Source organism: Triticum aestivum, chromosome 6B (genome assembly GCF_018294505.1).
Source record: "Triticum aestivum cultivar Chinese Spring chromosome 6B, IWGSC CS RefSeq v2.1, whole genome shotgun sequence".
Classification (NCBI taxonomy): Eukaryota; Viridiplantae; Streptophyta; class Magnoliopsida; order Poales; family Poaceae; genus Triticum; species Triticum aestivum.
In genome coordinates this window covers 656,693,813-656,765,901 of record NC_057810.1, presented here as the reverse complement: position 1 = coordinate 656,765,901, position 72,089 = coordinate 656,693,813, and the positions used below count along the sequence as shown (strand labels likewise).

Genomic DNA, 72,089 nt, shown 5'->3' with positions numbered 1-72,089 from the left:
TTCAAAAAAATAGCAATGACGCACCAGTGCATGGTGCTCCACTGCTAAGTTCGAACATAAGTTCAAAAAGGGTCGGTCAGCCACTTACCCCTTCATTCTTCTCCTCCTCTCCTCCACTCCATCTCCTCCTCTCCTCCACTCCATCTGCTCCTCTCCTCCTCTCCTCCACTCCATCTCCTCCTCTCCTCCACTCCATCTCCTCCTCTCCTCCTCTCCTCCACTCCATCTCCTCCTCTCCTCCACTCCATTTCCTCCTCTCCTCCTCTCCTCCACTCCATCTCCTCCTCTCCTCCACTCCATCTCACTACAGGAATCGGCTACTTTGCCGTCTGCCACGGTGGACGGCAAACATGGACGGCAAAGTAAGATCCGGCAAACAGCTACTATGCCGTCTACTTTAGGCGGCTGACGGCAAAGGGTCATTTGCCATCAGCAGCTGACGGCAAAAATTTCTCTGTTAGTTCGTTAGGTGGCTAACGGCATCCCTTTGCCGTCCGCCTTATGATGTCAGCTAGACGTCACCACTCTTTGTCGTCTGCCACTGTAGGCAAACTGGCCAAATGGGTCAGCTCCCAGGAAGCACAGTTGGCTGCCATGTATCCTGTTTGCCATCCGCGGCGGACAGCAAAGAGGCCGTTGCCGTCGGTGGTAGATGGCAAAGAGCTTGTATATTGGCTCTGTTTTTGTTTTTTCTGAATCCAACAATTTTCACAGCAAATACATATGGCATATATAGATATATTTCACAGGGCTATTTAATAGCAAACATATCACATATATATCCAGCACATAATTAAGTTTCATCCATTCATACATAAGCAAGTTCCATCCATACAGATTGTTCCATCCGTATACATATTACAATGCAAAGTTTGATCAAGATAGCAAGTTCCATCATAGCAAGCTAGATACAATACAAAGTTTCATCAAAGGAAAAACAAGCACTCCATCATAGCAAGCTAGCTTTCATGAAGTGAATGAAATCTACAAAATGGCAAATAAGAAAGTTAGAAATGGGTGACTAGAAGAAGAAGACTAGAACAAGAAGTATATGTCATTTATGAGCTAACTTAGGTGAAATGGATCATATATGAGCTAACTAAGTTGAAATGGATCGTTTATGAGCTAACTAAGGTGAAATGGATCATCTATGAGCTAACTAAGTTCAAATGGGTCGTCTAGGAGCTAACTAAGGTGAAATGGATTGTTTTTGAGCTAACTAAGTTGAAATGGATCGTCTATGAGCTAACTAAGGTGAAATGGATCATCTATGAGCTAACTTAGTTCAAATGGGTCGTTTATGAGCTAACTAAGGTGAAATGGATCGTTTTTGAGCTAACTAAGTTGAAATGGATTGTTTTTGAGCTAACTTAGGTGAAATGGATCATATATGAGCTAACTTAGTTGAAATGGGTCGTTTATGAGCTAAGTAAGGTGAAATGAATCGTTTTTTAGCTAACGAAGGTGAAATGGATCGTTTTAGAGCTAACTAAGGTTAAATGGATCATTTAAGAGCTAATTAAGGTGAAATGGATCGTTTATGAGCTAATCTAGGTAAAATGGGTCATTTTGGAGCTAACCTAGGTAAGATGGGTCATTTTGGATCTAACCTAGGTGAAATGGATCGTTTATGAGCTAATCTAGGTAAAATGGGTTATTTTAGAGCCAACTTGGGTAAAATGCATCATTTTAGAGCTAACCTAGGTAAGATGGATGGTTTTGGAAGTTAGTAAGCTTATTAAGTCATTTTGGAGGAAAAGAAGCTAACTCTAAGTCATTATGGTAAGCATATTGGAGGAAATAAAGCTAAGTCTAGGTCTTTATGCATTTGTTAAGCAAAACACTAGAGACACTTACCATGATCATGGAGGTGTTGTAGCAGGGTGGCTCGTGCCGGTAGCTGGAGAAGGATCGTGCGATGCTTGTCTTGAGTTACGTTGCACCAAAGATCATTTCCAATGTCTCGTTAGCATGATGACACTCAAATGTTAAGACTAGCAAGTAATGTCCATTCAAATTAAACTCACCGTGGTCCCAGGAGCAATCACTAGCATCGGCGGAGCGGTCTGACCGGACTTCTCGCACACAGACTGCACATTTGGTTTTGACGACTCAATCATACTAATTAGTAATGAGACAAACACTACATGAATGTTTTGGCTAATGTGTAGAAAAAACTTACCACAAGGAGCTCGTACATGGCCCTTGCCTGCATGTCATTCCGTGCCCTCTCCTCCTCCAACATCTTTGTCGTCCACTCCTCCAACTCCCGTTGCCTCTCTGCCGCCTCCGCCTTAAGTTTCTCTGTTCTATCTCTCTCACTTTGTATAGCAGCCTGCAACACCACTCCTCGTTACCATTTGTAATCATTGATGGAAGCACACACAATGTAATGGAGAAAGATAGCTGAGTACGTATAACTAACCTTGAAGGCGAGTTGGACTGGCCGTTCACCAGGCCTTATCTCAGGAGCGGAGCTCAACTGGCACGCCTTGATCTCCGGGAGAGTGCTAGGACAACGGATAAGTCCATCTCCCATGGCTATGGAGCCATGGGACCTCCCGCCACTAGATATCATCAGCAGCTCGGTGTCAATGGGACCCTTGCTCGGGTTAAAGTCCTCCCCTTTCCTCGCCTTCCCCTCATCTCTATATTTCACGAGCTTGTCGTGGGAGGAGATGTTGGTGAAGTTTTTTGGATCATCGAGGTAAGACGCAGAGAATGCCTTGACTTTCTTGTAAGAGCCAGTGTGGGCCATGGCATACAGGTCGTACACCTCTGGCACCTTATCCGCCCTATTGTAGCGTGTCTGAAAGAGAGAAACAAAGTAAATTAGTAATTAAAGGGCTGAAAGCTAGCATGACGAACGAATTGCATGAATCATGAAGCAAACCACATACCCAGTTCCGCCCGTACTGATATAAGTTGGAGCTACCTTGATGATGTGGCACACCTTCCATTTGGGCATGTTTGTCCTTGGCCTCGTTGTGGAGGGCTCGCCATTCTTTTGAGCAGCACTCATTGACCAACACCTCCCAAAAATCCATCCGATCCGCACACCATCTCGGAGGGGCCTAAGTTAGGAAATAGAAACTTGAGCACTACGGCTATGAATTACTAAATGAAGGAAGTAAAGTACAAGGGCTTAATAATTACCTTCATGTACTCATCCTTACTCAAGAACTTCTCGCGGCACGCCGGCTTGGTCTTCTTGATACCACGCGCGGCGTAGTAGTCTCGAACGGCCTGCACCCGAGCCTCGTGCCGTAAGTTCTGTAGTAGGCGCTTGCAGACGTTATCGATAACATTTGCCGCCTCCTCCTCGTATCCCTCCTCACACCTATAGAATGTCTACAATCAAATGAGACAATATTGATTAGTAAAATTAATAACTAGCTAGTTGAAGATTTTTAACTTTGTAAAGGAGAAATTACCCAAAACTTTCTAATCACTACGTCTGCCCTCGTCTTGCACAAGACACCGTCGATAATCTCACCCGGTGGGGCCGAGGCAGCCAAGTAGTGCTCCCAACTCAATCCAAGCTCTGGAAGCCGACCCTCACTAGGCAATGTAACAAACCCCGGGAAGTTTTGCCGACAAAGAACTCCAAGCACGGAGTTGGGCCGGCGGACACTATGATGGTGGTCCCAACCCCTGCAGCATGACAAGGCCAACGCATTAGATACTTGAAGAAACGTGAATGCAGAAGGGTACTAAAAGATTAATTGCACTTACCTCTCCCCATCAGAGAAAATCAACCACCTCTGCTCGCGGGTCGCCGGCACGTCCGGGAGCCGTGTAGCACCACGCTGGTAGACGGTGCCCCTTCCTCGTCAATATTAGTCGGCTCCCCGCCATCATCAGCATGGCCACTCGGCCCCTCAGGCTGATCCGGCCAGGTATCCCATCCAGACGTGTGTTCCTCGGGGTCTCGTGGGCCGAACTCTCGTGGACCAAAGGCCCGTGGACCGGAGGCTCGTGGACCAGAGTCTGTGTAGCCTCCTCCTCGGACGAGTCCACCCTAGCAGTCACGTGCTCGGGTGAAATAGCTGGGGGTGGCGGCGAGGAAGGCGCCCTCGCAGTCACCCTACCTCCTCTCCCGCGGCCACATGCTCCAGCTCCTCTCTGGTTCTTCTTACCTCGTCCCTTGCTCGACACCGCGGTCGACGAAGAAGGGCCCGACGGTGCCGCCATACTGTCCAGCAACGCTCGACGGAGAGGTGCGTGTGGAATGGAAGACCTCGTCACACGCGCCGACGAAGAAGGGTCCTCGGAGCGCTCCCGACCAGCGCCCACCATCTTTCAACACCTGCCATGACAAAGAGTAAACGAAATTAGTACAACGGCAAAAAAATACCGACATGAATAATAATATGTATATCACTTAAGTGTATCATCATCAAGTACAACATAAAAAAATTGAATACCTGACACTACGTATAAATGCATAATCATCATCATCAAGTACAATAATAATCTCGATCAGTATCATCAATAAATGCATAATCATCATCAGCACTATAATCAATGACAGGCTCACGGGGTCAGGGGGTCGGGGTGTCGGGGTGTGGTGTCGGGGTCGGGGTGTCGGGGTCAGGGGGTCAGGGGGTCTGGGTGTCGTGTTGGGGTCGGGGTGTGGTGTCGGGGTGTCTGGGTCAGGGGGTCAGGGTGTCGGGGTGTTTTTTTCTACTTCTTTTCTTTTCTTCTTTTCTTCGTCTTCTACTTCTTCTACTTCTTTTCTTCTTCTTCTTTTTTCATCTTTTTCTACTTCTTTTACTTCTTTTCTTTTCTTCTTTTCTTATTCTTCTACTTCTTTTCTTGTTCTTCTTTTTTCATCTTTTTTCTACTTCTTTTACTTCTTTTCTTTTCTTCTTTTCTTCTTCTTCTACTTCTTCTACTTCTTTTCTTCTTCTTCTTTTTCATCTTTTTTCTACTTCTTTTACTTCTTTTCTTTTCTTCTTTTCTTCTTCTTCTACTTCTTCTACTTCTTTTCTTCTTCTTCTTTTTCATCTTTTTTCTAATTCTTTTACTTCTTTTCTTTTCTTCTTTTATTCTTCTTCTACTTCTTCTTCTTCTTTTCTTCTTCTTCTTTTTTCATCTTTTTTCTACTTCTTATACTTATTTTCTTTTCTTCTTCTTCTACTTCTTCTACTTCTTTTCTTCATCTTCTTCTTTTCTTCTACATATTCTTTTTTCTTCTACTTATTTTCTTCTTTTCTTCTTCTTATTTTTTCATCTTTTTTCATCTAAAACCCATGCACTGAATCTAACACTAACACATATGTAGCACTAAATCTAACACTAACACTAACACATGTCTAGCACTAAATCTAACACTAACACTACCACATATCTAGCACTAAATCTAACACTAACAATTAAACAACAAAAAAATAGAAAAAACAGAAAAAAAGAATAGTCACCGGAGCCGGGCGCGACGCTGGCGCCGGGGTGGTGGGCGGATGGGGGGCGGCGGGGCTCCGGGGCAATGGGACGGTCGGGTGGGTGGGGGAGGGGTGATGGTGGGGCGGCACCGGGCGGCGGGGCACCGGGGCGGCGGGATGGTGGGGCTTCAGTGTGTGGGGGAGGGGGCGGTAGCGGGGGCAGCGCCGGGCGGCGGGGGCGGGGGCGGTGTCGGGTGTGGCGCCCGGCAGCGGGGACGGGGGCGATGGCGGGGGCGGCGCCGGGCAGCGGGGCGCCGGGGCGGCGGGATGGTAGGGCGTCGGCGGGTGGGGGAGGGGGCAATGGCGGGGGCGGCGCCGGGCGGTAAGGGCGGGGGCGGCGCAGGGCTGCGGGGGCGGGGGTGGTGGCGGGGGCGGTGTCGGGCAGCGGGTGCCGCGCGGTGGGTGGGCGTCGGGAAGGAGAGATGGAGAAACGGAGAGAGTAACGGGCAGGGGGGCTCGGCCGTTAGTTAGGTTAGACTTTGCCGTCCGCGGCGTCTTTGCCGTCCGCTTTTGGTTATCTTCGCCATCTACTGCGGTCGGCAAAGAGGGGGGACGTTAAGTTTTTCGGTTAGTGGGTGCCACCTCCCTCTTTGCCGTCAGCTAGCGAACGGCAAATATTCTTTGCCGTCAGCCAGCGGACGGCAAAGAAATGGTGGATGGCAAAGACCTTCTTTGCCGTCAGCCGTTTCTTTGTCGTCTGCTTTTCAGTAGCCGATGGCAAAGAGCTTCTTTGCCGTCCGCTAGCGGACGGCAAAGATCTGGCAGATGGCAAAGTAGCTGATTCCAGTAGTGATTTCGGTAGCTGATTCTAGATGGCAAAGTGGCTGATCTCCTCCTCTCCTCCTCTCCTTCACTCCATCTCCTCCTCTCCGGCGAACTCCTCCTCCGCACGGTGCTCCTCCTCCGGTGACCTCCTCCTCACGATGCTCCTCCTCCGGCGACCTCCTCCTCCCTCCTCTCCTCCTCACAATGCTCCTCCTTCCTCTCCTCCTCATGGTGCTCCTCCTTCCTATCCTCCTCATGGTCCTCCTCCCTCCTCTCCTCCTCACGGTCTCTCCTCTCTCCTCCTCTACTTTCGGCCACATGTGGAGCTCCCCCGGCACAAAGAACGTACCAGATCCAGGTCGAGAACAAAATTTGAAAAAAATTCAAGCAAAAAAACGAGCAAAAAAACAAGCCAAAAAAATGAGCCAGATCTAGATCCAAATCCAAATTCAAAATTCAAAAATAGCAATGGCGCATGGTGGGGGTTAGACGGTGCACCACTACTATTTTCCCGCCTTCAAAATTCAAAAAATTCAAAAAAAAAGTTACCAGTGGCGCACCTGTAGCAATAGTAATGGCGCACTACAAGATGCGCCACTGTTACCTGCAATACTAATGGCGCACCAGAGGTGCGCCATTAGTATTTGTTACTAGTGGCATGGTAATAGTGGCGTATCTATAGTGCGCCATTAATGGCAAAAATAGGTGTGTCACTAACAGTCTTTTTTTTAGTAGTGAATTGCTTGGCTTGTCATCGGGGTTGTGGATGATTAAATAATTTGTGTGATGAATATAGGGCATAGCCAGACTATATGATTTTGTAGGGATAGCCTTATTTAGCCACGTTATTTTGAGAAGACATGATTGCTTTGTTAGTATGCTTGAAGTATTATTGTTTTCATGTCAATATGAATTTTTGTTTTGAATCATTTGGATCTGAACTTTCATGCCACAATAAATAAAATTACATTAAGAAATATGCTAGATAGCATTCCACATTAAAAATTCTGATTTTATCATTTACCCACTCGAGGACGAGCAGGAATTAAGCTTGGGGATGCTTGATACCTCTCCAACGTATCTATAATTTTTGATTGCTCCATGCTATTATATTAGCTATTTTGGATGTTTATGAGGTTTACTTTACACTTTTATATCATTTTTGGGACTAACCTACTAACCGGAGGCCCAGCCCGAATTGCTGTTTTTTTGCCTATTTCAGTGTTTCGAAGAAAAAGAATATCAAACGGAGGCCAAACGGGATGTAACCTTCGTGAGCGATCTTTTTGGAACAAATGCAAACTAGGAGACTTGGAGTTGACGTCAAGAAGCAGTCGACGCAGCCACGAGGGTGCCCGGCGCGCCCTAGGGGCGTGGGCGCGCCCCTCGTGGGCCCCTCGGGGCTCCACCGACCTACTTCTTCCACCTATATATATCCACGTACCCCGAGAACATACAGGAGCACCACGAAAACCTAATTCCGCCGCCGCAACCTTCTGTATCCGCGAGATCCCATCTCGGAGCCTTCGTCAGCGCTCCGCCGGAGGGGGAATCGACCTTGGAGGGCCTCTACATCATCTCCAAGGCCTCTCCTATGAGTTGTGAGTAGTTTACCACAAACCTTCGGGTCCATAGTTATTAGCTAGATGGCTTCTTCTCTCTCTTTGATTCTCAATACAAAGTTCTCCTCGATCTTCTTGGAATGGAAGAAGTGCTTAGATTTGGGTTCAATCTTGCGTTGTCCTTTCCCATTGACAGCAGGGGCAGCAAGGCACGTATTATATTGTTGCCATCAAGGATAAAAAGATGGGGTTTATGTCACATTGTTTGAGTTTACCCCTCTACATCATGTCATCTTGCCTAATGCGTTACTCTGTTTTTATGAACTTAATACTCTAGAGGCATGTTGGATAGCGGTCAATGTGTGAAGTAATAATAGTAGATGCAGAATCTTTTCGATCTACTTGTCACGGACATGATGCCTATATACATGATCATGCCTAGATAATTTCATAACTATGCACTTTTCTATCAATTGCTCGACAGTAATTTGTTCACCCACCGTAATACTTATGCTATCTTGAGAGAAGCCACTAGTGAAACATATGGCCCTCAGGTCTATCTTTTATCATATAAGTCCCATCTACTTTATTTTGCAATCTTTACTTTTCAATCTATATCATAAAAATACCAAAAATATTTATCTTATCTTATTATCTCTATCAGATTTCACTTTCGCAAGTGGCCGTGAAGGGATTGACAACCCTTTTATCGCGTTGGTTGCGAGGTTCTTGTTTGTTTGTGTAGGTACGAGGGACTTGTGAGGAGTCTCTTACTGGATTGATACCTTGGTTCTCAAAAACTGAAGGAAATACTTACGCTACTTTGCTGCATCACCCTTTCCTCTTCAAGTGAAAACCAACATAGTGCTGAAGTGGTAGCACCCCTCCACAGTTTACACCCCCGGTAATATTCTCACCGTGCTTAGGCGAATCTCTGTGAGGATCACTTCACCATCACCGTCACCATGCCTAGGCAGATAACAATGATGAGTCGGGACCACAAACATGGAGTTTGTTTATTATACATACCAATTTTTTCTAATATAGACTTTACACAAATAATTTATGTTGTTGCATTGGCTAGTGTTTTGTACTCTGATTCAGTACTGGATCTTGACACTGTCGTCTGTTTCTTTGCACACCATGCAATTAGGTTAGTGATGACATGCAAGGCACAAGGCTATTGGAATTCGTTATAAGTAGAGTATGTCGATCCCACAGGGAGCGATGGTTGCACTGATAACTACCAACCCCGCAACTACGTCCTCACTTAAGTGGCTACGTTCATACCCAGAGCGTTATCTGGAAATAGTCTATTCATGAGCTGCCAGCGGAAAGGATAGGAGTGGTTTTAACTAAACATACGTGGAGGTAAAAACATAAATTAAACAGTGAAAAAATAAAGGAGCGGCGCTTGAGCGGGAAAAATAAGACGAAGATGTTTCCAGCAGAAATGCTCGTAAATATAAGGAACTAATGCTGGTTTTAAGAATAAATTGAACATGCTCCCTCCATATCAAAATATATGACGTTTTTGTAGGCTAGTTTAGCCAACAAAAAGTGTCTTATATTTTGAAACAAAGGAAGTATATTATAAAGGTTCAATTTACAACTGGAAAATAAACTCGGCACCTCACACATAATGTTTATCAGATACCATAATACCGAAATAAAACTTTTGTTTATACAGACAGAGCAATTAACTTGTGCAGGCCAATACAACCAAAAGCAAAAGAAAAATCCATATACATTTTCCTCGAGGCATGAAAAATTGCACATTGTTTTCTTAGACACATTTAACAAGTTCACGCGCAAAGTCGTAAAGTGTGCACTAACGCAGGCTCTGTAATTAGAAATGATCTATTGATTCATTTCAGCATGTGGCGGCCCACTCTTTATTCTCTACTTCACCACCGATGCAGAGCGTCCAAAGTTCTCTCTCAAATAAAAAAGAAGAGAAGCCAAAGGGCACACTCGCTCCATCCTCTGTTTTTGTCCCCCATCGACAATCTGAGGCAGCACTTTAAATTTCTGTATGGCGAGATTGCTGCAGCGCGGAAGAGTCTGGCCGGGCAGGAATGTTGCCCGGCAGGTGACCAGGCATCAGATCGCGCGGGGGCAGCCGTCTGGCTATCACCAGACTAGGTGGTGCACGATAGCATCATGCCGCCCCTTTGTCCCAAATGTCTCCTAATCCTAGTTTCTAGGAGGGTTCATACATAATCAGGGGGCTAAAACAGTGCTTTGCATTACTCTAAATATCGTATATATATCTTCTGAATCATCGGAGCAGGTTTCTCTGAAAAATGAACTCTTGTGCTAGCACATTCACACATATATAACTCCACGGGCTCGTGGGATGCATGTGCCTGAACAGACTATCCTGTATCACTGATAGAATCTTGGTCATAATGTGCCACACCAACGTGTCCTCCGGATATGAATGTATTTCAAAGCTCGAGGAGTACTTCATAATCTAGACACGCTGAGGACTCCCAATCAAATAAGAACAAGGAAATTAGTAGCAAGGATCAATCGCCGGTGCAATATACTCCCTCCGTTCACTATTATAAGATGTTCCAGTTTTTTTATAATTCAGATGTATACAGATGCATTTTAGTGTGTTTGTTTCCTTATTTCAGTCCGTATTTAGTCCATATTAAACATCCCAAATATTTTGTATGTATGAATGGAGTGAGTAGGTTTTTTTAAGACCCTAGTTGCATACTACAATTGAGTGTTGTCTACGTCACGCCCGGGTCAGAACAAGCATTGGCTACTGCTTATTCCCGCAAAACGTTTGCGATGCATGTAATTTTGGTAATAGCAGAGCACGATTGGCTGGGGCAGAGCATGTGGAGGGCTAGTTAGCTTAGAGCAACTCTAGCACAACCCGCAAAATCCCGACCTGCAAAACGCGTTTGCAGTTCGACGTAGATCTCGTTTGTGGGTCAAAAACATACGCACCTGAGTAGAAACCGTATATGGAACTGCATAATTTGAAAAAAAGTTTCACGGAAGAAATTGCAATCGTAGTAGTTCATCACATACTACATATACTACATGATCAAACACTAATTCGTTACAAACACTAGTTCATCCTACATAATACATTCACTACTAGTACTAGAGGGGGTGGGGATCTCACGGCGGCGAGCTCGCAGCCATGGACGACGCGGTGGAGGAGCTCAATCCTCCTCGTCGGAGCTGTCGAGGTCGATGTACTTCTGCTTCTACTCCTCGCGGATGTGCTGCCACTCGTCGTCCTTCTCCTTGGCGATAAGGTCCGCCGCGACCGCCTGCTGGAACACGAGGTCGTCGAGCTCCTCCTGGTGGCGCCGGCACTCCGCCTCCTCGCGCAAGCTGCGTTCGGCTATGGCGGCTGCGACCGCGTCATCATCAACGACGAAGTCCTCGGGCCCGACGACACCGCGGCGCAACCTCCTCGGGCTCCTGCTTGATGGCGACGACCTCAATCTCCCCCGGCTCCTCCGACCACTCCCTCTTCACGGGGAGAAGGCTCCTGCCGGAAGAGGAAGAGCTCGCGGCGCGGGAAGATCTCGGGCCCGAGGACGAGACCACGGCGGAGGAGGGCGTTCGCCCATGCTGACAATTGTATTCCTCCGTCTCGCGGACGCGGAAGCTCGGCGGCGGCGAGAGGACCGGGTTCGTCCACTTCCTCGCTCCGCGCTTCCTCGCGCCGTCCGAGCGGACACGCCGCTCGCGCTAGGGGTCGCCACCGCAGCCGGATCTACTCCCGGAGCCGCGGCTGGAGCTCCACATGCGGCCCCACATGGCAGCTGGAGGAGTGGGGTGGTGAATTGCGGAGAGACGCGGCGGCGGGGGGGGGGGGTAGGGTTTCGACCCGCAAACGCACCGCGAACCCGTAGATATACTGGTCGGGGGGGCGGTTTGCAGGCCGTGGTAAATTTTTTTACGGGCCGGACGAGTATACGGGCTCCGTTCTGACCAGAAAATTGGGCCGAGCCCGTATACTCGCTGGAATTTTGCGGGTTTGCCCATTTTGCAGGATCTGTTAGAGTTGCTCTTATGCATGAAGAGGAAACGACATGTATGGTGGGTTGCAAGGCAAAAGAAAAATCCAATGCCAGATATGTGCTCAAACTTCTACTAATTTAGTCATGAGGGGTTGCAATTTGCGACCTTTTTTCCATCACCTTTGTTTGTCTGCTATAGAAAATAAGGTGTTTGATTTAAGACAATGTGTGTCCTATCAAAACCTGGCCATCAAAATTTTCAACAGGGATTCTCTTGGCCAATATCGGTCAGGTCGCTAAACTTCGGCATTTAAATCGCCTATTTGTGGGTTGTAAGGTGAACCTACAGATCTAAATTCTCAAGGCCTAGTACCGAGCTGAGTGGAGGGTGTGGGGAGTTGAGTGGTGGGTGTTGCAATGATCAGTGCTGACTTGCATGTTGGAGTTTGCTTTGTGCAATTGCAAGCATATTTTTCCTAATTACTATGCTACAAGTTTTTAAAAAACTCCCGGTCTAGTATTCTGTTGTTTTCTTCAATTTGGGTTGAGAATAGTAGTCGGATTTGAAGCTTCTAACTCGCGTTATGGTTATCTACTCCTTGGTTGAACAGATTATATGAATTTACCATTTCTCTCTTGAAACGGAGCTACTGATCGTGGGAAATGGATTTTCCTCAATGAAACAAAGTGGGGCACATGCATGTTGTTCAAGAGCTCGGTGTAATTACTCGTCCAACTCTGGTGGTCATTCCGCCAAAAAGCTATTTTCTTGTAACCTACATTTTCAATTCGAGTGGGTTAAAGTAGTAGAAAGCCCAGGGATCAGTGTTAAGAAGGTTTGTCCAGCCGGCTGTCTACAAGGACTCTCTGTTAGCAAGCTTGATCTCCTTCAATGCACTAAACTGTTATGTTAGCTAGGTTATTTAAAGCAGCAAGCCATAGTAGTCATTCCTCGCACTATATATGAATTGCTGCAGATCATCAAACTAATATGATACTATTCTTTCAACATTGAAATGCTTTACACAGCTGAACTTCCTTGCATGATCCATATAGTTTGACCTGAAAATAAGACCAATTCGGGCTCCATTGTCTGGCCTAGACCTAATTTTACGATGTGCTCCACTGAGTCTGAATGCCAGAGGGTGTTTAGAGACATCGAGACGATCATATCGAATGGTGGGATTGTGAGTTGTTGAAGCTACTAGCTTCAATGGTGGGTGACACATCGAGACGATCATATCGAATGTGGGATTGTGAGTTGTTGAAGCTATTTGCACATGCATGACGCTTGATTGCAATCATGAACAAAAACAACCTACCAGTTACCGGAAAGGAGGCCCTATATAGAATCCAAATGATGGTTGAGTCTATCTAGTCTGCCCATAGACATACAACTTGACAGCTGTGCATATCATAAATGGAGAAATATGTCGCTACCCCTAGTGCAGTATACCCTTTGTTGATCTGATGCCAATTCATGCTTTGAGATTCACATATTTTCATTATATTTTAAAGCACATATTTTCATTTCATAACTTAATGAATTTTTATTCAACTAAATATGACTGAGCATAATGTTATAGTGTTAATACAAAAATTGTGAAAGACATCGTAATCCAATGGTACATAGTACGGTGGTACAACTGTTGGGGACAAAATGCATCCTAGTACCGAAGTCAACACTATTCAACAAAAACAATCTCAAAGGAGTGGATAACCTAAATCAACTAGTATAACGCCCGTGCGTTGCCACGTGCTCTTCAAAATTTATAATCAGTATCTTTCATTTATCATCCCCTCATATTGGGTGATTATGGGGTGCTCTAATTAGAAACACAACAATCAAATATTAGGAAATTTCACCGAACGAACAACAACGAATAATACGATATCTATCAAACGAATAAAATGAGGTCATATTTTTGGTCCGTCATGCACTTCTGTTGAAAAGTGCCTATCCCTTTTAGAATCAACCCACTGTTTGCTCACACGCAAAAAAAATACATCTCTAAAGTGGGGAACCGATCGGTGCCAAAAAGAACTCAAACTCCTATCCAATCTCGACTTCGTGCTCTTCCACTTCCATTGATAAAGATGGGACGTCAAGGGTTTCATCATGATGACCTCGAGCAACCGCCGACATCCCTCCCCACATCTACCCCTACCCCCTGCTGCCGCTTGCACTGTCCTTGCTCCTCGAGGGAGCTAGGGACACAATGTTCTGTAGGATGGGCATGACCAGATCCACGAGGAGGCCACATTCTTCCATGGGAACCCAACCAAGCACACCACCCTCCGCAACCATCCAATCCCAGCCTAACAAAGTCAAGACCCGCCATCGATCCACAAATCAGGCTCGCCGCATCCAGGTTCACTGCAAGTCTGCAACGAGTCTGTAGTCGACATCTTGACTTCGGCTATCCCCACGGAAGAATCATCGGATCCTGCTTACTTTTACCATCACTTCGTCTCTTCCCAAGGCAGCGACACCACCCAGCCAATCACCACCACCGCTTGCGGCTTGCCTACATAAAATCATATGAGAAATCCCCACGGCGGTGTTGTAAGATCACCTTGGCGACCTCGACAGTAACCGACTGGTCTAAGATCTAAGCTAGCCGCTCTTTGTAGAAACCAATAGAAGTAGGCATGTGACTCAGATTTGTTATTTGGTATGCATGCGTTTCTTGCTGCCCACCAGCTCTTGTCTACAACTCGCCTATATCTGTACCAGCTCTTGGTCTACAACTCGCCTATCTCCATGCTCGAGAATCTGGAGTGTAGTAGTTAAAAAAAAGACCAACTTTATACTCATTTGATAATTCAACGTGCATGGGCATGCACCGGATGGAATTCACGCTCTATGTAAAATCTGGAGTGTAATGACCGTGGTTGATGAATGAAAGTCTTATTTCCGCAAAAAAAGAAGTTAAAGGTGAATATATTCCTCATGTGTAGAGTACAAACAGAGCATATAGTGGTGACCTAGTTTCTTTTGATTGAGGTGAATACATGCCAGTACTAAAATCTTCTAATTTCTTTTGATTGAATCCAAGTTGTCTCTTTTCTTTCGATTCAGCAAAGCTAGTTCGAATAAATAGGATTGTCTATATCTTAACTCATTTGCCAATTAAGCTTCAAAATTGCAGTCTGATTCAGAAACAATCGAACGATTGTGTTGTTAACTCCAGGAGATTCTCGTTAGATCTTAGGAACGCTGCAAGCCATCATATCATATAAGAATAAGATCGACAATTGATATGGACAGATCTTACTACAATCATATTACTACTACTCGCACACTGATATGGACAGATCATACAAGATCGAAGGTACGTAAGACAAGGTCCTCTAGATTACGAAAAACTGTTTGCTTCGCCTCATGTGAGACGGACCCCGAGCTATTCTTCAATGGCGCACCGCGCGCACATATTTGGCGGCGAAGTAACTCGTTATCCTAAGGACGTCCCCGTCAAGCCCGTCGACAGCGTCACCCTTTTCCACCTCCCCGGCTGGACCTCGCCGAGTTTCCACCGTCGACGGCCAGCCGCCGCCGCATTCTGCTGCACGAAGGAGATCAACGACGGTTTAGACGTGCACGGGTGCAGCAGAGCAGATCGACCGACGGATCGGTTGACAACACGTACCGTCGCAGGCCGCGTGGCCATGGTGGGGGGCGGCGGCGCTCGAGGTGCCATGCGCCTCGCATTCGCAGGGCGAGACGGCGCTCGTGGCGCTGGTGCCGATCTCCTCCTCCGGACGAACGAGGAGCCAGCCGTCCAAGCTGGGCGAGGGAGCCAACGGCGGCCTGCAGCGCTGCCGGCTCGACTCCTTGCAGCTGTGTTTTGATTTTCGGTTTGAGCTTTTTTTCGCCCTAGGCCGAGATGGCCGAATTTCGGCCATTTTCAAAAATTTCGGCTGAAATTTGATCAAATTTTAACTGCGATTTGACTTAAATTTGACCAAAATTTACCAAATTTGAGCAATTTCGGCCTAAATATACTTTTCGCCCCAGGCCGAGATGGCCGAAATTCGGCCGAAAACCATTTTTTCGGCCCAAAATCAAAACACAGCCTTGCAGTAGGCGATCGCGCTCGCGACGGCCTTCTCCCTCGCCCGGGCGGTGCCGTCCTCGCCGGCGGCGACCCTTCCGTTCGGCTTCGTCGCCCGGCCCTTCCGTCTCCCGCGCCCGTCTGGCCGCTCGTCCGCAGCACCGGCGCGCTACAGATTTCTGGCGAACCTGCGCAGGCACCGCCTTAGCGCGTGGCCCTTCCGTGCGGCCGTGTCACCGCCCTCCCTCACCGGTGAGCGCGCGCTGTTCGACGAGCTGCTTCGGGCGCCGAGCAAGGAGGAGGAGGTGGACGACCTCGACGCCGGGGAGGAGCCCGGGTCGGAGGCCACCTTAGCATCGCCAGGGCCGAACGCCGGCAACGAGGAGCTGCCCTGCTCAACGCTCAAAGTGCCGTCCGTGGTCGCTACCGTCGCCACGGCCGGCGCCATCGCCGCCCACACGGTGCACGGGAACATCCACGCCATGACGACCTGGAAGAAATGCATGGTGATCAGGAGCACTGGGGTTTGCTTGCAGGCCCTTGTGCACGTAGTACGTCCTTGTATATATATACACGTCGCGATTGCGATCGCGTTCGCCTCCGACTCCGGCGGTGGTTGCAGGGGGGGGGCACGGCGGCGTTTGCGGGCGCGTGATTTCCGAAATCCGAGATGCCACAGCGAGATTGCCAAAATCCTGTGGCTAATCTATGGAATACTCCGGCGGTTCCTTCCATATACGGAGGGAGTACTAATTACTGCACGGTTTAATTACTCGATCGCTGATTTATTACCATATTCGATATTTCCCGAGTTATGGCCTTACCATACCTGGATTGATAGCCTTTGGGGTAATTTAAATTTATTACCATATAATTACCATATTCAAAATTTACTGAGTTATGACCTTACCATACCTGGATTGATTTATTACTATACGTGGATTAATTATGATTTATTACTATATGATTTATTACTATACGTGGATAGCCTTACCATACCTGGTGGTAATTTAAATTTATTACCATATTCGATATTTCCCGAGTTATGGCCTTACCATATCTGGATTGATAGCCTTTGGGGTAATTTAAATTTATTACCATATAATTGCCATATTCAAAATTTCCAGAGTTATGACCTTACCATACCTGGATTGATTTATTACTATACGTGGATTAATTATGATTGATTATCATAAATACGTTGGGTATTGCCGGTCAGACGAGAAAAGAGAAAAACCGGTGGGAGGGGCTGGTGGGAGGTGGGACGAAGAAAAACCGGTTGAAAATAAACCGGTTGAAAATAAACCGGTTGAAAGTGGGGGGGACTATTCAACCAATTCGTCCATTAGGAGTAGAGATTAAACAACTATCTATAAGGAGAGATGGTCCTTGAAATGTGTTCTTTGATACATTGTCTTGTTTGACTACATATTAACTAACTACATCAAGAGAGAGACACGTTGTCACCGCCGCCACCTCATGTTGGAATGTAATTCATTACCGAAGTTGCATTGTTCATCCTAGGATGGATTCAACAGACTCCTCAAGACCTTATTCTTAGGGACCAACCTACCAAACATGGCAGCTCATGTTTTAGGAGATAATACCCGGCTCATCTCTATCGTATTCCGAAGGCCGCCCAACCTAGAATGTGTGTGCTCTTTCACTACAAGGTGCCGAAGGCATTCCTTGACTGTGGATTTACTTGTATCTCTACTAATTACACAATAACGACAACTAACACTACTAGGGATAATCCTAGTAGTAGTGCTTGTTTTACAGCTATCAGTAGCGCTTGTACAGGCGCTACCAGTAAGGCGCTACAGCTAACTGGTAGCAGTAGCGCTGGTTTTCCAACGCTACTACTACACCTAGTTAGCAGTAGCACTTGGTAGGGAAAAGTGCTACTGATGATAGAAAGTAGCAGTAGCATTTGTTTTGAAAAGCGCTACTGCTAAATTTTCCTATATTTTTGAAAATGCAAATTATTGTCGCTTTATTTGTATAGGTTTTATATACAATACTTTCATCATATGATTTTATAACCATGATTAGTTATTATATATAACAGTGGGTGAAATGAACGTGGATTAGATTCAAGTGGAGGCAACATTGAAGGAAATATGCCCTAGAGGCAATAATAAAGTTGTTATTTTATATTTCCTTATTCGTGATAAAGGTTTATTATTCATGCTAGAATTGTATTAATCGGAAACCTAAATACATGTGTGAATCTATAAACAAACATTGTGTCCCTAGTGAGCCTCTACTTGACTAGCTCGTTGATCAAAGATGGTTAAGGTTTCCTAAACATGGACATGTGTTGTCATTTGATAGCGAGATCACATAATTAGGAGAATGATGTGATGGACAAGACCCATCCATTAGCTTAGCATAATGATTGTTTAGTTTTATTGCTATTGCTTTCTTCATGTCAAATACTTATTCCTTCGACTATGAGATTATGCAACTCCCGGATACCGGAGAAATACCTTGTGTGCTATCAAACGGCACAATGTAACTGGGTGATTATAAAGATGCTCTACAGGTATCTCTGAAGGTGTCTGTTGAGTTGGAATAGATCAAGATTAGGATTTGTCACTCTGAATATCAGAGAGATATCTCTGGGCCCTCTCGGTAGTAGACATCATAATCTCGCAAGCAAACGACTAAGGAGTTAGTCACGAGGTGATGTATTACAGAACGAGTAAGGAGACTTGTCAGTAACGAGATTGAACTAGGTATGAAGATACCGATGATCGAATCTCGGGCAAGTAACATATCGATGGACAAAGGGAATTACATATGTTGTCATAACGGTTTGACCAATAAAGATCTTAGTAGAATATGTAGGAGCCAATATGAGCATCCAGGTTCTGCTATTGGTTATTAACCCCATAGGTGTCTCGGTCATGCCTACATAGTTCTCGAACTCGTAGGGTCCGCACGCTTAACGTTTGATGACGATATTATATTATATGAGTTATGTGATTTGGTGACAGAATGTTGTTCGGAGTCCCGGATGAGATCACAGACATAAAGAGGAGTCTCGAAATGGTCGAGAGGTAAAGATTGATATATAGGATGATATTATTCGGACACCGGAAGTGTTTCGGAGGGTACCGGGTACATATCGGGTCGCCGGAAGGGGTTCCGGGCACCCCCGGCAAAAGATATGGGCCTTATGGGCCTAGAGGGGAAATGCACCAGCCACAAGGGGCTGGTGCGCCCACCATATGTGCCGAACCAGAGGATAAGGAAAGAGGGGAAGGGAGAAGGAAAGGGGGGGATTCGGCCTCCCCCTTCCTTCCCTCCTCCCTCCTCTTTCCTTCCCCCTCCGGCAAATAAAGCCGGGGGGCGCCAGCCATGGGAGACCCCAAGTAGGATTCGGCCTACTTGGGCGCCTCCTGGCTTCATCCCCTCTCCCTCCCACCTATATATATATATATATATATATATATATATATATATATATATGTGGGTGTATATATATGTGTGTATATATATGGCGGCGGGGGGGGGGGGGGGTTGCCCCTAAGAGCATCTCTAGTGGAACGTGTAAATTTGGACTTGTATATCTCCATATACACGTGCATATACACCTTGCTAAATTATACACCTCCCAGTTTTTCAGTGGAACGTGTAAATTAGGACGTGTATATTCCACGGCTATATTTTCAAACGGCTATATTTCCAACGGCCATATTTCCGATCTATATAAACCACTCCTACCACCTCTTCCAGCACACTTCTCTTCTCACCTAGATTTTTCTATCGTTTCTCACGCAACACAATGAACACATCCACTTGGGACATGAGTTCTTCGTCATCTTCATCTGGCGACGATGAACTCATACTTGCAGCATTCGCCGAGCGCGAGGAGGAAGAGAGGAAGAACGCTCGACGCCATGGCGGTTCCAAGCATGGACGTCAGTCAATCGATCGAGGAAGAGATGCCGGATTTCTTCTTCTGTGGGACGACTACTTCAAAGAAGTTCCTCGCTTTCCCAAACATTTGTTTCGACGAAGGTTCGTAATTATTACACTTCTCTGCTTTGGTCCTTTTTTCATTTCCCTGTCTCATTTAATTTTTATGCACAGATTTAGGATGTCGCGTACTTTGTTCAACCGCATAGCTGATGGTATACTTGAGCATGACTATGATGATTATTTTACGCAAAAAAGAAGTGCTTCTGGAGCTCTTGGGTTACATCCTTTGCAAAAGATGACCGCGGCGATGCGGATACTAACATATGGAATAGCAGCTGATTATGTTGATGAGTACATCCGGTCCGCTGAGTCTACTAATTTAGAGTCTTGCAAGAAATTTGTGATCAAAATTTGTGAAGTTTTTGGGGAAAAGTACCTGAGATCTCCAAATGAAGAAGACATTGCTAGGTTACTTGCAATAGGGGAGGAAAGAGGATTTCCCGGTATGTTAGGGAGCATAGATTGCATGCACTGGGGGTGGAAAAATTGCCCCCAAAAATGGCATGGCATGTTTAAAGGCCATGTGAGCGAGCCCACTATGATCTTGGAAGCAGTTGCTTCACAAGATCTTTGGATTTGGCATGCTTATTTTGGTTTACCAGGGTCTCTGAATGATATAAATGTTCATCAACGTTCTCCTGTTTTTACAAAGCTAACCGAAGGCCAAACTCCTCCAGTCAATTATAGCATCAGTGGCCATCAGTACACAATGGGGTATTACCTTGCAGATGGTATCTATCCACGGTGGGCAACATTTGTGAAGAGCATACCAGCTCCAACTAGCAGAAAGCATAAAACTTTTGCCAAGAAGCAAGAGGGGTCTAGGAAAGATGTGGAACGAGCCTTTGGAGTTCTGCAATCCCGTTTTGCCATTGTTCATGGACCTGCTAAAGGATGGAAACGTAAAGAAATCACTGATGTCATGAAAGCTTGTGTCATAATGCACAATATGATAGTTGAAGAGGAGTGACAAACTGGTCGGCAAAGCTGCACTTTTGAGGCAATGGGAGAAAGAGTCACAGTCTCTCGTACTCATGCGGAAGAACCGAGCTCTTTTATTTAGATGACTCATCGGATTAGAAATTTCGATGAACATGATCAGCTTAAACATGATCTAATTGACCATGTGTGGCAAAAGTTTGGAAACGAGTAATCCATGTCTTTGTAATGCAGCTATCAATAAAAATATTTATGCAATGAGTGATGTAATCCATGTCCTCAACTAGCAGAAAGCAGTAAATAGTTCTTACAACTACAACATATAGCTCACATTACCCTAGGCCGCGAGCAAGGATCTCCTTCTGCTTAGCTTGGTAGAACTGCTTTTGAACATTAGTCATACCACTTGTGTCGATGAGCATGACCCTCTCATCTAATTCAAACTGTCTCCGTGCATCCTCCCTCTCGTTTCATGCATCCTCATTCTTTTTGAGTGCAATCTCCTCTTTTCACAATTCCAATTGCTATGCGTAGCGAGCATTTCTTGCCGCCTCTTTGATCTCATCTTTCTCTAGCTTTGCTGCCCACACAGTTTCTAATGACAGCTTGCAAGCACTGTCATCAGCTTTACCTCTCTTGTCCCTCTTCACACCATCATGTCTTTTCTCATGTTCAAGAGCATCAGTGTGTATCGAGGTAGCATCAGTACGTACCGAGGATGCATCAGCCGGATCATTGGTGGCTGTGCCCGGACTTGCATCAATGGTCTTCTTTTGTTTCTTAAGAGAAGTTTCAACTTCTCTTGTCTGCCACTTTGGATACTTCGAAAACTCTACATAGCAATGCATCAGTGTGAAAGGCTTCTTTTTTTTAAGATCCATTTCCTTGAACAAAATTTGTGCATCGTTTGTCTGAACATATAAATATGTTGTTAAAATAAGCACAACACTATAGAATATTGCACATCACATATAGAATTACAAGAAAGGCGCATACCTTTTCTTGTATAGTCCTTCCACTTTCTTGCTTATTTAAAATCTGCTGAAGGCAACCAAAAAATTTAGAGGTCTCTTTGTTAATCGTTGTGTAACGGCAATTGATTGCATTAGCATTACGCTCCGACCATGATGATTCCTTGTCTGTGTTGTAATACTCTGAAATTCTATCCCAATAAGCATCCCGGTTTTGATTTGTCCCAACAATATCCAAACTTGTATTTGCCCATGCTGCTATGAGAACCTTGTCCTCATCACTAGACCAATTTTTGCCTTTGTTGGATTTTCCTTTCTCTGTTATTGCAGAACGATGCTGAGTTGATGGAGTTGCCTGCTCTCCAATTGGACTTTCTAGTTGTGTTTGCATGTAACCAAAACCAAGGGTGTCCAAGAAGCTTTGGTCAGTATCCATCTGGCATCAAATTGACAAGCAAAAATTATTTTCTTCTCCTTCCAAAGAGCTATGCATCTCCTCCCGGTGCCGCTCGTCCCTGCATCTCACCACGGCGCCCTGCTCATCCCTGCATCTCCCCACGGCGCCGCTCGTCCTGCCGCCCCAGCAGACAGGCGCGCCCGGCCGCCGCCCCTGCATCTCCCCACGGCGCCGCTCGTCCCTCCGCCCCAGCAGACAGGCGCGCCCGGCCGCCGCCCCTGCATCTCCCCCCTCCCCCCCACCGCTCCGCCACCCAGCCCCCACTCGTCGCCCAGCCCCCTGTCCCCGCCCTCTATTCTCACCAGGGCGCGCGCCGGCACCGGCGCCGCTGCCAGATCGGGCTGTAGGGCGTGCGGCCGCCGCCCCACTGCTCCCGCTCACGAAAACGAAAAAATGGTTACCTTGGGCAACGGCCGGAGAGGAGATGCGACGGCGACCTTGGGCGGCGTGTGACACTCCAAAGTTTTTATTTGGTTTTTATCAAAACTTTGTGATTTTGAGGAGAGACCTTTTTAAAAAAAAATTCTTTTTCAGAAAAAACCTTCCTCTTAAAAACCTCCTTTTGCCTTGGCAAAGATTTTATTTCTTTCAAACTTTGGTGGTTGATCTTTTGCAAACTTCTTCTCTGTTAGTCCCCTCTAAAAATCAAAATTTTTTTGGGAGTTTTTAATTTGTTTTTTTAAGTGAAGCTCTATGAAAATTTGGGTTTTTCTTATCTTTGAAGCCACCCTTGGCTTTGTATTTTTTCCCATGAGATAAAACTCCTCCAAAACCTCCCCTCCCCCTAGTGATCAACCTAAATTCTCTGTCCCAACTAATCCAAACTGGTTTTGGATTTTTATTCTAATTATTTTTCCCCTCAATTCAATTCTGAAAATTATTTGGAGCCTGAGGGATTTTCAAAGCAAGTACACTTTTTCATTTGAGTTTTGACCTCAAACCAATTCTCCTGGATTGTCCTTTGAACCCACAACCCAGAACCATCTTGATCCACTCCTCCCCTTTTCAAATTTTTCAAAATGCAGTCTCTGCAAGTTTGGACCAGATTTGCCAAATTTGGTGAAATTCATATCCACACTGCTCCAAAAATTCCACCAAAAATCATGCAGCCTACTTGAGCAAGGAGAAGCCACTCCACCAAAAATCAGCTCAAGGAAAAATCACCAGAGGCCAATTTCATTCGGTCGAACACCTGGTGGGCACTGTTACTGTTCAAAGTTCAGAAAATTCAGTTTCAGTGTCATCTTCAGTTCGTCAGTTTCAGTCACGCGGCCACAGTGCCCTTGGCACGTTCCTCGCCGCCTCTTCCTCTTGTCCGAAGCTGCACACGCGTGCGTGGAGCCTTCCTGGCGTCGATAGCATGCTGGCTCGCCCTCGCCGGCGTCTTCTGCGGCGTCGGGACCTCCCGTGGCGGCCGACAGGAGGCACACCATGGCAGAACGCCGTTCCGCGCCGCCCATCACTCCCTGGCCCTCTGCGTGGCCTCATGCACGCCAGCGCACGCCCGTAGCACAGCCACCGTGGCCGGCAAGCACGGAACGCGCTCTCCGCCGCCGACGGGCCCGCGCCATCACCGTTCCGTCGAGCTCGCCCTTAACACCCAAACCCCGGCCAGTTAACACCAAAACGTACCCATTGAACCTCTGTGATGACGCTCGACCCCCTAACCACCCCGACCGAGCACTGCGCCACCGTAATCCCTCACCGGTGATCCTCGTTCACGGCAACCGCCTCGGACCGCCTATATAAAGGGGTCCCGAGCTCACTCTCGTGCACGCAGCACCCCCACTACTCACCAACACCCCGCCAGGCCACTAGGGGGACCTCGAGGAGGTCTCCTCCCCAGCTCCGGCCGCCTCGTCCCGCCTCGGCCTCCAGCCCGATTCGTTCTGGTGAGGCCATCTCCGGCGCTCAAACCCCGTTCGTTACCCTCTCTAGCTGCCAGGAGCATAACCCCCTCTTCAATTTAACCTTTGCATCCCTCTCCGACGAGCCCCTCGACCACCCGAGCCGCCGTCCGGCGGAGCAGAGCTCGCCGTCGACGTGGTGCTCGCCGACCGACTCCACCACCATCAACTGACGCGGAAGGGTACCCTGAGCACGGAGGTACTCTCCGATCTCTCTGCCTCGCCGTGGATCGCCGCCGGCGACCACCGCGGCTCTCGGGCGCCGGCGAACTCTGCCGCCTCGTTTGAACATTTGAACCTGACGGGTGGGACCCCACCGTCAGCCTCTCCGCTCTCTCTTTCGAATCGTTTTCTGGAAGCGCCTTCGGGCAGAATGCGTCTTCTCTTCGGGCTGGCGTAGTTGCTACCGAAGCGTTTTCTGTTTTTTTAAACTAGCCCCTGGAATTCTTCTGTTTCATTACAGATTAGTCCCTGGACAAAAACCCTTATAACTTTTAATCAGAAAAGTATTTTTGATTGATTCTTTTTCTGTTCTCTTTAAAATTTTGTCTAGTTTTTTATCAGATTTATTTGAAAAATATTTGGTTTACCTTCTGTGCACTCCTTGGTATTTATGTTAGCGCATATATTTTCTTTAAACCGTAGATACCGAAGGAGGTGACGGATCCGTGAACTTCACCGAGCTAGGCTCCGACTACTCTGAACCAGGCAAGCATGTTTGAACTTTTGATATGATGAGTGTCTCGGCATGTTTTGCATTTAGTTAGTTTCATGGCATGTTGGTAAGCATACCGATGAACGTTATTTTATGTGAAAATAAGGTGAGTGAGTTCAATGATCCATACGTGGATGAATGTGAATATGAATGGCCATGTGTTGGCATGAGGATGGGTACGATGGCAGTGTTGTAGCATGCCAGTCTTACGCCAGACTATGTGACTTCAGTGTCAAACCATATCGGTCCAGTAGCTATAATTTCCTTCCTTGTACTACCACATGTTTTCCGCAAGGAATATGGTTTAGTAAGTTGCAAACCACTTTCATGGTACACACCAAAGAGGAGAGGCCGTGATGATGGTTCCATGGCCCTGGATTAAAGCCAGTCATCCGGTCAGGGGGCATGGGTGTTTCCGGTTGGGACCGAGAGGGGGGCACCCCTTAGAGCGCGCGTATATAAATTTGATCCCATGCTATTCGAGATTGTGATCTCCCCGTCTCAAAAGTTTTTCTTGGACGATGACTAGGGTGATTCCTAGCATCGGGAGGTAGGATGGGTGTGTACCAGTTAGCTGTGTTTTCTTCCGAAATACCGTAAACGGAACTAGTCCTTCGTGACTACGGAAATCCGTTGACTATGGGAAAAATTTTGTACAAACTCTGCAGAGTCATATATTCCTCCAAATCATCTCTTCCATGTCAAGTTTCGTTCCATCTTATCCTAATCGATTGTCAGCTTTGATGACAGAGACTCCGGTGAATCGCATGAGTGCTAAGTCCGGTTGAATGATTATCCCTGTGGATGGACTAACCTGTTTATTCTCATGGATTGAATGTTTATTATGAGTATTATTTACTGATGAACTTTTAAAGCCCTTTCTGCGATGTCGCTCAGACGTCCGACTGTGGCATTTATTTTAAAAGCCCTTTCTGCGATGTCGCTCAGACGTTCGACTGTGGCATTTCTTTTAAAGCCCTTTATGTGATGTCGCTCAGACGTCCGACTGTGGCATTTCTTTTAAAGCCCTTTCTGCGATGTCGCTCAGACGTCCGACTGTGGCATTTCTTTTAAAGCCCTTTCTGCGATGTCGCTCAGACGTCCGACTGTGGCATTTCTTTTAAAGCCTTTTATGTGATGTCGCTCAGACGTCCGACTGTGGCATTTCTTTTAAAGCCCTTTCTGCGATGGTGCTCAGACGTCCGACTGTGGCATTTCTTTTAAAGCCCTTTATGTGATGTCGCTCAGACGTCCGACTGTGGCATTTCTTTTAAAGCCCTTTCTACGATGTCGCTCAGACGTCCGACTGTGGCATTTCTTTTAAAGCCCTTTATGCGATGTCGCTCAGACGTCCGACTGTGGCATTTCTTTTAAAGCCCTTTCTGTGATGTTGCTCAGACGTCCGACTGTGGCATTTCTTTTAAAGCCCTTTTTGCGGTGTCGCTCAGACGTCCGACTGTGGTATTTCTTTTAAAGCCCTTTATGTGGTGTCGCTAAGACGCCCGACTGTGGCATCTTTTTTTCTTATTTTTATTTTGTTCACCTTTCGAGGCGTCGCTTCAGACACCCGATCGGTCTTCATTTGTGTTATGTTGGGATTTCAGGCGGACTACCGCCGTTTCCCCTTTTTCTTACCCCGTTATGCTAATTTTATTTTAATGTGCATTGATGAATTAACCATGTCGCATCCATGCATGCATTTGTTATATCTTACGTCCGAACTGTCTTGCGAGTACTTTCAAAGTACTCACTGGCTTGTTGATTTGGCCAGATGCTGACGAAGGCGATCTCATGGATGAAGAGTTTGATAGTGAGTCCGACACCTAGAGGAGTCCCAGTCAGTCTTGTGCGACCCTGGATTTGGTCACTGTATTATATCCGCTTCCGCTACCAAATAAATTGATCGAGCCTCTCCTCGACGCTCGATGAGATGACAGACGTAGAGTCTTGTATTTCTCTCCCCGCTGTGTTTTTCCACCACCGTCCTATCCTCGAGTCAGTAGTATGCCTCCACACCCCTGTGTCGTGTCCGCCATTATGTATAATTATTGGCATGCTTGTAATAATTTGGTTGAGCAACCGTAGTTCGACCCTGTAATATATTTTATGCTACTGGCTTATTGTATCAAGAATTTGTCTGCCAGTGTGGAGGATTTCTCTCATACTGGACTTAAAAGATTGGCTTTTCAATAAATATTTTTATTGGAAAACCGGTCGTGACAAGCTTGGTACCAGAGCCAGGCTGACTGTAGGAAGCCACTAGGTACGATCGCTAATTGGTTATTAGCCTGATAGAGCTAATTTATATTTTTGCAATGGTAGTCATTTTGTGTCAGTCAGCATAAATTTATGATCTGACCATGCAGAATTTTGCCTACTTTTGTAGATGGCCGACAATAGCTGCGAGTCTCAGACCTTCGCCAACGTGCCCGATGGGTTCGTCAAGCTTCTTTCTTTCATCGTTCAGGTCGCGATGGGGCCATCTGTGCGCCCAGTCTTCACACTCTGCCAGCACCGAGTCAACGACAGTCTGACCATGCACCAGGCCGCGGTGCAGTTCAAGGGAGGGCGTGGTGAGTTACGCCGCTTCCGGTTCGTGGGAAGAGCCATGCCTACGGAGAGGCATGCTATGCAGATGGCAGCCCGCGAGACGATAGCTCGTCTCAGGGATGTCCTCCCCGTGATGAAGACTCGTCGTTACCGTTATCTTCCGTGCCATGTGCCTTACACCTGTCACTACGCATACTCCTGCCCCAGAGGAGAACGAGACGAGGCTTTTGAGATGCTCATTGAGTATCTCCGGGCCCTGGAGGCAGCCTTCGACAACCTGGTGGACGACTTCGTAGCTACCCGCATGGACTCAGTTCATGGCTGTGCTGCCAAGAGGAGGGAGCTCCTACCAATCGCACCGCCACTGACTTTTGTCTCGTCATCAGCATCTTTTACGCCTACTCGTCGTCTGCCTTCTACCGAAGAATTCAACCAAGTTATTGCGCCCACTCCAGTGCGCACTGCACCACCCTTCGCGCCCACTCCTGTACGTGTTGCTCCGCCCCTGGCAACCGCTCCGCCCACTCTGCGCAACACTACACGTATGGAGCCCATTAGCGAGGAGGAAGTCGAGTCCCCAACCTCGCTACGCCTCGCCCTCGGCAGGGCAAGGGAGATCGTCAATATCTCTGCCTAAGTACGCTTAGCTGCCGTGTATTGTACCACTTTGTAAGATACGTGCATAGGCTGTGAGAAGTAGCCTGTTTGCGCATCATGTAGGATCTGGAGAAGTGCACTAGCCTTAATAACATGTCAGGATTAAGTACGCATATCCTGAGTGATGTATTGTATAATTACCGCCCGCGTGTAAGATATGTAATGAGCAGTCCTTCTCCGTGCGCAAGTCGATTTGTTTTTCTTAAGTAAGCTGAGCTATTTAATTCTATTTGCCAGCTTTATGCATTTTATGGATTTGTTTTTGCGACTTTTTCCGCTTTTCTTATGGGTTTTACAAAATATATCCCCAGAGTGAAAAATGTCTCGTCCTTGGACTCGCTCCATGCCAATTCCATCAGAGGAAAATTATGATGCACAACCCAGCAACGAGTTCACTCAGGGACAGTCTAGCCAACCGGGCAATGAATCGGCACTTTCACAAATGTGCCGCCTTTATGAACAGAGTCAGCAACAACATCGTGAAATAATGAACCAAGTCATCAACATGGGAAATCACCATGGACAGTATCAACAGCACTCCAAGTTATCTGAGCTACAGAAGACACGTCCTCAAACATTTTCTCATACTGACAAGCCTCTTGAAGCCGAGGACTGGCTTCGAGATATGGAGAGAAAATTAATTATTGCAAAATGTTCAGACCCCGAGAAGGTATTATATGCTCCGCACTATCTCACAGGAGCAGCCGCATCGTGGTGGGAGAATTTTCTGCACATGCATCACAACGAAAATGACATAACCTGGGATGATTTCAAGGAAGGTTTCCGTGGTGCACATATTCCTAAGAGTATTATGAAAATCAAGAAGAGAGAATTTGATGACCTCAAACAAAGGAACATGACAGTGTCAGATTACAACAGTCAATTTACCCTATTATCCCGCTACGCCAATGAGGAGCGTATGACTGAAATCAAGAAGATGGAGAAATTCCTTGACGGTCTGGCACCCGCACTTAAATGCCAACTGGTCGTGCACACTTTTCCTGATTTTAAAACGCTGGTGGACAAGGCCATTACTCTGGAAAATGAGAGACGCAGTCTGGAAGATATCCGCAAGCGAAAAAGGGACCAGACTAATCACACTCGCAATCACCGAAGCAAGATAGATTTTAAAAAGGGTGGGACACCCAAATTCTCATCCAATGTCTCACGCCCAATCAAGAATTTTCATGCAAGGGACAAGGAATTCACCTATCGCCCCGGCGTTACTTGTTACGCTTGTGGAGAAGAAGGGCACTATGCCAAACAGTGCCCCAAGCCAAGGAATTCAACCCCAAAGCCAAACAACGGCAACAATTCCGCGCCCAAGCGAAACAATTTCAATCCCAACAATAACCACAGGAAGGGTCATCTGAACCACGTAACCAAAGAGGAGGCACAAAATGCTCCGGATATCGTACTCGGTACGTTTCCTGTCAACACAATACCTGCAATGGTTTTGTTTGATTCTGGAGCTTCTCACTCTTTCATCTCGAAAAGTTTTGCTTTGCAAAATAATTTTTCGATGCTTCCTTTGGAGAAATCCATAATAATCAAGTCCCCCGGGATTCAGCAAGTTTCTCAGAATTACTGTCAGAATGTGGTCATTGAGTTTGAAGGATTGGAGTTTTACGCAAATCTTATTGTATTGGAAAATAAAGGACTGGATGTCATCCTAGGGATGGATTGGCTAACCACCAATAAAGGTTTTATCGACTGTTTCAACAGGACCGTGATTCTCACACACCACCAAGGGAAGACAATAAGAGTATCAGCCAAGGAAGGAAAAAGACCCCGGCAACCGAGATTAAATAAGGTGGACGTTTCTGAGCTAAACAAGGTTCCAGTAGTGTGTGAATTTCCAGATGTATTCCCTGAAGAGCTGCCAGGCATGCCACCAGATCGAGAAATAGAATTCCGCATTGAGCTAGCACCAGGAACCAACCCCATCTACAAGAAACCATACAGAATGGCACCATCCGAGTTGATCGAATTGAAGAAGCAAATAAAGGAATTACTGGATAAAGGATACATTCGGGCCAGCTCCTCACCTTGGGGATCACCAATTTTATTTGCCAAGAAGAAGGATGGAACGCTGAGATTGTGTATCGACTATCGAGCACTTAACATGGTCACAGTCAAAAACAAATACCCGATGCCAAGGATAAACGATTTGTTTGATCAACTTGCTCAGGCCAAGGTATTCTCAAAAATTGACTTAAGGTCAGGATACCATCAATTGAAGGTACGAACAGAAGATATCCCCAAAACAGCCTTCACCTCCAGATATGGACTGTACGAGTTCACAGTGATGCCATTTGGATTAACTAACGCCCCGGCATATTTTGTTCACCTCATGAACAAAGTATTTATGAAGTTTATGGACAAATTCGTCGTAGTATTCATCGACGATATTCTGGTATACTCCAAAACACCAGAAGAGCACGCAGAACATCTCAGGATTGTACTAGGAGAGCTAAGGAAACACCAATTGTATGCCAAGTTCAGCAAGTGCGAATTTTGGCTAAGACAAGTAGGTTTTCTAGGCCACGTGCTGACTCAAGACGGTATAGCAGTGGACCCAGAGAAAGTCAAGGCCGTACTTGACTGGAAGTCACCAGCCAGCGTAACAGACATACGAAGTTTCTTGGGAATGGCAGGGTATTACCGCAGATTTATTGAAGGATTTTCCACCATATCCAAGCCTATGACACAGTTACTCAAGAAAGATAAGAAGTTTGAATGGACAGAAGCCTGCGAGAAAAGTTTCCAAGAGCTAAAGCGGAAATTAACAACAGCACCAGTATTAATTGTACCCGATATACACAAGAATTTTGAAGTATTTTGTGACGCATCCAGAAAGGGTCTCGGATGCGTGTTGATGCAAGAAGGCAAGGTTGTCGCCTACGCTTCAAGGCAACTTCGCAAACACGAGGAAAATTATCCCACTCATGATTTAGAAATGGCAGCAGTTATTCATGCACTCAAGGAATGGAGGCATTTTCTACTTGGGAATCGATGTGAGATATATACGGATCACAAAAGCCTCAAATACATTTTTACGCAGCCAGAACTAAATTTACGGCAACGCCGCTGGTTAGAATTGGTAAAGGATTACGATGTTGGTATCCATTACCATCCAGGGAAAGCAAACGTAGTGGCCGATGCCCTGAGTCGGAACCCCAGCTCCGACGGGAACTATCTGCACAGCTTGAGGCCCGAATTCCATCAAGAATTTGTCAAGCTCAACTTGATAATGGTAGCAGAAGGCACCATATCAAACTTGGAAATACAACCACACCTTGTGGAGAAAATTAAAGAGGCTCAGTCCGGTCACCCCAGCATTGAAGGAATTAAAAGGAAGTTGAGTATGGGCAAGGCCTCGGAATTCGTCATAGACAATGAAGGAATATTATGGTACGGAGAAAGGCTATGCGTGCCAAACATAGAAGACCTTAAACAGCAAGTTTTAACTGAAGCACACACCACTCCATATTCGATCCACCCTGGAGGAACCAAAATGTATAAGGATATTCAGGAAAGATTTTGGTGGCACGGTATGAAGAGGGACATAGCCGCTTTCATTGCATGTTGCGACTCATGTCAACGCATAAAAGCTGAACATCAGAGACCAGCCGGACTACTGCAACCTAACAAAATACCTGAGTGGAAATGGGATGAAATAGGGATGGATTTTATTGTCGGATTACCTCGGTCACGACACGGGAATGATGCCATATGGGTCATCACTGACAGGTTGACCAAAGTAGCACACTTTATTCCAGTGAAGACAACCTACACCACTCAGAGGCTTGCCAGGATTTATCTTTCCCGCATAGTCTGTCTGCACGGTGTCCCGAAGACTATAATTTCCGACAGAGGCACTCAGTTCGTCTCAAGATTTTGGGAGCAATTACAACAGGCTCTGGGAACCCAACTAGCCTTCAGTACCGCATACCATCCTCAGACTGATGGACAAACAGAACGCGTAAACCAAGTTTTAGAAGACATGCTGAGAGCATGTGTCCTCACCTATGGAACCAGTTGGGAGGACAGCCTGCCATATGCCGAGTTCGCATACAACAACAGTTACCAGGCCAGCCTGCAAATGGCTCCTTTCGAAGCCCTATACGGAAGGAGATGTCGTACCCCGTTAAATTGGTCAGAGACCGGAGACAGCCGCATCTTCGGACCAGATATGCTCAGAGAAGCCGAGGAAAAAGTCAAGCTAATCAGGGACCGACTTAAGACCGCTCAAAGTCGACAGAAAAGTTATTATGATCAGAAACATCGTAGGGTCAGCTTCGAACCCGGTGAATTCGTATACTTGAGAGTATCCCCGATGAGAGGATTGCAATGGTTTAAGATTAAGGGAAAATTAGCACCAAGATTCATTGGACCATTTTGCATAGTGGCACGAAGAGGCACTGTAGCCTACCAACTAGACTTACCCGAAGACTTGTCCGACATTCACGACGTGTTCCACGTCTCTCAATTAAGGAAGTGCGTAAGCAACCCAGAGAAACAAGTATCCCATGAGAACATTGACATACAGCCAGACCTCACTTATCGAGAACGTCCCATAAGAATATTAGAGGAGTCTGAAAGGAGGACCCGACAGAAAACCGTCAAGTTTTTCAAAGTCCAGTGGAGCAATCACACCGACAGTGAAGCAACTTGGGAAAGCGAGGATTTTCTTCGGACAGAGCATCCACACTTATTTAAGGATCAGCTGAAATCTCGGGGACGAGATTTTTCCTAAGGGGGTAGGTGTTGTGACACTCCAAAGTTTTTATTTGGTTTTTATCAAAACTTTGTGATTTTGAGGAGAGACCTTTTTAAAAAAAAAATCTTTTTCAGAAAAAACCTTCCTCTTAAAAACCTCCTTTTGCCTTGGCAAAGATTTTATTTCTTTCAAACTTTGGTGGTTGATCTTTTGCAAACTTCTTCTCTGTTAGTCCCCTCTACAAATCTAATTTATTTTTTTGGGAGTTTTTAATTTGTTTTTTTAAGTGAAGCTCTATGAAAATTTGGGTTTTTCTTATCTTTGAAGCCAGCCTTGGCTTTGTATTTTTGCCCATGAGATAAAACTCCTCCAAAACCTCCCCTCCCCCTAGTGATCAACCTAAATTCTCTGTCCCAACTAATCCAAACTGGTTTTGGATTTTTATTCTAATTATTTTTCCCCTCAATTCAATTCTGAAAATTATTTGGAGCCTGAGGGATTTTCAAAGCAAGTACACTTTTTCATTTGAGTTTTGACCTCAAACCAATTCTCCTGGATTGTCCTTTGAACCCACAACCCAGAACCATCTTGATCCACTCCTCCCCTTTTCAATTTTTTCAAAATGCAGTCTCTGCAAGTTTGGACCAGATTTGCCAAATTTGGTGAAATTCATATCCACACTACTCCAAAAATTCCACCAAAAATCATGCAGCCTACTTGAGCAAGGAGAAGCCACTCCACCAAAAATCAGCTCAAGGAAAAATCACCAGAGGCCAATTTCATTCGGTCGAACACCTGGTGGGCACTGTTACTGTTCAAAGGTCAGAAAATTCAGTTTCAGTGTCATCTTCAGTTCGTCAGTTTCAGTCACGCGGCCACAGTGCCCTTGGCACGTTCCTCGCCGCCTCTTCCTCTTGTCCGAAGCTGCACATGCGTGCGTGGAGCCTTCCTGGCGTTGATAGCGTGCTGGCTCGCCCTCGCCGGCGTCTTCTGCGGTGTCGGGACCTCCCGTGGCGGCCGACAGGAGGCACACCACGGCAGAACGCCGTTCCGCGCCGCCCATCACTCCTTGGCCCTCCGCGTGGCCTCATGCACGCCAGTGCACGCCCGTAGCACAGCCACCGTGGCCGGCAAGCACGGAATGCGCTCTCCGCCGCCGACGGGCCCGCGCCATCACCGTTCCGTCGAGCTCGCCCTTAACACCCAAACCCCGGCCAGTTAACACCAAAACGGACCCATTGAACCTCCGTGATGACGCTCGACCCCCTAACCACCCCGATCGAGCACTGCGCCACCGTAATCGCTCGCCGGTGATCCTCGTTCACGGCAACCGCCTCGGACCGCCTATATAAAGGGGTCCCGAGCTCACTCTCGTGCACGCAGCACCCCCACTACTCACCAACACCCCGCCAGGCCACTAGGGGGACCTCGAGGAGGTCTCCTCCCCCAGCTCCGGCCGCCTCGTCCCGCCTCGGCCTCCAGCCCGATTCGTTCTGGTGAGGCCATCTCCGGCGCTCAAACCCCGTTCGTTACCCTCTCTAGCTGCCAGGAGCATAACCCCCTCTTCAATTTAACCTTTGCAGCCCTCTCCGACGAGCCCCTCGACCACCCGAGCCGCCGTCCGCCGGAGCAGAGCTCGCCGTCGACGTGGTGCTCGCCGACCGACTCCACCACCATCAACTGACGCGGAAGGGTACCCTGAGCACGGAGGTACTCTCCGATCTCTCTGCCTCGCCGTGGATCGCCGCCGGCGACCACCGTGGCTCTCGGGCGCCGGCGAACTCCGCCGCCCCGTTTGAACATTTGAACCTGACGGGTGGGACCCCACCGTCAGCCTCTCCGCTCTCTCTTTCGAATCGTTTTCTGGAAGCGCCTTCGGGCATAATGCATCTTCTCTTCGGGCTGGCGTAGTTACTACCGAAGCGTTTTCTGTTTTTTTAAACTAGCCCCTAGAATTCTTCTGTTTCATTACAGATTAGTCCCTGGACAAAAACCCTTATAACTTTTAATCAGAAAAGTATTTTTGATTGATTCTTTTTCTGTTCTCTTTAAAATTTTGTCTAGTTTTTTATCAGATTTATTTGAAAAATATTTGGTTTACCTTCTGTGCACTCCTTGGTATTTACGTTAGCGCATATATTTTCTTTAAACCGTAGATACCGAAGGAGGTGACGGAGCCGCGAACTTCACCGAGCTAGGCTCCGACTACTCTGAACCAGGCAAGCATGTTTGAACTTTTGATATGATGAGTGTCTCAGCATGTTTTGCATTTAGTTAGTTTCATGGCATGTTGGTAAGCATACCGATGAACGTTATTTTATGTGAAAATAAGGTGAGTGAGTTCAATGATCCATACGTGGATGAATGTGAATATGAATGGCCATGTGTTGGCATGAGGATGGGTACGATGGCAGTGTTGTAGCATGCCAGTCTTACGCCAGACTATGTGACTTCAGTGTCAAACCATATCGGTCCAGTACCTATCATTTCCTTCCTTGTACTACCACATGTTTTCCGCAAGGAATATGGTTTAGTAAGTTGCAAACCACTTTCATGGTACACACCAAAGAGGAGAGGCCGTGATGATGGTTCCATGGCCCTGGATTAAAGCCAGTCATCCGGTCAGGGGGCATGGGTGTTTCCGGTTGGGACCGAGAGGGGGGCACCCCTTAGAGCGCGCGTATATAAATTTGATCCCATGCTATTCGAGATTGTGATCTCCCCGTCTCAAAAGTTTTTCTTGGACGATGACTAGGGTGATTCCTAGCATCGGGAGGTAGGATGGGTGTGTACCGGTTAGCTGTGTTTTCTTCCGAAATACCGTAAACGGAACTAGTCCTTCATGACTACGGAAATCCGTTGACTATGGGAAAAATTTTGTACAAACTCTGCAGAGTCATATATTCCTCCAAATCATCTCTTCCATGTCAAGTTTCGTTCCATCTTATCCTAATCGATTGTCAGCTTTGATGACAGAGACTCCGGTGAATCGCATGAGTGCTAAGTCCAGTTGAATGATTATCCCTGTGGATGGACTAACCCGTTTATTCTCATGGATTGAATGTTTATTATGAGTATTATTTACTGATGAACTTTTAAAGCCCTTTCTGCGATGTCGCTCAGACGTCCGACTGTGGCATTTCTTTTAAAAGCCCTTTCTGCGATGTCGCTCAGACGTCCGACTGTGGCATTTCTTTTAAAGCCCTTTATGTGATGTCGCTCAGACGTCCGACTGTGGCATTTCTTTTAAAGCCCTTTCTGGGATGTTGCTCAGACGTCCGACTGTGGCATTTCTTTTAAAGCCCTTTTTGCGATGTCGCTCAGACGTCCGACTGTGGTATTTCTTTTAAAGCCCTTTATGTGGTGTCGCTAAGACGCCCGACTGTGGCATCTTTTTTTCTTATTTTTATTTTGTTCACCTTTCGAGGCGTCGCTTCAGACACCCGATCGGTCTTCATTTGTGTTATGTTGGGATTTCAGGCGGACTACCGCCGTTTCCCCTTTTTCTTACCCCGTTATGCTAATTTTATTTTAATGTGCATTGATGAATTAACCATGTCGCATCCATGCATGCATTTGTTATATCTTACGTCCGAACTGTCTTCCGAGTACTTTCAAAGTACTCACTGGCTTGTTGATTTGGCCAGATGCTGACGAAGGCGATCTCATGGATGAAGAGTTTGATAGCGAGTCCGACACCTAGAGGAGTCCCAGTCAGTCTTGTGCGACCCTGGATTTGGTCACTGTATTATATCCGCTTCCGCTACCAAATAAATTCATCGAGCCTCTCCTCGACGCTCGATGAGATGACAGACGTAGAGTCTTGTATTTCTCTCCCCGCTGTGTTTTTCCACCATCGTCCTATCCTCGAGTCAGTAGTATGCCTCCACACCCCTGTATCGTGTCCGCCATTATGTATAATTATTGGCATGCTTGTAATAATTTGGTTGAGCAACCGTAGTTCGACCCTGTAATATATTTTATGCTACTGGCTTATTGTATCAAGAATTTGTCTGCCAGTATGGAGGATTTCTCTCATACTGGACTTAAAAAATTGGCTTTTCAATAAATATTTTTATTGGAAAACCGGTCGTGACACGGCGGCCGGAGAGGGGCGACGGTGACCTTGGGGAGGCGGCCGGAGAGGAACGGGAGCGGGAGCGGGAGGCTTTTTCGGTCGTGGGAGCGCGAGCGCGAGCCCACGAGCATGGCTCGGTCGTCTTTAGTCCCACGCCAGGTACGCTCGTGGGAGCGACGTGTATAGGTGCACGACCTAATACACGATCCACTGGGAAAGCTTTTTTGATTTTGATCGTGTATATTTAGCATCCACCTCCATATACACCATCCACTAGAGATGCTCTAACACACACCAGACAATTGCCTAGCCCCGTGTCCGGCGCCCCCCTCCACAGTTTCCACCCCCGGTCATATTCTCATGGTTCTTAGGCGAAGCTCTACGAGGATCACTTCACCATCACCGTCACCATGCCTTCATGCTGACGGAACTCATCTACTACCTCGACGTCTTGCTGGATAAAGAAGACGAGGGACGTCACCGAGCTGAACGTGTGCAAAACTCGGAGGTGTCATACGTTCGGTACTCGATCGGTGGAGCGCGAAGAAAGTTCGACAACATCAACCGCGTTGCGAAACGCTTCCGCTTACGGTCTACGAGGGTACGTAAACACACTCTTCCCCTCGTTGGTATGCATCTCTATGGATAGATCATTGCGTGTATGTAGAATTTTTTTGTTTTCCATCCAATGTTTCCCAAGAGTGGCATCAGAGCCAGGTCTATGCATAGATGATATGCATGAGTAGAACACAAAGAGTTGTGGGCGGTGATAGTCATACTGCTTACCACCAACGTCTTATTTTGATTCGGCGGTATTGTAAGATGAAGCGCCCCAGACCAATTTACATGTCCACGTACATGAGACCGGTTCCACCGACAAACATGCCACTACTAGGGAAAACATTATACACAGAAACTTACCAGTAGCACGTGCCCAAAAGAAGCGCTACTACAATTTACCACTAGTGCACGTCAGCCAAACATGTTGCAGCTAAGTTTGTAGCAGTAGCGCGTCTCACGGAAGAAGCGCTACAACTAAAAGCCCCTACGGTTCTCACCAGGCTACCACTAGTAGTAGCGAGCTTAAGCAAAGCGCGCTGCTGCTAGGATTGTTGTAGTAGCGTGTTTTACGCATAAAGCGCTAATGCTAATGAAAGGAAAATAAAATGAAAAACATATAGAAAAGTAAATGAAAATGAAATAAATAGAAAAAGGGGAAGGAAAAAAGAAAATGTGAAGGAAAATAAATGAAAAAATATAAAGGAGACAGGCGTAGCAGCAGCGTGCTTTCAGGACAGGCGCTATAGCTAACTTAGTAGTAGCGCGTGTTGTCATCCAACGCTATAGCTAAGTTAGCTATAGCTAATGTAGTAGTAGCGCTTTTCCTGGCACGTGCTACTGCTTATTTTGACTTAACCGCGCGCGGTTCTTCTTCCTCATGACCACTTCCACCAAATCCAACTTGTCTATTGTTGCCGCCGTCGTCGCCCTACATCACCGTCGGCCGCCGCGCGCTCTCCCATCGCCCTTCGCACGCCCTAGACGTCGCCCCCGACCCCAACCTCGACGCCGCCCCTGACCCCGACCTTGACGCCGCCCCCGACCCCGACCTCGACGCCCCCTACATCGCCCCCTCCGCCATGCGCCAGAGCCCCGACCCCGACCCCGATCCCGACCTCGACGCCGCATGCCCCTCCCTCGGTCGCTCCCTAACTTCGCCGGTGCCCGAGGTGAGCACGCCTACACTTCCTCCTCCTCCTCCTCCTCCCCTAGCTCTACCTAGCTAGGGTTCCTAGGGTTCATAAGATTTTAGAGTTCATCTAATTAGTTAGGGTTCATCAAATTAGATGGCAGTTAGGGCAGTAGTTGTAGATGCTTAATTGTAAACTAGATGTTAATTAGGGCAGTAGTTGTAGATGCTTAATTAGTTTTTAGGACAAATTCCTAGGGTTCATCAATGAGTGCTTAAGTAGTTGTAGATGCTTAAGTACCTAGGTAGGGTTCATCTAATTAGTTAGTACTTGTAGATGCTTAAGAACTAGGGCAGTAGGGTTAGGGCAGTAGGGTTTAACTAGGGCAGTAGTGTTTAGTTTATAGAAAAAATTCAATATAGTTTTTTACTGTTGTTTAGTAAGTGTTTAATAGAATTAGTAAGAAAATTAATAGAACTAGTTGAACTAGTTTATTTTTAGTAGGAACTAGTTGAATTAATATAACTAGTTTTTTAGTAAGAAAATTAATAGAACTAGTTGAACTAGTTTATTTTTAGTAAGAACTAGTTGAATTAATAGAACTAATTTTTTAGTAAAAAATTAATAGAACTAATGGAACTAGTTTATTTTTAGTAAGAAATATTTTATTTTATTTATAGTAAGCACTTAGTTGAACTAGTTGAATTAATACAACTATTTTATTTTTAGTACGAGAATTAATAGAACTAGTTACTTTTTCAGTTAAAGCAATTATTCCCGCATCAACGTCGACGATGCTTATTCCGCATCCTTGTCATCGACTCAGCGGAGGAGGCATGCTTGATCAGAGGGGTCATGTCCAGGACTAGACTTCGCCGGGCTGGTACTGGGATGTGCTACCTTCCAGGAGGCGCAGGTTTGTGAGGAGCCATCCCGTCATTGACCCGAACCTCCTTTGGTGGCGGTCATGTGGGCCACAGATGGTGTGAAGGCTTGAGTACCCCGTGGAGGTGGTACGTCACCGTGTCAGCGAGGAGGACGAGCATGTCCGTCGCTACATGGTTGCGTTGGAGGGCAGGTTCTCCAATACCTAAAAGGTTCTTCAGGGATCTCATCACTGGAGCTATGATCCTGTGATGGTTCCTTCTCTTTGGGTGTGCACCCCCGGGCCGATTCTCTAGGGTTTTAGCTGTATTAGTGAGGTTATATGTATGATACTATTCGAGATGTATTAGTGATAATATTCGATGATGTACGGACGCAAGAGATGATTTAATTTTGCTTATTAAATGCATGCTAATTTTAATACTAATTTATTTTATGATTTAGTTTTGCTTATTGAATGCATGCTAATTTGAATACTAATTTATTTTATGATTCAATTTTTCTTATTGAATGCTCAAATTGGAGAACTACTCCTATTTTGAATGCTCAAATTGGAGAGAACTATTTTGAATACGATTTTGTTTTGTAGCCAAATCTCCATGTCGTCGCCGCCGTCGTCCCCGTCACAGACCCCCTCCGACCTTGAGGTGAGACTAGCCAAATCTCCATGTCAATATGAGTCCTATAAGATATTATGAAATGTTTGTGTTCATATTTTCGACCATTGAAATGCAATGACCATCAAGTTTGAATGCAAATAGGGCATGTGCTTGCCCAAGTGGCCATCTTTGCAGGTAACACCTCTGAGTGGCCTATGTTTTGCCGGAGTGTTGTTTAATTTTCATTCCGGCAAATTTCAGGCGCTTGATATGTCCTTTTTTAGCGAAGGTCATGCCGGATTTTTTCGTGAATTTTGGCATGACTTGTGCCAGAATATTTAGGAAATATCGAGTGGCCTGGATTTTCTAGAAAGATAATTAAACAACATTTCGGGTCGACTTTAAGTCTATCGAGGCTCCATACATGATAATTAAAAAATGAATGAGGAAGAAAGTCTGCACCACATATGAGGGAGGAAGAAACCCGACTGTTGTCGTGGGGGTTGTTTCTCCTTCTTCTCCTTGTGCTAGACCTTTGTTATGCACTAGGGGAAGGAGGAGTAATGACCATCACCGACGGTCGAAAAATCAGTAAGGGGGTGTGTTGATAACCCACAAGCGTAGGGGATAATTGTAGCCTCTTTCAATAAGTAAGAGTGTCGAACCAAACGGGGAGCTAATGGTAGAACAAATATTCTCTCAAGTCCTACCTTCCACTAATATGACTCTATGGACGCTTACTGTTTGCTTTACCTAGTACAAGTATGAAACAAGAAATACTTTGTAAGTGTTGTTGGATAGTTTTGAAAGATAATAAAGAGCACGTAAATAAAAAGTAGGGGCTGTTTAGATAAAGAAGAAATAAAGTAAATATAGCAAGTGTGGAAAAGTGGTGGTAGGAGTTGTGAAATTGTCCCTAAGCAATTGACTACGTTACTAGACCGGTAATCACTATTGCAATTCTATTTTAGGGAGGGGCATAAGCTAACATACTTTCTCTTCTCGAATCATATGCACTTATGATTAGAACTCTAGCAAGCATCCGCAACTACTAAAGATCATTAAGGTAAAACCCAACCATAGCATTAAAGTATCAAGTCCCCTTTATCCCATATGCAAACAACCTACTTACTCGGGTATGTGCTTATGTCACTCACGCCACCCACCATAAGAAAATCATGAACATATAGCAAACCCTACAGCGGGAATCCCTCACGCTTGCGCGACACGGAGGGCACAATAGGATAGCACCAATAATAAAACATGCAATTCAAACCAATCATAGCAATTCATCAATCACCTGTAGGACAACGAAAATCTACTCAGACATCATACCAAGGATGGCAACACATCATTGGATAATAATATGAAGCATAAAGCACCATGTTCAAGTAGAGAGTACAACGGGTTGCGGGAGAGTGGACCCCTGAATATAGATGGGGGAAGGTGATGGAGATGTTGGTGAAGATGGCGGAGGTGTTGGTGTAGATCGCGGTGATGATGATGGCCCTCGGTAGCGTTCCGGCGCCACCAGAAGCAAGGGGGAGAGAGCCCCCCTTCTTCTTCTTCTTTGACCTCCTCCCTAGATGGTACAAGGGTTTCCCCTCTGCTACTTAGCTCCCATGGCTTGGGAGGGGCGAGAGCCCCTCCGAGATTGGATCTATCTCTGTGTCTCTCTCTGTTTCTGCGTTCTGGGATTCTGCCCTGTCACCGTTTCTTTTATATCTGGAGATCCGTAACTCCGATTGGATTGAAACCTTCGCCCAGATATTTTTCCAAAAATTAGCTTTCTTGTGGCCAAATTAGAGCATCAACCGCCTTATGAGGGGCCCACGAGAGTCAGGGGCGCGCCCAGGATAGGCAGGTGCGCCCCCCGTTTTGCGTTGGTTCTTCCTCTGGAAAATCCCAAATATTCCAAAAATATTCTCCGTTCGTTTTTATCCCGTTTGGATTCTGTTTGATATGGGTTTCGTGCGAAACATAAAACATGCAACAAATAGGAACTGGCACTGGGCACTGGATCAATATGTTAGTCCCAAAAAATAGTAAAAAAAGTTGTCAAAACTATATGAAAGTTGAATAATATTGGCATGGAACAATCAAAAATTATAGATACGACGGAGACGTATCAGCATCCACAAGCTTAATTCCTGCTCATCCTCGAGTAGGTAAATGATAAAAAATATAATTTTTGATGTGGAATGCTACCTAGCATAATCTTGATCATATGTCTAATCATGGCATGAATATTAAGACACGAATGATTCAAAGCAATAGTCTATCATTTGACATAAAAACGATAATACTTCGAGCGTACCAATAAAGCATTCATGTCTTTTCAAAACAACATAGCAAAAGCAAGCTTATCCCTACAAAATCATATAGTTTGTCCATGCTTCATTTTTGTCACACAAAATGCTCCCATCATGCACAACCCCGATGACAAGCCGAGAAATTGGTTCATACTTTTTAACGCGCTTCAGCCTTTTCAACCCTCACGCAATACATGAGCGCAAGCCATGGATATAGCACTATAGGTGGAATAGAATATGATGGTGGAGGTTTATGTGGAGAAGACACAAAAAGGATAAATTCTCACATTGACGCGCCTAATCAACGGGCTATGGAGATGCCCATCAATTGATATCAATACGAGGAGTCGGGACTGTCATGCAACAGATGCACTAAGAGCTATAAGTGTATGAAAGCTCAACAAAAGAAACTAAGTGGGTGTGCATCCAACTTGCTCGCTCATGAAGACCTAGGGCATTTGAGTAATCCCATCGTTGGAATATACAAGCCAAGTTCTATAATGAAAATTCCCACTAATATATGAAAGTCATAACATAGGAGACTCTCTATATGAAGAACATGGTGCTACTTTGAAGCACAAGTGTGGTAAAAGGATTGTAACATTGCCCCTTTTCTCTTTTTTTGGGGCGGGCTTCTTTGTCCCCCTTTTTTTTATTTAGGCTTCTTTGGCCTCTTTTTTATATGAGGCAATGCTCTATAATGATGATCAACACACTTTATTTACTTACAACTCAATATTACAACTTGATACTAGAACAAAGGTATGACTCTATATGATTGCCTCCGGCGGTGTACCGGGATGAGTGCAATGATCTAGCGTAGCAATGACATCAAAAAAAGGACAAGCCATGAAAACATCATGCTATCTATCTTACGATCATGCAAGGCAATATGACAATGAATGCTCAAGTCATGTATATGATGATGATGAAAGTTGCATGGCAATATATCTCGGAATGGTTATGGAAATACCATGATAGGTAGGTATGGTGGCTGTTTCGAGGAAGATATAAGGAGGCTTATGTGTGATAGAGCATATCGTATCACGGGGTATGGATGCAACGGCGAAGTTTGCACAAACTCTCAAGGTGAGAAAGGGCAATGCACGGTACCGAAGAGGCTAGCAATGATGGAAAGGTAAAAGTGCGTATAATCCATGGACTCACATTAGTCATAAAGAACTCACATACTTATTGCAAAAGTTTATTAGCCCTCTAAGCAAAGTACTACTGCGCATGCCCCTAGGGGGATGATTGGTAGGAAAAGACCATCGCTCGTCCCCGACCGCCACTCATAAGGAAGACAATCAAAGAAACACCCCATGCTTCAAATTTGTCACACAACGGTTACCATACGTGCATGCTACAGGACTTGCAAACCTCAACACAAGTGTCTCTACAATCCACAACCACCCACTAGCATGACTCTAATATCACCAGCGTTATACGGCAAAACTATTGCAATAAATCAAACATATCATATTCAGCGATCTACAAGTTTATGTAGGATTTTATGACTAACCATGTGAATGACCAATTCCTGTGATCTCTCTAAATAGATATAAGTGAAGCAAGAGAGTTAAATTATTTTTACAAAAGATATGCCGACGCTCTAACAAATATAAGTTAAGCAAAAGAGCATTCTACAAATGGCGGTTTTCTATGTGAAGAGAAACAGGCAATCCAAACTTCAAATGATATAAGTGAAGCACATGAAGCATTCTATAAAGCCACACTCAAAAGATATAAGTGAATTTCAATGAGAATTCTATAAATCAACCAAGGACTATCTCATACCAGCATGGTGCATAAAAGAAAACTGAAAACTAAATGCAAAAGACGCTCCAAGACTTGCACATATCGCATGAACCAAACGAATCCGAAAACATACCGATACTTGTTGAAGAAAGAGGGGATGCCTTCCGGGGGATCCCCAAGCTTAGACGCTTGAGTCTCCTTGAATATTTACTTGGGGTGCCTTGGGCATCCCCAAGCTTGAGCTCTTGCCTCTCTTCATTTTCCTCATATCGAGACCTCCTCAATCAAACATTTCATCCACACAAAACTTCGACAGAAAACTCGGTAAGATCTGTTAGTATAATAAAGCAAATAACTACTCTAAGTACTGTTGCAAACCAATTCATATTTTGTTTTTGCATTGTGTCTACTATAATATAGCTTTCCATGGCTTAATCCACTGATATAAATTGATAGTTTCATCAAAACAAGTAAACTATGCATCAAAAACAGAATAGTCTGTAGCAATATGAACATTCACCATACTTCTGGTACCCCAAAAATTCTAACAACATTAGGAAAATATTTTTTTGTAGCAAGACCGTGTAAAAAGAATCAGAACCGTTTGACGTTCCAGTTAAAAATGTAAAATCGCGCACTATAGCCGAAGTTTCTGTCCTGCACCGTACAAACCAACAAGCATTGTAAACATCCTAAAGGAAAACCTTGGCACATTATTTTTATAATACAATGGAATTGTACAAGGGGATAATTATTTTTGATGAAAACTTTCTGTAATTAAGATTCACAAAGTTTCCGTGAGCATGAACAAAGTTCAAGGAGCTCTCCCACTTCAACAATGCTTGTCTTTCTCACTTTCACTTTCCTTTTTGAAAAGTTTTGGGTTCCCCTCTTTATTTTTTTTGTTTTTAGACTATATAAAAGCACTCAACAGAAATAAATGACTCTCTAAAACTTCCGGGTTGTCTCCCCAGCAGTGCTTTCTTTAAAGCCATTAAGCTAGTCATATAGTGCTCAAGTAATGAATCCACCCAGATCCCAAGGTATATCGAAGCCAATTTTAATTAACAATGATTTGTATTTTAGTAGTGAGCACAAAGTAAGATATATCAAGCAATGACGAAGTCTAGCTCTCTTCCTATGCATCGGCATGTCATAAAAGAACAATTCATGCACACCAAGTAAAGGCCAATGCATAGTATAAGCAATTTCTTGCAATTTTATCATATTGGAAACATAGAGAGGTGGAGATATAGGTCCTATCTCATAATAATTGTAAGTAGGAGCAGAAAGCACATGCATATTATATCTATCAAAATTATCATGTGCAACAGTAAAAGGCAACCCATCAATATAATCCTTAATAAGCACAAACTTCTTTGATTTAGTGTAGTTTGGAGAATTCAAAAAGATAATAGGACTATCATGCGTGGGTGCAATAGAAACAATTTCATGTTTAACATAAGGAACTATAGCAAGTTCATCTCCATAAGCATAATTCATATTGGCATCCTGACCACAAGCATAGCAAGCATCATCAAAAAGGGATATTTCAAGAGAACCAACGGGATCATAGCAATCATCCTTCGGTAAGCACGAAGGGGAATTAAACAATGTATGAGTTGAAGAGTTACTCTCATTAGAAGGTGGGCACGGGTAGCTAATCCGCTCTTCCTCTTTTTGTTCTTCGCTCTCCTCATCATCTTTTTCATCCAATGAGCTCAAAGTTTCTTCAATTTCTTCTTCCATAGACTCCTGCAAAATATTAGTCTCTTCTTGGACAGCGGAGAAGTCCTCAATATATGGTTTAACATAGGCATTAGAAGCATAATTATCATAACAATATTGAAGTATGGAAAAAAATTAAATTTGTAAAGAGTAGCATCATACTTTTCAATCAAAGAAGCAATTTCATAAGCACCCTTAAAAGCAACAAATTCTTCAATTTGTTGAACATCATAGTAATTATAAACACCCTTAGAATACGAAGATACACTTCCATTATCACTAAACTCACATTGACAGGCAAGGTGTTTCTTACGGTTTTCAGAACAATAAGTAAAATCATAAATTTCACATAAATTCCAAGCATAGCATTGCAAACGATGAATTTGATCCAGTAAAAGTTTCCCTTTTTCAGATATACAGTGTCGCACATAACAAGCATGCTCATCTAAAGATTTTCCCTCAACTAAGCTACTGGGGGTTTTAGCATGAGCACAAAGGGATCGAAGATGATCCAAGTAAAAAGCTTCAGGAGTGTGATAGATTTTGAGTGGTTCTTCAACCATTGGTGTAGTAGGTACAACTAATTTTTTTGGTATTTTGCATTACCTACCCATAACTAAATATAGAAAACAACTAAGAACAGCAAAAAAAATTACTTAGTGATAAAGCAAACAAGCACACACGAGAATATTCACCCCACACTATGACTCCCCGGCAACGGCGCCAGAAAAAGATCTTGATAACCCACAAGTGTAGGGGATAATTGTAACCTCTTTTGATAAGTAAGAGTGTCGAACCCAACGAGGAGCTAAAGGCAGAACAAATATTCTCTCAAGTCCTATCTGCCACTGATACGTCTACGCACGCTTAGTGTTCGCTTTACCTAGAACAAGTCTGAAACTAGAAGTACTTCGTAAGTGTTGTTGGATAGGTTTGCAAGATAATAAAGAGCACGTAAATAAAAAGTAGGGGTTGTTTAGATAAAGAAGAAATAAATTAATATAGCGAGTGTGGAAAAATGATGGTAGGAGTTGTGAAATTGTCCCTAAGCAATTGACTACGTTACTAGACCGGTAATCACTATTAATATTGCAATTCTATTTGAGGGAGAGGCATAAGCAAACATACTTTATCTTCTTGGATCATACGCACTTATGAGTGGAACTCTAGCAAACTTCCGCAACTACTAAAGATGATTAAGGTAAAACTGATACGTCACCAACGTATCTATAATTTTTGATTGTTCCATGCTATATTACTATGTGTTTTGAATGATTATGGGCTTTATTATACACTTTTATATTACTTTTGGGACTAACCTATTAACCGGAGGCCCTGCCCATATTGTTGTTTTATTGCCTGTTTCAGTATTTCGAATAAAAGGAATATCAAACGGAGTCCAAATGGAATGAAACCTTCGGCAACGTGATTTTTTGGAAGAGTACCATCCTGGAGACGTGGAGTTCGAATCAGAAGATACTCGAGGACTCCACGAGATAGGAGGGCGCACCCCCCTTACAAGGGTGCGCCCACCTGTCTCGTGGACCCCTCGAGCACCTCCCGACCGACTTCTTTCGCCTATATATGCCTACGTACCCTAAAACCATCAAATATCAAGATAGATCAGGAGTTCCGCCAACGCAAGCCTTTGTAGCCACCAAAAACCTCTCGGGAGCCCGTTCCGGCACCCTGCCAGAGGGGGAACCCATCATCGGTGTCTATCTTCATCATCCCGGCGCTCTCAATGACGAGGAGGGAGTAGTTCACCGTCGAGGCTGAAGGTATGTACAAGTTGCTATGTGTTTGATCTCTCTCTGTCGTGTTCTCTCTCGTGTTCCCTCTATGGCACGATCTTGATGTATCCCGAGCTTTGCTATTGTAGTTGGATCTTATGATGTTTCTTCCCCTCTACTCTCTTGTGATGAATTCAGTTTCCCCTTTGAAGTTATCTTATCGGATTGAGTCTTTTATGAGAAAACTTGATGTATGTCTTGCCGTGCTTATCTGTGGTGACAATGGGATATCATGTGCCTCTTGATGTATGTTTTGGTGACCAACTTGCGGGTTCCACCCATGAACCTATGCATAGGGGTTGGCACACATTCTTGACTCTCCGGTAGAGACTTTGGGGCACTCTTTGAAGTACTTTGTGTTGGTTGGATGAATCTGAGATTGTGTGATGCATATCGTATAATCATGCCCACGGATACTTGAGGTGACAATGGAGTATCTAGGGGACATTAGGGTTTTGGTTGATTTGTCTCTTAAGGTGTTATTCTAGTACGAACTCTTTTATAGATCGATCCGAAAGAATAACTTTGAGGTGGTTTCGTACCCTACCATAATCTCTATGTTTGTTCTCTGCTATTAGTGGCTTTGGAGTGACTCTTTGTTGCATGTTGAGGGCTTGTTATATGATCTATCTATGTTATTATAGTTGAGGGAACTTGCACTAGTGAAAGTACGAACCCTAGGCCTTATTTCCTATCATTGCAATGTCGTTTACGCTCACTTTTATCATTAGTTACCTTGCTGTTTTTATATTTTCAGATTACAAAAACCTTTATCTACCTTCCATATTGCACTTGTATCACCATCTCTTTGCCGAACTAGTGCACCTATACAACTTTCCATTGTATTGGGTGTGTTGGGGACACAAGAGACTCTTTGTTATTTGGTTGCAGGGTTGTTTGAGAGAGACCATCTTCATCCTACGCCTCCTACGGATTGATAAACCTTAGGTCATCCACTTGAGGGAAATTTGCTACTGTCCTACAAACCTGTGCACTTGCAGGCCCGACAACGTCTACAAGAAGAAGGTTGTGTAGTAGACATCAAGCTCATTTCTGGCGCGGTTGCCGGGGAGGCTAGGTAAAGGGCACTCACTCACACCCCGTCAACTAAGCTCTTTTCTGGCGCCGTTGCCGGGGAGGTTAGTGCTTGAAGGTATATCTTTAGTGTTGGGGAACGTTGCAGAAAATAAAAAATTTCCTACGGTTTCGCGAAGATCCATCTATGAGTTCATCTATGCAACGAGTGATAGGAGTGCATCTACATACCTTTGTAGATCGCGAGCGGAAGCGTTGAAGAGAACGGGGATGATGGAGTCGTACTCGCCGTGATCCAAATCACCGATGACCAAGTGTCGAACGGACAGTACCTCCGCGTTCAACACACGTACGGAGCGGATGACTTCTCCTCCTTCTTGATCCATCAAGGGGGAAGGAGAGGTTGATGAAGATCCAGCAGCACGACGGCGTGGTGGTGGATGCAGCAGAGTTCCGGCAGGGCTTCGCCAAGCAACTACGGGAGGAGGAGGTGTAGCAAGGGGAGAGGGAGGCACCAAAACTTCAGGTGCGGCTGCCCTCCCTCCCCCCTCCTTTATATAGGCCCCTAGGGGTGGCGCCGGCCCTAGAGATAGGATCTCTAGGGGGGCGGCGGCCAAGGGGGGTGGAGTGCCCCCCAAGGCAAGTGGAGGCGCCCCCTCCCCTAGGGTTCCCAACCCTAGGCGCAGAGGGGGCCCAGGGGGGGCGCACCAGCCCACCAGGGGCTGGTTCCCCTCCCACTTCAACCCATGGGGCCCTCCGGGATAGGTGGCCCCACCCGGTGGACCCCCGGAACCCTTCCGGTGGTCCCGGTACAATACCGGTGACCCTCGAAACTTTCCCGGTGGCCGAAACTGCACTTCCTATATATAATTCTTTACCTCCGGACCATTCCGGAACTCCTCGTGACATCCGGGATCTCATCCGGGACTCCGAACAACTTTCGGTTTGCTGCATACTTATATTCATACAACCCTAGGGTCACCGAACCTTAAGTGTGTAGACCCTACCGGTTCGGGAGACATGCAAACATGACCGAGACGGCTCTCCGGTCAATAACCAACAGTGGGATCTGGATACCCATGTTGGTTCCCACATGCTCCTTGATGGTCTCATCGGATGAACCACGATGTCGAGGATTCAATCAACCCCGTATACAATTCCCTTTGTCAAACGGTACGTTACTTGCCCGAGACTCGATCGTCGGTATCCCAATACCTCGTTCAGTCTCGTTACCGGCAAGTCACTTTACTCGTACCGTAATGCATGATCCCGTGACCAGACACTTGGTCACTTTGAGCTCATTATGATGATGCATTACCGAGTGGGCCCAGAGATACCTCTCCGTCATACGGAGTGACAAATCCCAGTCTTGATCCGTGTCAACCCAACAGACACTTTCGGAGATACCTGTAGTGCACCTTTATAGTCACCCAGTTACGTTGTGACGTTTGGTACACCCAAAGCACTCCTACGGTATCCGGGAGTTACATGATCTCATGGTCCAAGGAAAAGGTACTTCACATTGGAAAAGCTCTAGCAAAACGAACTACACGATCTTGTGCTATGCTTAGGATTGGGTCTTGTCCATCACATTATTCTCCTAATGATGTGATCCCGTTATCAATGACATCCAATGTCCATAGTCAGGAAACCATGACTATCTGTTGATCAACGAGCTAGTCAACTAGAGGCTTACTAGGGACATATTATGGTCTATGTATTCACACGTGTATTACGATTTCCGGATAATACAATTATAGCATGAATAAAGACAATTATCATGAACAACGAAATATAATAATAATCCTTTTATTATTGCCTCTAGGGCATATTTCCAACAATTAGATCTTGCAATCGAGTCTTTTTTTTCTTGTTTTATCACTAGTTTAGTCTATAAAAGAAAATTACAAAAAAATGGAGTTGAGTTTGTCTCATACGCTTCGTCTTTTTAATATCTTTCGTGAGTATGATGAAGAGGAAAATTGTGCTCAAGTACTAGAAGAAGAATTACATAGAATTCTTGGCATAAAATATGTGAATGATGAGCATGATTGCAATGTTGTTAGTATGAATTCCTTGAATATCCATGATGCTAATGATATGCAAAGCCACAAGCTTGGTGAAGCTATGTTTGATGGAGATGATATTTTGTGTCCCCCAAGCTTTGATGAGCAAATTTACTATGATGAAAGCATGCCTCCTATCTATGATGATTATTGTGATGACACGTATGCTTTAAAGAATAATGATAACCATGAAACATGTCATCTTGATCCTAATTTTCAATCTCATGATAGTTATTTTGTTCAGTTTGCTCCCACTACTATTCATGAGAAGAAATTTGCTTATGTTGAGAGTAGTAAATTTTCTATGCTTGTAGATCATGAAAATAATGCTTTAGGTGCTGGTTATATTGTTGAATTCATTCATGATGCTACTGAAAATTATTATGAGGGAGGAACATATGCTTGTAGGAATTGCAATAATGTCAAGTTTCCTCTCTATGTATTAAAAGTTTTGAAGCTATGCTTGTTTTGCCTTCCTATGCTAGTTGATTATTGTTCACATAAGTTGTCTGTTCACAAAATCCCTATGCATAGGAAGTGGGATAGACTTAAATGTGCTAGTCATATGCTTCATGATGCTCCCATTATGTTTCAACTCTTATCTTTTATGTGAGCATCATTGTCATCATCATGCCTAGCTAAAAAGGCATTAAAGAAAAGCGCTTGTTGGGAGACAACCCAATATTTATCCTTACTGTTTTTGTGTGTCCACATGATTATGCTAATGTAGTAATCATGTTTTCTAGCTTTTGTTTAAATAATGTGCCAAGTAGAACCTTTGGGAAGTCTTGGGTGAAGTTTATGTGATCTTGCTGTAAAAAAACAGAAACTTTAGCGCTTACGAGAATAGCTGCCATTTTTTACTCGACAGTGCTTTTAGGTTGATTCTTTTTGCAGATGATTAATAGACGAATTTATCAGGTCCAGAAATTTATTTCATAATTTTTGGTGTTAGATAATTATACTTTTTATACATATTACTACAGACTGTTCTCTTTTTGACAGATTCTGTTTTCTATGTGTTGTTTGCTTATTTTGATGAATCTATGAGTAGTATCGGAGGGTATGAACCATAGATAAGTTGGAGTACAGTAGATATTACACCAATATGGATTTAGAATGAGTTCATTACAGTACCTAAGTGGTGGTTTTATTTTCTTATACTAACGGAGCTTACGAGTTTTGTGTTGAGTTTTGTGTGGTTGAAGTTTTCAAGTTTTGGGTAAGGATTCGATGGACTATGGAGTAAGGAGTGGAAAGAGCCTAAGCTTGGGGATGCACAAGGCACCCCAAGGTAATATTCAAGGACAACCAAGAGCCTAATCTTGGGGATGCCCCGGAAGGCATCCCCTCTTTCGTCTTCGTTCATCGGTAACTTTACTTGGAGCTATATTTTTATTCACCACATGATATGTGTTTTGCTTGGAGCGTCAATTTCTTTTGTTAGTTTTTGCTTTCTGTTAGTTAGAGTAATGTTTTGCTTCTTTAGTTTGAATAAAAAATTCAAGGATAGCCTTTGCCTTGCTTATTTTGCTAGTATACATGTTGCTGTTTGAAAACAGAAAGTTTACCGCTGTTGCAAAAAATCCCTAGAAAAGTCAGAGAATGGTATAACGTTGAATATTTTTGAATATTAAGCTCTGATAAATTTATTACAGTGGGAATTTTAGTTCATAATTTTTGGAGTCAGGTAAGTATTGATACTCTTGCATTCTTTACAGACTGTACTGTTTTGGCAGATTGCTGTTATAGTTGCATTGTTTGCATATGTTTGCTTGTTTAATGATTCTATTTGAGGATAGGAGTGTTAAATATGCAGAGGCATTTAGTATGCAATGTTGAATAATAATTTTAGTGATTTGTTACAGTAGAAGATGATATGGTTTTGCATTGGTTTATACTAACCTATCTCACGAGTTCTTGTTAGGTTTATTGTGAATGAAGGCTTTGATAAAAAGAGAAACCATGATATGAGAGGAATTAAGGAGACACAAAAGTTCAAGCTTGGGGATGCCCAAGGCACCCCAAGATAATATTTCAAGAAGTCTCAAGCATCTAAGCTTGGGGATTCCTCGGTAGGCATCCCACCTTTCCTCTTCAACAACTATCGGTTAGTATCGGTTGAGCCTAAGTTTTTGCTTCTTCACATGAGTTGTGATACCCTTGAATTGTCATTTTGTTTTGCTTTGCTTGCTGCTTGAATACAATACAAAGATCTGAAATTCTTTAATGAGAGAGTCTTCACATAGTTGCATAATTATTTAGCTACTCATTGATCTTCACTTATATCTTTCGGAGTAGTTTGTCGTTTGCTCTAGTGCTTCACTTATATCTTTTAGAGCACGACGGAGGTTATATTTTTGTAGAAATTGCTAGTCTCTCATGCTTCACTTATATTATTTTGAGAGTCTTAAACAACATGGTAATTTGAACGAAAACTTCCATAGGAGGTGAATTGGATGCTATGATCAATTTGATACTTGATAATTGTTTTGAGATATGGAGGTAGTGATATTAGAGTCATGCTAGTTGAGGTGATTATGAAAAATACTTGTGTTAAGGGTTGTGATTCCCGTAGCATGCACGTATGGTGAACCACTTTGTGATGAAGTTGGATCACATTTTTATTTATTGATTGTCTTATGAGTGGCGGTCGGGGACGAGCGGTGGTCTTTTCCTACCAATCTATCCCCCTAGGAGCATGCGCGTAGTGCTTTGGTTTTTGATGACTTCTAAATTTTTGCAACAAGTACATGAGTTCTTTTGACTAATGTTGAGTCCATGGATTATACACACCTCATCCTTCCATTATTGCTAGCCTCTCTTGTGCCGCGCAACTTTCGCCGGTACCATACACCCACCATTTACCTTCCTCAAAACAGCCACCATACCTACCTATTATGGCATTTCCATAGCCATTGCGAGATATATTGCCATGCAACTTTCCACTGTTCCGTTCATATGACATGCATTAGTTTTGTCATATTGCTCTTTGCATGATCATGTAGTTGACATCGTATTTGTGGCAAGGCCACCTTCATAATCTTCATACATGTCGCTCTTGATTAATTGCATATCCCAGTACACCGCCGGAGGCATTCATATAGAGTCATATCTTGTTCTAGCTTTGAGTTGTAAATCCATAAAAGTGTGATGATCTTCATTATTAGAGCATTGTCCTAGTGAGTGAAGGATGATGAAGGATATGATTCCCCCACAAGTCGGGATGAGACTTCGGACTTTACAAAAAGAAAAAAAGAAAAAAGAGAGAAAGGCCAAGAAAAAAAGAAGGCCAAAGAAAGAAAAAAAAGAAAAAAAGGGGGAGAAAAAAAGAAGAAGAAGAAAATAAAATGAGAGAAAAACAGAGAAGGGACAATGCTACTATCTCTTTTTCCACACTTGTGCTTCAAAATAGCACCATGATCTTCATGATAGAGAGTCTCATATGTTGTCACTTTCATATACTGTGGGAATCTTTCATTATAGAACTTGGCTTGTATATTCCAATGATGGGCTTCCTCAAAAGTGCCCTAGGTCTTCGTGAGCAAGCAAGTTGGATGCACACCCACTTAGTTTCTTTTGTTGAGCTTTCATATATTTATAGCTCTAGTGCATCTGTTGCATGGCAATCCCTACTCACTCACATTGATATCTATCAATGGGCATCTCCATAGCCTGTTGATACGCCTAGTTGATGTGAGACTATCTTCTCCTTTTTGTCTTCTGCACAACCACCATTCTATTCCACATATAGTGCTATGTCCATGGCTCACGCTCATGTATTGGGTGAAAGTTGAAAGAGTTTGAGATTATTAAAGTATGAAACAATTGCTTGGCTTGTCATCGGGGTTGTGCATGATTAAATACTTTGTGTGATGAAGATAGATCAACAGCCAGACTATATGATTTTGTAGGGATAACTTTCTTTGGCCATGTTATTTTGAGAAGACATGATTACTTTGATTAGTATACTTGAAGTGTTACTATTTCTTTTATCAATATGAACTTTTATTTTGAATCATTTGAATCTGAACATTGATGCCACAATAAAAGAAAATTACTTTGAGAATTATGCTAGGTAGCATTCCACATTAAAAATTCTATTTTTATCATTTACCTACTCGAGGACGAGCAGGAATTAAGCTTGGGGATGCTTGATACGTCTCCAACATATCTATAATTTTTGATTGTTACATGCTATATTACTATGTGTTTTGAATGATTATGGGCTTTATTATACACTTCTATATTAATTTTGGGACTAACCAATTAACCGGAGGCCCAGCCCATATTGCTGTTTTATTGCCTGTTTCAGTATTTCGAAGAAAAGGAATATCAAACGGAGTCCAAACGGAATGAAACCTTCGGGAACGTGATTTTGTGGAAGAATACCATCCTGGAGACGTGGAGTTCAAGTCAGAAGATACTCAAGGACTCCACGAGATAGGAGGGCGCGCCCCCTGTCTCGTGGACCCCTCGAGCACCTCCCGACCGACTTCTTTCGCCTATATATGCCTACGTACCCTAAAACCATCAAATATCAAGATAGATCGGGAGTTCCGCCGCCGCAAGCCTCTGTAGCCACCAAAAACCTCTCGGGAGCCCGTTCCGACACCCTGCCGGAGGGGGAACCCATCACCGGTGGCCATCTTCATCATCCCGGCGCTCTCCATGACGAGGAGGGAGTAGTTCACCCTCGGGGTTGAGGGTATGTACCAGTAGCTATGTGTTTGATCTCTTTCTCTCGTGTTCTCTCTCGTGTTCCCTCTATGGCACGATCTTGATGTATCCCGAGCTTTGCTATTGTAGTTGGATCTTATGATGTTTCTCCCCCTCTACTCTCTTGTGATGAATTGAGTTTCCCTTTTGAAGTTATCTTATCAGATTGAGTCTTTTATGAGAACACTTGATGTATGTCTTGCCGTGCTTATATGTGGTGACAATGGGATATCATGTGCCTCTTGATGTATGTTTTGATGACCAACTTGCGGGTTCCAACCATGAACCTATGCATAGGGGTTGGCACACGTTCTTGACTCTCCGGTAGAGACTTTGGGGCACTCTTTGAAGTACTTTGTGTTGGTTGGATGAATCTGAGATTGTGTGATGCATATCGTATAATCATGCCCACGGATACTTGAGGTGACAATGGAGTATCTAGGGGACATTAGGGTTTTGGTTGATTTGTCTCTTAAGGTGTTATTCTAGTACGAACTCTTTTATAGATCGATCCGAAAGAATAACTTTGAGGTGGTTTCGTACCCTACCATAATCTCTATGTTTGTTCTCCGCTATTAGTGGCTTTGGAGTGACTCTTTGTTGCATGTTGAGGGCTTGTTATATGATCTATCTATGTTATTATTGTTTAGAGAACTTGCACTTGTGAAAGTATGAACCCTAGGCCTTGTTTCCTATCATTGCAACACCGTTTACGTTGACTTTTATCATTAGTTACCTTGCTGTTTTTATATTTTCAGATTACAAAAACCTTTTTCTACCTTCCATATTGCACTTGTATCACCATCTCTTTGCCGAGCTAGTGCACATACACAATTTGCCATTGTATTGGGTGTGTTGGGGACACAAGAGACTCTTTGTTATTTGGTTGCAGGGTTGTTTGAGAGAGACCATCTTCATCCTATGCCTCCTACGGATTGATAAACCTTAGGTCATCCACTTGAGGGAAATTTGCCACTGTCCTACAAACCTGTGCACCTGCAGGCCAAACAACGTCTACAAGAAGGTTGTGTAGTAGACATCAAAAACCCAACCATAGCATTAAAGTATCAAGCCCCTTTATCCCATACGCAAACAACCTACTTACTCGGGTCTATGCTTCTGTCACTCACGCCACCCACCATAAGCAAATCATGAACACATTGCAAACCCTACAGCGGGAATCCCTCATGCTTCCGCGACACAAAGGGCACAATAGGACAGCACCAATAATAAAACATGCAATTCAAACCAATCATAGCAATTCATCAATCACCGGTAGGACAACGAAAATCTACTCAGACATCATAGGATGGCAACACATCATTGGATACTAATATGAAGCATAAAGCACCATGTTCAAGTAGAGGGTGCAGCGGGTTGCGGGTGAGTGGACCGCTGAATATAGATGAGGGAAGGTGATGGAGATGTTGGTGAAGATGGCGGAGGTGTTGGTGTAGACCGCGGTGATGATGATGGCCCCGGGTAGCGTTCCAGCGCCACCGGAAGCAAGGGGGAGAGAGCCACCCTTCTTCTTCTTCTTCCTTGACCTCCTCCCTAGATGGGAGAAGGGTTTCCCCTGTGGTCCTTGGCTCGCATGGCTTTATGCTTCATAAAAATATTCCAAAACATAAAACATGCAATAAACAGGAACTGGCACTCGGCACTTGATCAATATGTTAGTCCCAAAAAATAGTATAAAAAGTTGCCAAAAGTATATGAAAGTTGAATAATATTGGCATGGAACAATCAAAAATTATAGATACGACGGAGACGTATCATGTGTCCACCATATATGAGAGAAGAAGAATGCCGACTGTTGTCGTGGGGGTCGCTTCTCCTTCGTTTCCGTGTCCTAGAATTTTGTTTTAATGCACTCGGTGAGGAGCGACCATCACCAACGGTCGAATATATACATCACATGAGTTGAGAATTTTCAAAAAAAAGATTCGACGGACCGATAGTCAACCCGTGCTGATTAATAATGATCTAAACTAGTTTTTGTAGTACATTTATTGAATTTTAGAAGTCCAATCTTTGAATTATGAACATAGGAAATGTCGTCGGACGAAAGTCTCGTGGAGTGCTCCTGGTGCAGCGACAATCGGGGTTTCTGCGACAGGCCTCACTTGGTAGAAGGTCGGCGCTTCAGCATTAAGCTCGAGGAGACCTGCGATGTTGGAAAGGTACGCTATGATGCAAAGTGTTTTTTTGTAATTAAGCTCGACTTCTACTACTTCAATGCGTAATTTTCGTCTTTTACAATTCGACTAGCTTATCCCATGCCATGCAAGATGCTATGTCTTGGAGAGGATGGATTTTGAAGATCTTGAAAGTATGGAACACAAAGAAAACTCACCTAAGGATCCATCATGGTATGGATTTTGAGGTAAACCTATACAATTCTAGAGCGTATCGCATTTTGATTGCCCGAATTGGGAAGCACTTTGCAAGATGTATGATTTTCATGAGGGTATGCTTGTCACCATGGATCTTGGTGATCCTGACATCGCCGAAGACAATTTGAACATTTGGGTTCTTGTTGATACGCTTCCAATTCTACCGCTATGTAAGTTTCTCAAACATAATTATTAAGTAATTTATATTGTTTATTTCAAAATAGTTGACAGCTTATTTCCATTGATAGCTGATGGCTCAGAATTAACTTATTAGGAGAAAAATCATCTGACCGCATTTATTACTAATCTTGAGAATTAGAATATGTATTATCAAACTCCTCCACATTATGGTCAATACGTGCTACTAGTGCACGTGTTGAACTATGCTAACATCCATGGAGATGTCATGGTAAGATTTTTTTAGTATTACAACATATGTGCATCTTTTGCATAAATTCTTCTAAAACTGAACTACATTGCTAACTACAAAGTTATTACTATGTTTTTCAACAAATAATCCCGCAGGAGTGTGTGCGCCTCATCTGATGTTTCAGAAATGTCGCCTTGATGTTTTAAATATACGGCTAGGTCATCCTATGAATCACTCTTGATCGGATTTCTAAAACCAATGAAGACATAGACAATCAAAGATTGGAAAAAATGTATGGTCACTCGTAGGGAGCTACTTGGAAGCAACATTGTGCGAAGGGCAAGAATTGGAGACATGATAATCTCAATTCTCCATAAGGGAGAGTCAAGGCCTATCTTATTTTATGCTATTTTACCTAAGAGAAGGTAGTAGGTCCTATGAGAGAGAAGTAGGTCCTAGGCACAATGTTATTATGTGGTGCAATGTGTTAGAGTTGATGATGATGAGGAGTTGTGATTATGACTAGTGACCAACTTGCTATATGATGTCTCATTGATATAAATGATGATCATGAGGAAGTGTTATATGACAATGTTGTATTATGATGATAAGTTGTTAATGATATGATGATGATGATGATGATGAGTTATTATGTCATTGGGTGAAAGAACCTCGATTTAGTTTCAAGTGGATGGATCCAAAGTGACCATTGGTCACTTTGGATCCATGCACATGAAACTAATCCACGGTTCTTTCACCCAATAATGTAATAGCTCATTCTGATGTAAAAACAATCTCTAAATTGCTACTGTATGAAAACTTGTATAATGGCATATGAATACGACATAAAACAAAAAAGAAATATGCAACAATAGTAGTAGCGCCGGTAGGGAGGCGCGCTGCTAGTAACTACTAGTAGCGCTCTCTACCAAAAGTGCTACTGCTAAGTAGGTATAGCAGTAGCGCGGGAAAACACACGCTACTGGTATACTATAGCTGTAGCGCCGTATTAGTAACGCGCCACCCCACGTTGCTGCTATACCTAAAACCGGCCTGCTAGCCTTTTCCCTAGTAGTGTGCAACTAGTTTGGCATAGAGGTGGCTGGCGGGTGTCTGTTTCTCCTACTTTAGTTGAATCGAATTTGACTGCTACCGGTCCTTGAAGAAGGTTAAAACAGCAAACTTGATGAAACACCGTTGTGGTTTTGTGCGTAGGTAAGAACAGTTCTTGCTATAAGCCCGTAGCAGCCACGTAAAACTTGCAACAACAAAGTAGAGGACATCTAACTTGTTTTTGCAGGGCATGTTGTGATGTGATTTGGTCAAGTCATGATGTGATATACGTTATTGTATGAGATGATCATGTTTGAAGTTATCGGCAACTGGCAGGAGCCTTATGATTGTCTCTTTATTGTATGAAATGCAAACACCATGTAATTGCTTTACTTTATCGCAATGCGTTGGGATAGTTGTAGAAGCAATAGTTGGCGAGACGACCACGACGCAACGATGGAGATCAAGGTGCCGAGATGGTGACGATGGAGATCATGACGAAGCTTTGGAGATGGAGATGAAAACCACAAGATGATGATGGCCATATCATGTCACATATTTTGATTGCATGTGATGTTTATCTTTTATGCATCTTATTTTGCTTAGTACGGCGGTTGCGATTCCAACAAGAATGGGACCGCGGGCCGCCTTCTCAACCACGCTGGTGCTACACCGTCGGAATCAACCCATGCGCTGCCGCCCATACCAAGGAAGCGGTTCGGGACAAAGGGCATCGTGCGGACCACTGTGTCATGAACAAGCTGGTGTCAAGGTCGCACCGGCCTCAAAGATTTTCGGTCGCCCTCCTCTTGCTCCGGCTGATGGCAAGAATGCAAGGAAGCCGACAACGGCTGGAAAGGCCCTCAAAGAGGTGGCGGGAAATACAAGGAACGAGGCGTCTACCTTCACCCGTTCTATTGCCTCGTAGCCCTTCTCTAGGAACCCCATCAACTCCTTCTCCGGCACGTTCAGTCGTCGCAGCCAAGGCCCATGTCCACCAAGCGTTCTAAGATATGCCCCAGAGGTAAAAAAAATGTTCTTTTATTTTTTTCGCTATGAATATTAGTGATGGTTTGCGGCGACAATCTTTAGACATGCTTGTTATTAATTGTAGTGTGGAAGAGCATGATGTTGCAACTTTTATGTCTCGATCGCATGAATCGCACATACTCGGTATTGACAATCTGGATTATGATGGTAAGAGGTATGATGAAGAACAAGAGAACGAAGAGGATGATTGTCCCGAAGTGGATGAGGTCGATTATCTCATGGACACACAAGCAAGCACAAAGAGGACAAGGACAATGAATTGTGGCCTCAAAGAGGACATTGCTTTGTGCTTTGCTTGGATGACTATCTCACTTGATGTCTCGGTTGGTCGGGATCAAACTAAGGAGAAGTTGGGGTAGTAGGTCATCACTCAACTAGAGGAGAAGGTGGATGTGCTCAACGCGCAAATCGTCATGCATGAAGGAATCAAAATGAACAGCTCCATCAAGCTCCTGCTCGTCACCCCATGCCTCCTATGGAAGAGAACCGTGGTACCACCAACTAGAGGGATGAACGAATCTCGTCATCCTAAAGTGTTAAGCTTGGAGAGATTTTGAAGCCCTGGTGTCTTTCTTATCATATTGCATGTTTATTTTCTTATTTAAACATGGTACGTTAGCGGACCGGCTATTCTACACCCAGATGCATCAGCACCTGAGAGTGAAGAGTAAATTCAAATAAAATAGTAAAAACAAATCTGAATTTTTTTATGCATTCAATATGCTTATGTGCGCAAGATGCATGGCAATTTTTGTGGCGTTTGGACATCTAAGGAGCTCATGTCAAATGTATGAGAAACTTTAAAGAGAAAACTATTTGGACCCTTTTTTTGTATGAGTTCTCATATGTGCAAACACCACGAAATTCCGTATGCCCCTAGCTCACATGGCTATCTTGGATGCGTAAAAAAATTAGACTTCCTTTACTTTTTTCATATTGTTTTGAATTTACTTTTCACCGAGTGTAGATGAGCGTGGACACCGTTTTGAATACCCCAAGGTGTTGTTCCTTCTATACCACAATTGGCTGGCTGGGCCCAACGTGGCCCGAAGCATGACCAGGTTGTGCTGGGCTGGCCTGACCAGGCCCAAGTGTGCACTGCGTAGTTTTTATGTAGCTAGGGTCAGTCACTACGAGGCGGAGGTGCATTGCGCTGCTATTTAAGGCCACCATTGCACTAGACAGACACCACGCGCGCAAGTCTGGTGTAGATCACGCTTGCTCACCAGGGTACGTACGTGCTCCACGGGTAGCATGTCATTCCTCGGCGACAAGTCCGCCAAGACATTCGTGGCCGGTCACCGGGGCATGATCGGCACAGCCGCCCACCGCAAGCTAGCGGCGCTCGGCTTCAACAGCATCGTCGTCCGCACACACGCCGAGCTCGACCTGACGTGCCAGCACGCCGTGGACACATTCTTCGACGCCGAGCAGCCCCGCTACGTCATACTCTGTGCTGCCAAGTCCGGCGGCGTCCACGCGGCTCTGAGCGCGCCGGCCGAGTACCTGACCAAGAACCTGGGCATCATTTTCAACGTGATGACCGCCGCCCAGCGCTGCGGTTCCGTCCGCAAGCTGCTCATCCTCGCCAGCGCCACCATCTACCCCGAGGACGCGTGGCAGCCTATCCCGGAGTCGGCCTTCCTGTCCGGCCCGCCAGCGCCCGGTAGCGAGTGGTACAGCATCGCCAAGATCGCGGGCATCAAGATGTGCCAGGCCTACCGCGAGGAGCACGGCATGGACGCCATCGCGGCGTCGCCCAACAACATCTACGGCCCGCGGAACCCCTTCCCTTCGGAGAGCTCCCACGTCATCCCAGCCCTCATCCGCCGTTTCCACCACGCCAAGGTCACCGGCGCTCCCGAGGCCGTGGTCTGGGGCTCCGGCGCCGCGCTCCGCGAGTTCACGCACGTGGATGACCTTGTGGAAGCCTTGGTGCTGCTGATGGACAGGTACTCCGGGCTGGAGCACGTGAACGTGGGGAGTGGCGAGGAGATGAGCGTGAGGGAGCTGGCGGAGATGGTGAAGGAGGTGGTCGGGTACGAGGGTCGCGTGGTGTGGGACGCCAGCCGGCCGGACGGTGTGCCCAGGCGGTTGATTGATAGCTCCAAGATGAGGAAGCTTGGGTGGAAGCCTAAGGTGGCGCTTAGGGACGGGCTCATAGAGATGTACCAACTGTATTGCCGTCAACAAGATGAAGCATGAATTCATGCAACAGGCTTCATATCTGTCCAAAGATTGTTGCACTTAATTTGTTCTTTGATATTCCGTCTGTCCCATAATATAAGAACGTTTTTGGCTGGGACGGAGGGAGTAAGAAACAAAGAGCGAGGCCGTAACCGCGGGTACTGGTTAGCCTGCATAACAGAGCGAAATTATGAATATATGCTGCGCTGTACGGTACAACTCGCCAGGAAATCATACATCAGTAGTAATGATGGACGGTAGATGGGCGATAGTTGCTGTGGCCTCCGTACACTTTAGATACACTTTAGAGCATCTCCAGCCGCGCTCCCAACAGGCCCCCAGGCGACTTTTTCGGCGCCGGCGTCAAAAATACGTCCCAGTCGCGCCCCCAGGACGACGAAAAGCGCCGGTTCGGCCCTTTTTTCCGCCCGTCGGCCGCAGACCGAACCCGTCGCGCTGGGGGCGCTTGGGGGCTCCGGCGCAAGGAAAAAGCGCGGCTGGCCCACGCCGTCAGGTGAAAAGTCAAGATTTTCCAGTTTGCTATCATGCCGAGGAATAAAATGATATTGTTGGATGCTGCATCAGCACCAGCCGTCTTGAAAATTTCCTCTTGTTTTCTAGGAAAGCAGGTGGGAGTTTCGCGGAGAAACTCCATGCATATGCATCTCAACCCTAAACAGTCGGGATTTTAACCTCACACTTCGATTTGATTATGGGTCTCTCGTTCACAGTATAATTTCAAATTGAGTGCAAGAAAGAAAAGAAAATTCATTGTTACCGAAGTAACGTCTCGAATCTTGTCCAGCGAGAAGCAACAACATAGCGTCGCTTAAGCTACAGTTCATTCCTAACACGTACTACTGTACAATATAATGGTGTGTCATACAAAAGAGAAGTATGTATCTGAAAATTATTGCAATAGATGACTGCATGCATCATTCTAATGCAGAGGCCGGGGGCTATCCTCCTTTTCAAGGTCCTATCCCCAAGGAGATTTTGTCGGTGATTACATTGCAGGACTACTTGATGCAGGTGGCTGGAAGGTGGTGACAAAGAGGGCGAGAAGATCGGCTGGGGCGGCGCCGGTAGGGCCACCGGTGGCGATGATGGCGGCGAGCCAGGCGGATCGCGTGGCCAGGTTAATTGCGCTAATTCAAATGGTTGGGTCAGACACAGGTTAGGTAGGGATAGGCATTGGGCCGAGTGGGCATGCGACCCATGCTGCTGAGGATGCCAGTGAGCGAACTGAGGGAGCAACTAATTGAGGAGTGCGTCGTTCGGAGCCTCCCCAAGGACGCCTGCTTAGTTAACCTTATATTAGCACTAGACGCTGATGAGTTATGCATCGTTATTCTAATTAAATTACTAATCTTTTGCCGCCTGCTTACCTACTGCTTCCAAGACTACTATTGTCAGTATAACACAAGTTGTACTTTTCTGTTGGTGTAGTAGAATAAGTTGTGCAATTATTGGCTAATAAAATATAGACAACACTACAAGTTGAACCCTTGTTATTCACAAAGGAAAGAAGCCAAGAGGTTGCTTGGTTATTTTCTCAGCTCTAGCTAGATATGAGGACGAGTTAGCTAAGCTAGCTATTGGGTGCTGGGGTTAGGCAGGTAGACGTATGACATTAACATCCATCTGCTACAGAAATATGAAGCATACATTTTAGTGAAAAATTACAGGCAATGCCAACTTTTAGTTGGCGTTAGGTAGTAGAGTTTTTAATTTATGGCTTAAATTACTTACACACCTGCCCACTTTGTCGTCTCCTTTGTATAACTTGACTGACCCATGCGTTGTCATTAACTGTCTACACTTCGGATGCTACATCAGCACCAGCCGTGTTGAAGTTTTCCTGTCGTTTTCATCTAGGCGGGCAGGCGGCAGTTTCGTGGACAAATTCCATGCATGTGCATCTCCACCCACTGTCCAGATGTTAACCTCACGCTTCCATTTGAGAGTGTCCGAATCGTCAGCCAGAACACGCTTTTTTTTTCATCCTGCACTGAAGCATCTGCAGGGAAACAAGAAGAGCCCCTGTCTAAATTCATTAATTAGACAATGTTCCGTTTTCTCCTTAAAAAATGGGGCAGAATTTTGTGGATCAATAACAGCTGAAGATCTATTACTAAAGATGCAGACACACAATGCAGACACACAATGCAAACACACGCACTTCACACCACAATCCAAAAGAATATCTGAAACAAGGGAGAAAGCTACAACTTCTTCTCAAGACATACTGTGCAGCATGTTGGTATGTGTATCCAAAAAGAGATAGGACGCTACTTCAAAATTAATCAGGTTTAAAATGCCCTAATGTAAGACGTTTTCTTGATAGTGTATATGTGGACCATACTGTGCAGTATATATGTATCTAGAAACTGAGGAGGAGCAGAGATACCTGGAACTTTGATGTTCTTGGCATCTACTCCCTCCGTTTCTAAATATAAGTCTTTGTAGACATTTAAAATGAACTACAACATATGAATGCATGTAGACATATTTTAGAGTGTAGATTCATTCATTTTGCTCCATATGTAGTCATTTATTGGAATCTCTAGAAAGACTTATATTTGAGAACGGAGGGAGTACTTCCAAATTAATCAGGGTAAATATGTGTTGCCTCCTTTTGGGAGAGAGCTGGTGATGCATTAACTGTTTATTCACCCTTGGGGAGCTTCCCGTTCCAGGACATGTTCTGGTGATTTCGGTGCCCAACACCATCAGCATCATCTTCATGCGTGCAGCCCACTCAAGAAGAGAGAGTGTCCTGAATACATCGACCAGAAAGATGTACAGAAAATATCGTCTGCTATGCCCGGAAGCATCCCATAGCGAGTGTCTAGCGGGCGAGCTCTTGCGGTGTTTTTTCCGGCGATGCTAAACTCGCTATCCCCTTTCCCGTCCCATCTTATGCTGATTCAGAACTTTGTATTTCCGTTATTCAGTTAATGGAAGTGGGTTATGTTAGAATAAATCCGACCGTTGATCATTCGAGGACCAAGCAATCACATAAGCACGACACCGAGATTTGTTAACGAGGTTCACCATCATGACTACATCCCCGGGGCATGACTACGGACACTCCTGACACCGCTACATTACCGCACTCCGGCCGCCCGGGCGCCGTCTCACGCCGCCGGCTCCCCCGCGTGCCCGTGCTATTATGTTGGCATAGGTTACATCGTGTGTCTACCCTCGCTATATATGAGAGGCCTAGGATACAAGTGTCCTACTAGGACACGACTCCATATCCTATCTAAACACAATACTACTCAGAGTCCAACTGTAACCTACCTTGTACATAATATTCGACACAATTCTAACAAACTCCACCTTGGCGAATATTCTCCACCACCTTGAGTTCGTCCATGCGTCAAACTTTCATGTACATTGGACTTGAGCTTATCCCATGAGCACCGCTGCTACTCCAAAGACTCCATGTGACTCCACCTGTAACTTGTAGTCCCTTCTTTTCTTGACCAAGGTCAACACTCGAGCAAAATTAAGTTCCTCATTACTTTACCTTGTGCTTCCAACTTCCGGAGAATCCGTTCAACGCCATCACACATTGACCACTGTCTGCATGAAAATGAACAACTCACATACTGCACGCCACATATAAGAGTTACCTGAACTCAACGTCACTGCTCTTTCTTGACTGCTTGTCTGAAACTTGAGGGAATTTCACCGTCGACCTGTGTCACCCTGAGTCAAATTCGCAGTTGTCTCACCCTTCTTCAGGATAGTCTCTGGCATGTCCCACAGCTATAGCACTCCGCCTCCTTTTGTACTTGTCATCCGCACTTTGCCATGTGCACTGAACACCACAGAATATACGACCATGACTCTCTCAGCTTTTGACAATTTCAGACTTTCCACCACTTTCTCAGATTCTCCACCGTCAACTCCTGTCCATCAACAAGCACCGATAGACCTAGTCACCAACTTGAGTCCGGTACTCGTCAACACTGCTTCAGCACCCCCTGCACAGTTTGTCTATCCACATGTCTGACCATCAGTGCATTGCTCTGTCGCTGTGTCCCGTGCTTACCGCACGCCTCGCCGTTATCATCGTGTCGAGCCTCTGCTGTCCTGGTCGAGTCTCCCGGGTATCTAGCCCACACTGCCTCAACCCCCACTGCAGAGAACCACCGATCATTACCGACCGATGCCGAGTATCACGTCTTCATCAGACCATTGGGCCCCAGTCCGATCCATATTTCTCTCGCTATCCCGCTGAAATAGGCTTCGACTCTTCATGTATTTACGCCGTAGCCCCTCCATCAGCACAGAGTGAAGTCGTCCATCAGACTCCAACTCCACCTTCAACATGACTCCATGGTGGTTGTACGTGCCACCCTCTCGCGCCCTGTCGACTTCAAGCTCTCCTGTGCGCACCATCTTGAATCAACCCCGCGCCATAGTCTGTCGAAGACGCAGAAGCCCTCAGGTCTGCACCACGTGTTTCCACGCCCCAGAAGTCGGCCACGATCAGCATCACGCTCCTATGTCGTCGTCGTTGAAATCAACCGCCGTCTCCTGCTTTGACCGACATCCCCGTCGATCCGTCAGACAGTCCAGTCCGACCCAGCCGAAATTATCCAACTGCAAACATGCTCCACCCTACGTCGTGTCCGCCTCGCACATCCGTGCATTGCCTTGACGCCCTGTGTTTGCATGATCATGTCACGACACGTTCCAGACTCCCCCAAGCCTTATACACATGTCGCCATCCTCATCACATACTCCCTGAACTACCTTAGCAATCTTGGCAGAAAAACCTTCCGTGCAAACCTGATTCATTGCAAAATTATTTTCTTTATCCATTGCTAGCACTTGTCCGTGTACCCCTAGCAGCCAAGACAAGCTATTTCATCTTCCAACTGCTCCTGAACACCAAGCACATTCGATTGCATGTGACGCCAGGCACTCAAGCCTTTCCTTTTTTTTAACCAACAAATCCAACGTTTCGTGCAACTTTGCACTCGCAGACCTGGACACAGCTCGGCCTCCGCAGCCTTTTCTTTTAATCGCGTCCGCAGCTTCCGAGTCCCGATTGAGCCATCCAGCACCTTAGGCCTCTAGCCCTGTATGGGCCACGCTCGCCTGCTTGAGCCTTGGGCAACCTCTGCTACGTGTACCTGGGCCTCCACCTTGTATTGGCCCCGCTAGCGGCCGAGCGCTCGACCGCTGCCCTAGCGCTCCTGAAACACTGCGCCGCCGCCGCTACTCGTCCAAGTCCGCGTGGATCGACCTGATCTCAGCCGACACTCCCGGTTACTGCACGATTCCGCCGCCGTTGTTTCCATGCGAGCTTCTGCATCTCGATTGCTTCGACCGCCGCTTTCATCCACTGATACTCAATCAGCGAACAAGTCAGCCTTTCGATGGATGCCTTCTCGTTGTCGTGGATAACACGTGCCCCCAGCCGACCTCCTCATCAATGTGTTCTGCAGATTCCGATTATTCTGCACGCCAACGCCTTCCGATGATCCCGTCAGCTTTCATGCCCGTAAATCCATGTCAACACATCCATCCTCTACCTCTAGATCAACGACCTGCGACCTCCTCGAACCTTGCTCATGATACCACTTGTTAGAATAAATGCGAGGCATACCGTTGATCATCCGAGGACCAAGCAATCACATAAGCACGACACCGAGATTTGCTAACGAGGTTCACCATCATAGCTACATCCCGGGGCATGACTACGGGCGTTCCTTCCCATGACACCGCTACAATACCGCACTCTCCCCACTGGCTCGCACACCTATTTTCGACGGAATCGGAGTACGAACGGAAGTTGCGTCACGTCGGGAGACCTTTTCTGGGTATTTCCACGGAGAAAATCGTAGAAAATGAATCGAGTGTCGAAACGCAGCCCAATTTTTGCGTGCGAAAAAAATGGCGAAGTTTCATGGAAAAATAATAAATAAATAAATAACAAAAATATAAAAAGTCCCGTAGTGCGGACGGATTTACTTAAGAAGATTAATGTGAATTATTGCTGTGACACTCCATGATTATGGAGTGCCAGAGCATAATTTACGTTAACCTACTTAAGTAATACCACCACACTAGAGAACTTAACATTGCAAGCAGAGTATGGTATTTAAACAAGTGAATAAGCATGATGAGAAGCAATGTGGGACTAAACATTAGCATGTTGGGCGGTGGTCGCCGTCGCTATAGGTTGGGCGCTATCGGGCCTGGGCCCAGTCGGTGAACTAATTAGTTTTCCTTTCCATCGCCGTATACCGCCATGCACGGCGGAACCCTATCCACCCAGACCACTCGCCCCCGTACGCTGCCCCGTGACCAGTCGCGCCCGTACACCGCCCCGTGCCCCCCAAGTCGCCCTACCACGATCGCCCCAGGCGCGCAACGACTTCGCCGCACGTGCAGCGCCGTCCATCGCCGTTGACCATCAACGGCGCGCGTTGCCACAGACTGCCCCACGCCCACAGGGCAGATCGCCGATGCTCGGCTGCCTGCTTTCCCTCCGCCACAGCCGTTGTTCGGCGGCTGTCGCCCAGATCAAGGTCACGTTTTCCCGCCTCATACAATTTCTTTCGATGTTATTGCGTAATCATATGTATTAATAGGAAAAAATTAACATGTAGTATGGACATCGATGGTGTGATTCCATGTTCCATAGAGAAGTGGATAAGTCTCGTTGAAAAATTTACCACCGCTCAGCGATTTAGATTCTACGAAACAAGCTTGGAAGAGATTTTTTGCTGCATTTTATGATGTTAGGTTATAACCCAAACAGCAAAAAATTCATGATGCAAGAAGATAGTGGCAGTAAAGGCCTTATTTCACGTAGACCGGACGACGTGTTTTCAACATTTGGGTTTAAGAATGAAGGTGAGGATGTTTTGGGTATTCTTGCGACGGAAGGAAAAGAGTTAATAAAGAAAATTCGTATTCAATACGTTGACAAAAAAATGGTCACATAATGATAGATGACTTGATTCAAAAAATTATGAGGAATAAATCCGCCGACGATGAATTTCTTCGGATGACTGTTCTTGTTTTGCTGGGGACTATTATTGCACCCATGTCGGCTGTCTCTATACCAAAGGAGTACGACGCATTGGTGCATGACATGAAGCGGATAAGCACGTTGAATTTTAACGTGTTCACTTTGCGAACTTGTTTGACGGAGATTGGTAAACTCAAGCAGGACGGCCGTGTGGCAACCTAGCCCTACTCCAGGTATGCTATTAATTAATGCTATTTCATATTCCTTCAACTTATGCGTTCATAATTTATTTTGTCATTTGTTTTGTAGTACTTATATTGAGAGAAGGTGCAGCCAAGCACCGGCCCGAAAAATGACCCGTTGTCGCTACAAGTTCCCCTAATGAAAAACTGGACTGAATCTAAAGCGGAGAAACGAGACAAGTACGACCTGGAAAATGGTCGTGGTCATGGATTGGTAATATTATAATGCTTATTTAACAGATTATGCATTGAGAATGTTATGTACTCATGTTTCCATTGCATACTCACTTTGCAGATTGATGACTGCATTACGAAAGAGTATAGAATGAAAAAACTTGCAGAACAAGCTAAAAGCAGTAAGAAACATAGTAGCTGAAAGTCATCCGTTACGGGAAAGAAAAAAGTGAACTATGTGTCCGAGGTCCCTGCTAACCTAAAGCCTTTTATGGACCGGGTTATGAATGATATGAAGGAAATTCGCAAGGAATTGTTTCGTATGCCGGAGTTATGCGCACAGGTAAAAATGTAGCAATTCTGGTATGCATTCTATTAAACTCGATAAATTGATAAAAAGATAAAACATGTGACTGGGCTTACTTTTGCAGACATTGTTAGAGAAAATGAATAAACAGGTGTACGGTACAAACCGGGCACAATGGGAGAGGAGGAAGAAAATCTGTATGGACAGAATAGTGAGTCAAGGTATAAAAACATGTATCCTAAAAAAGAATTTCAGTATGATGACATACACACACCTAATGGCCGAAATGGCAGTGGGCATTATGATTTGGATTCTGAAGAAGGGGATTCGTTCAAATTCAGGACTGGTCACTTGAGTAGCTTTAAAGGTGAGAAGGAGGATCCTATAGATGTCCCAGAGCAGTCGGAAAAAAAAGAAGCATCATCTCTAAAAACCGATGAAATAGAAGCTAAAAGATGGCAAGTGCAACAAAATGAGCAAGAAGTGTCACGGAATGTGTCAGATGGTAATAGCGAGATAGAAGAGAAGAAGGAGGTGATTCCAGGGAAGCGAAAGCGGTGTGTGTCAAAGTACCAGAACTCTCCTTATTGACTTGTGTTATAGAACTGTTTAATGAAACAACCCCTCAATTTGATCATTTTGTGGATGATATGGCGCGTGTCGTTGTGCAGTACGTGAAAGCGTACGAGCACTCACCAAAACATAAGAACCATGAAATATTCAACAACGGTAAAGATAATGGACTTTCTGCTGCAAGAGTTTGCCAGATACTTAATCATGCATGGTTATCTGGTGATGTATGTACTTTTATTGTCATGCTTATGTCATGTGTTAAGTATGTTGCATCCATGTTAAATTTAGTCATATATTTCAGGTAATTGACGCTTATGCGACGTACATATCGGATTCAAGTATCGTCAAGGACAGGTATCTTCTACCCACACATAGGTCTTACTAGTTATTGAACACTCGCCCTAAATCAGTAAGACAAGGGAAGTCGGTAGACGATCCAGAAGGTTTAGCACATGCAAATGAACCTCTCAACAGATGCATGACAGAATATTTTGCAAAACTGAAGGTACCGTTTGTATTGTATAATTGTATTTTCATTACTATCTTATGTGAAAACCGAGCTTACTAACAATATTTAAGTTGTGAAATAGGCTTATTTTGCTTTAAATAAGGATAAAAACCATTGGATTACATGTGTTATGCAGACTAGAAAGAAAGAGTTCCAAATACTTGATTCTTTGAGGGGGGAAGAAAATATCTCTGAAGCTACCAGGGAATTCATTGAAAATTTTGTAAGTTTCATATTCATGTGTGTACAATTAACCATATAATTTGTTTACCGTATGTAGTCAATGTGTTCATATTTTTTTGTCAGAGAGAGCAACTTGCAGAAGATATCCAAGATGCAAATGACAGTGCAATTATGTCGTTCCCGGATGTGTTCGCATGGCCTATAGTCCCCTACGACATGCCTCAACAAGAAGATGGGTGAGTTACATGTTGCATGTGCTTTCGAAATACATTAATTGATTCAGTACTATCTTACTTAACGTGCTTTCAAAATTGCACTTATGTTTTTTTAACATAGGAACTCATGTGGGCTATTTGTCCTTTGTTGTTTTAAATACTGGACGGAAAAAAATTTATTACTGTTATTTCTCAGGTGGGTACATTTTTAGTATGAAAAATTAGTACATCATATCATATATAAGTGATGAAAATAAAATTATTTTTATTACTTTTCAGGAATCTATTGATAGTTCGAGAGAAAGAATGATAGCTGGAATTATTTTGTCCTCCGAAAATAAGCTTACAGAAGTGAAGAACAAAATAATTCGACTTGCGAAGAGGAAACAAAAATAAAAATATCATACGCGAATTCTACTTGATTTTCGAAACAT

The 72,089-nt window shown here is 44.9% G+C and overlaps 1 protein-coding gene across 1 annotated transcript; it reads left to right on the top strand.

Annotated features, from left to right (window-relative positions):
- Positions 1 to 38,451: 38,451 nt before the first annotated feature.
- Positions 38,452 to 62,471, top strand: LOC123139533 (putative GDP-L-fucose synthase 2). Its single transcript, XM_044559322.1, has 2 exons — positions 38,452 to 38,541; positions 61,452 to 62,471. The coding sequence occupies exons 1-2, from the start codon at positions 38,452 to 38,454 to the stop codon at positions 62,469 to 62,471; spliced, it is 1,110 nt and encodes a 369-aa protein (XP_044415257.1).
- The last annotated feature ends 9,618 nt before the right edge of the window (positions 62,472 to 72,089 follow it).

Excerpts from the sequence above, each read along its gene's own strand:
- LOC123139533 (XM_044559322.1), top strand. The coding sequence starts at position 38,452 with ATGCGCCAGAGCCCCGACCCCGACCCCGATCCCGACCTCGACGCCGCA. Across the intron at positions 38,542-61,451 it reads TAACTTCGCCGGTGCCCGAG|ACACCACGCGCGCAAGTCTG; the intron begins GTGAGCACGCCT and ends TGCACTAGACAG.